General features: G+C 45.2%; 3 protein-coding genes across 3 annotated transcripts in view; 2 read left to right on the top strand and 1 right to left on the bottom strand.

Annotated features, from left to right (window-relative positions):
- RASSF6 (Ras association (RalGDS/AF-6) domain family member 6) overlaps nt 1–11,750 on the bottom strand; it is an 11,974-nt gene extending 224 nt beyond the window's left edge. The window contains exons 1-9 of the mRNA XM_010181420.1: nt 11,660–11,750; nt 6,959–7,037; nt 6,009–6,160; nt 3,961–4,052; nt 3,123–3,307; nt 2,603–2,704; nt 1,369–1,420; nt 773–891; nt 593–690 (exon numbers count right to left, since the gene is read on the bottom strand). Of these exons, the coding sequence (XP_010179722.1) occupies nt 593–690; nt 773–891; nt 1,369–1,420; nt 2,603–2,704; nt 3,123–3,307; nt 3,961–4,052; nt 6,009–6,160; nt 6,959–7,037; nt 11,660–11,730 (950 nt within the window). The 5' untranslated portion in view covers nt 11,731–11,750. The remainder of the gene's footprint in view (nt 1–592; nt 691–772; nt 892–1,368; nt 1,421–2,602; nt 2,705–3,122; nt 3,308–3,960; nt 4,053–6,008; nt 6,161–6,958; nt 7,038–11,659) is intronic.
- A 25,792-nt stretch (nt 11,751–37,542) lies between these two features.
- On the top strand, nt 37,543–39,149 carry LOC104538275 (interleukin-8-like). The gene is made up of 4 exons (XM_010181421.1): nt 37,543–37,603; nt 37,780–37,915; nt 38,695–38,778; nt 39,119–39,149. The coding sequence occupies exons 1-4, from the start codon at nt 37,543–37,545 to the stop codon at nt 39,147–39,149; spliced, it is 312 nt and encodes a 103-aa protein (XP_010179723.1).
- A 12,803-nt stretch (nt 39,150–51,952) lies between these two features.
- On the top strand, nt 51,953–54,393 carry LOC104538276 (interleukin-8). The gene is made up of 4 exons (XM_010181422.1): nt 51,953–52,013; nt 52,755–52,890; nt 53,519–53,602; nt 54,182–54,393. The coding sequence occupies exons 1-4, from the start codon at nt 51,953–51,955 to the stop codon at nt 54,210–54,212; spliced, it is 312 nt and encodes a 103-aa protein (XP_010179724.1). The 3' UTR covers nt 54,213–54,393.
- Nucleotides 54,394–70,301: the final 15,908 nt, after the last annotated feature.

Below are 70,301 nucleotides of genomic sequence, written 5' to 3' on the forward strand. Positions count from 1 at the left end.
TCTTTAATTTTCCCTGCCGCTTTGTTTCTAAGTGATCCCCAGATGTTTATCTGGTAAAATAGCCAGATCTGGTAGAGACTCTCACTGCTTTTGACCTTGGGTCTCAGGTACACATCCAGAAATACCGGTGCATTTCTGGCTTGTACTTGTGGTGCATTTTTTGCTGCCACCAGAACAGACACCAATAACCAGGGGTGAAGTTGTACAGGGACATTAAGAATCTGGCACTAATCTGGGTGAAATGCTGTGCTACCTGCTGAGGTACCCAAGGAAATCAATAGCAGCAGAGACCAAGGAACCGGTGTACAGCTCAGAAGACAAACAAAGCACCACCCAAGTGACCAGAGGGTCCAAGTTTTCTGGAAAGCTCCCCCATGTGTATGCAGTCCAGTATTCATTCTGAATATTCAACAGCAACAGCTCAGCTGGGGATGCAGGGCATAGAAAAGACTAGAAACCCCACTGAGTTTCACTCAGGTAGTGAGATCTCAGCATTAACTGCTCTCTGCTGCACAAATACCTTCACCTCTTGAGCCAGCCCGTCATGTAAACATTCTCCTGGGCTGACAGCAACACCACTAATTACATTTACCTTGCAACTGTTTGTTGAATCTCCTGCTCTTCTGCTTCATTTATTCTCTGCAGAATTGATTCCAAGAAGGGAAGATGAAATTGAATATACTGAGCGACCTAGCAAGACAAGAAGCGCACGTCAGCGAGTAAGCCAACTGGGAACAGTGCAGTGAACCGTTAGAACCGACGGCCCACGTACGTCACTGCTGATCTCCTCCACATCCCGGTCCATGAGGAAAAACTTGGCAATTTCCTCCGAGGGTCCCTGCAGGAGTCTGTGCAGTAAGGGAATGTCTCTGCTCCTCAGCTGCTTCTTTTCTGGGGTTTAAAAGAAATGTTGTGATGCACAGAACACACAACAGTGTCTCTAAATGCCTCACACCAGCAGTGGTCTTGGTATTGACAAAGACCCTGTATTTCATAAAATAGTGTATGCTTTTCAACCACCACTTCAACTTCCTATTTGACATTTAAGGTACACACCCATCACTTCTCTCTCGCTTTCTTTCAGGTATTACTTTCAATAAAGACAGTTTCTTTTTTCCTCAAGCAATAGAATAGGCTAAACAACACTTTTCACTAAAAAATGAGTACTTTTAACTTGGCATCTGTGAACCAGGCCCACAACCCAAATTGCCAACTACGGCATCCCACAACACCTCCTGCTGGAGCCCGGCATCCCACGACTGCAGCGCGGCTGTGCACAGCGTGAGCTGGAGCAGAAGAGCACCTGGAGTGCTCTGCACACCCACGCACAGAAGATAACTGCAGGTGAAGCAATGAAGCCTGGCTTACCTCCGGACGCATGGATGATGTACAGCGCAAACTCGTGCGGGCTGTTTTCTATCTGTGAAACAAACCAGAAAAGGCTGCTGAGATGGCTGATGCACTTGCCTGGCATGTCCCTGCCATCAGCTACTCTGTGCTTGTCAACTCAGATATTTACCTCCAAGTCTGAGACTGGGGTCCTGCCTGTGGAAAAGGTAAAAGATGCTGGGTTTGGATAAGCTACAAAGCCCCACTGCCACATTCATTGGCTCTGTACCCCACTACCTCAGGATTGCTCACATTGGCCAAATCAGTAACGTTCCAGCTTAGCCAACACCACATCTTTCCAGTCTGGTTTCCTTGGAGCATCCTTCACTTCAGGCAACCATCAGACTTACCATGAGTATTTGCATTCGGGTAAAACCCTGATCTGTTCCTGTCCACTTGGCTGCACAACCACAACGACAACACAGCAGTCTTATTGAACACTTGTTTTCCAACTTCTTCACAACTTCACAACCTGCTCAGTGACTCCATTCATTGCTATTACTCACAGAAGCAGAGTTCTCCCTGTAGCATTTCACTAGCAAGTCTTACTAACCATACCAAGTCATTCTGCACCAGCAAGGTCTCTAGCCAAGCTAAACGCAGAATTATCAAGAATTGCACACTAAGAAGCTGTGGAGAATAAAGGCACTGGAGAAACACACAGCACTAATAAATATATTCCTGACCAGGTACCATCATTTTAATGGAAGATAGCATGAAAACAACAAGGAGGGAGGGAGGAAGTAATTTCAGACACTGTGGCACTGATCTCGAGCACTGTTCTGAATTCTGACTTTTCAAAGCTTTCCATGTGCCTGGGTGTAAGGGAACGCACATCCCAGACACTCGGGTAAAACAGAAACCCCTTGTTTCAAGCAAAATCCATGTATGAAGGCCATCACTAGAGGGAAGCACGGCCACGTGCATTAAACAGCATCCTTCCTCCACTGGGAAATGCTGAGGGTGCAGCAGGGCTTTCCCCTCCTGTGGGTGGGTTTATACAGAAGTGATTTCTTAGTTCTTACAAAACCCCACGCCCCATACACCTTTTCTAGGCTCAAACAGCTGTGAGGGTTGTAAAATAAAACCACTCCATTTCTTACAACTGCTTTTGTCTATGCTCTGTTCCACACCAGTCATCTCCTGCCTTGCACACAGCTCTGGTGTGACACCTGTGTTCCCATTCCTACAACACGGCCATGCTTTAAGTTACCTTGAACTTGCGCAGCAGTTGCTCTATGACTTGGCGAGTTCTCATCTGGCTGTTTATTCGTATTTTGGTTTCTGATCCGTAAGCTGGAGTAAAAACGGATGTCTAGGAACACAAAACAGCAGCAGAAGGGCATGAGTATGAGGACTCCTGAACCAAATGGCTCCAAAGGCTCCAAACCAGCCCAGCCCTGGGTCCAGGAAGGCTGTTGGGTGTCACTGCCACTCCTGCCATCAGCCAAAGAGGGGGTGGTGTCCCCAGGAGAAGAGAGCAGCCCCTTGGAATGTACGGCCACTGTGGTTCCTGCACACCCCCCTCCCTGTGCCTACGTGAAACCCTCTGGGGTAGCCCCAAAAACAGACCCCTGGAGTTGAGCCCCAGGCCCAGTGACACAGGCCTGGCTGCACAGGGGGAGCTCTGGGGTTGGCCAAGGGGTGCAGGGGAGGCCAGAAACTTACAGGACATTTTTACACGTCCCAGTACCCAGCCTCAAATGAAGCAAGACAAGCACGAACATTCATACCTCATAGTTGTAGAAGTGGCCGTTAATTGAAAACCTGTGGGTCTCCACTTCGGTCCTCGCTATCATGGGGAGCTTGGTCCTCCTGCGCACAGCGGCAGCGCTGCCGATGGCCCGGGGCAGGGGGGCGCAGTCCAGTTCCTGCTCGCTCTGGGCCTTCAGAGTGCAGCTTTCGTAATGCAAATAACCTGGACAACATGAAACCACACCAGTGCATTTTACTGCTGCTCTGCTCCTTGCCAGCACCTCCACAGCAAGAAGGTCTCAGGTGGAGGGATTTTTTTTAATTATTATTATTTTTATGTGGTTGGGGTGAGTGGGAGAGGAGCAGAGTCCAGTTCCTGCTCGCTCTGGGCCTTCAGAGTGCAGCTTTCGTAATGCAAATAACCTGGACAACATGAAACCACACCAGTGCATTTTACTGCTGCTCTGCTCCTTGCCAGCACCTCCACAGCAAGAAGGTCTCAGGTGGAGGGATTTTTTTTAATTATTATTATTTTTATGTGGTTGGGGTGAGTGGGAGAGGAGCAGAGCATGGGCATGCGACTGAGAGCACCAGGCTGGCTGCAGCAGCCACCGTTTGCCCTTCTGTTCACTTTTGGGAATGATTTGTTTGGTGAAAGCACGGCCTGTCAGCACTGGCTGTTTGAGAAGTTCCCTGCACAGCAATGTTCTCACTAACCAGTCGTGCCAGTGTTTCAGTGCTCTCTCAACAGACTTGTACAGAGACAAACATTTCCCTCTACTGGTAGGGAAGGTCAGACACGTCAGATTATTTCTGCCAGTCACAGAGCTTCTAGAACTAAGGAATCTTTAGTGAACATAAGAGCACAACACTGACTTTTCTCAAGGTCCGGCTCTTCTTCAGTAGATTTCAGGGTCTCTCTGCTGATGTGGTGCAGATCATCAAACTCTCCCCAGCGAGTCATTCCCCTGAAATGCCAAACACACAGTTACAGCTGACTGCTCCTCATTAGCGCAGGGAATTCAGCCTATGCTGTAGCCAGGCTCCAGGTAACACATTTCCTATCCCTGTGCAAAACTTGACAGAACAAACTGCAGACTTCATGGTGGTGACTGAAGGCAGTAACTGCAGCTGATGCCATAATAAAACTAACTCAGTGAGTGTGGTATGGCCAGGGACCCGAGATGTAACCCAGTCCTGTATAGAGCCTGTTGAACATTGACTGTGATGTCCTTTAAATTGTTTGCAGTAATTCTTGATCTATCTTATAGCAATGCCATGGATCAGTCACAGGCAGGACACCAGGCAGGCACACAGAACAACCCCACATGTGATGGTTTGAACAGTCACAGGACACACTGTGTCTGTCACACAGATGGGGACAGGGCAGATTAAATGACCCTATGGGCCCCTCGTGCTGCCCAAACCAGTTCTGCAGGAGAGCAGAAGTCCAGCCCAGCCTGTTTTAAATCCCAAGTTTCTTTATGCCAACGTTTCCATAATTCACTTCCCAATCTCTAGCGGTAAAGTCCCTGGCCAGTTACTGCTCTGACTGAGAATAAACCAATTTGTAGGAAAATTTTAGAAATTCATTTCCTATATATATTCAAAACAACATTCAACCAACTCTCATGAACATGCTAAGCAACCATCTCAGTTTTGTTCCACACATTCAAAAAGTTCATTAAAGATCAAACAGCCAAGCTGCTCTGCATACCTTAAAGCATGTCAGGGCAGCTTCCTGCTTCTGTCATCACAAATTAGTATTTATTTTAAGATGCAAATCTCCACCAGTCATATGTTTATAAGAAACAAAAGGCAAAGCTAAGCTCTCAGTGCCAGACTGGATGGTGTCCTGCAGCCCACATGGACCCCGTGCCAGCAGACCCGGTCAAGGTGAACAGAGACCCCCAGGTTTGACTCAGACTCGAGTTCTCTGCTGGTTACTGCCATCAGGTTACACCTCTTAATTCAACACAGGAGATAAGGAATTCACTGGAGCTACACCACATGGTAGAATTAAATCCATAACTCAAACATGCATCATGTGCAATCTAAGACAATGTATAATTAAGAAAATGAGCTCTTAAATATAGAATTCATCGGGGAATCTTTCAGGGTAAACATTGGCTCAGCCTCCTTATTACACATTACACAGCCTCAGCTCAGCAGATGCAGTTCCAAATTCACCAACCAAGGCTTGGGCAATGGTGTTCACAACACAGAGGAAATGCTCTAAGCCCCTACACCATTTTTCTAATACGGAGCATATCTAGCAGGAGTGACAGCAGCCCAATGAACTCAAATCTGGGGTGTCAGAGGCAGCAGCCCGAGGGAGCAGCTGATCTGTGTGGATTTGAGGTGTTTTAACATTAGATTTTGCATGCACACAACCAGCATTTGTTCCTGGCTTGGCCTCTGCCCTGAGCAGCCCTGGTGTCACACTCAAAGGCCCTTGGGAGGGAACCTGTGACACAACCACCCTGGACTCATCTGCCAGCTTCTGGCTCCATGCTATACCACGTGCAGCAACACAAGGTCTTTCAGGAGCTCCCCATGTCATTAGGTGTAAGTACGTAAGTGTGTGTGTAGGGTGTGGTGTAAGTTTTTCTACACTAGATTTCCCAGTACGTGCATGGGAATGGTCAGTATAGACATGAGCAGCCACCTCCATCTTCTCCACTGTTCTTAAGCTGAAAGCCAGACAGAGATGCACCAAAGGTGCCACAGACCTGCATCTCCCTGTGCAGCAGCAGCTGTTGAAATACCACACCAGTTACACCAGACAGAGTAATGCTGTGCAAGCGGCTGCCGTGGCCTTTGGGGTATCTGGGATATGCAACCAGCCATATCCATTGAGGCAACCTCCATGAGTTGCCTTGAAATACCAGCCTGGCTCCTTCTGGTGGAGGTTAACACCTTACCTTTTGCTGGGGAACAAGCCCACATTCTCTGTTGACTTCAGGGTTACAAAAGAGGGTAACTGCTTCTCATCCTGAATTTTTAACCGGATAGGATGTCGGACTCCCCAAAATATCGTCAAGATTCCTTCAAGAAATGGTCTGCCTCCTTCTTGCTGGGGAAAAAAAAAAAGAATAAGGAGTGCTGCATAGTAATTGAACAATGCTAGAGTATGAAATAATGTATTTCCCCTCAAATTAACAGGAATATGTTGAAATCATTGAAGACAACACAGCTCTGGAACAGGGCACCCAGAGAGGCTGTGTAATCTCCATCCATAAGATATTTCCACAGCAGCCAAAGCCTCAGCATTGGTCTGACTCTGAGCAGGATGTTTTCCAACCACCACATCCATAGCTCCATGTGATTACAAATCAAATCCTATTTGTTCTCCTTCGATGAGCAGCTCCTCTGCAGCCAGGGCGCTAGGAAAGTGGTGAAGGGGAAGGAGCTGGTGGAGAGGAAGCAGCAGTAAATGAAACTGCCCATGTCAACGCAGGGCATTGCATTAGACCAGAGCCTGTTATCTGTCCCTGCTCTTGCTGACATCCAACTCTGTCACTGCAGAATGAGCTGGGACAGAGAAGTGAGCACTGCTCCTTTTCAGACCATTTGTGCCCCAACTTGCTCTGAGTGTCCTTTTGGGTCTTGATAGCAGCCAAACAACTGAAGTGCAGCCTGCGAAGGAGAAGGAAGTGCAAGCCTCTACACGAGGCACTCTGTGGTATGAGACAGAACTCATGTTTTCATCTGTCCTCCCACTCCACAGGCCCTTCTGGTCCCCACAGGAGGTGCATTCCTGGGGCTACACTTACCAGCATTTTCTCTAGCCCGGCTGCACTAAACATCCATACCCAGTAGTGCTTTGACTCCTACACTGTGCTTTTGGTGTTATTTTTGCACAGATCCTTACCTGGTTATGTGACAGTTGCAGATTTTCTTGATCTGAATAGTAGGAGTTGTAAGTCTTCAGGAGAGAACTGAGCTGCTCTCTAGAATGAAAGATCACAATGAAGAGAATGATTTTTAAACATCTCTAGCACTGTAAATCCAGGTGCTAAGTGGCAGGTAACACTCTGGACCTGTTACACTGAATTTCTGTAGTTTTATTAATGATTAATAAATCAACTTCCAGGAGTAACATTTTGTCAGGGTACTGGGTTGCTTTATAAGCTGCTTCTCTAAAGACCCAAAGCACAGAGGCAATGAATTAGTCACAGTCTGATGTGACATTAACACTACTCTAGAATCACTTGTACTTTGGACTCGTTCTAGTTATGAGGAGGAAGCAAACAGGAACAACGCCACCATGCACAAATGTTGCAAGTTAGGTTACAATGTGTTTTCCCCATATGATGGTTGCCACTGGGTTTTTATGGGTTTTCTTCAGCTATTTCAGAATGTCTACAGTTTGCCTAGACAAAACAATGCCCTTTCTGCTTGAAACAGAACAGATTTGCATGGAGTCTTTGCTCCGAGGAGAAAGGATGGAAGTGGAGAACCTCTGCACACAGGCCAGGAGCAGCAGCCTGCCCATCATCCTGCATTTCAAACTGGATTTTAACTACAGGATTGCCAGACCTCCTGGGCAATCCCAGCAGAGGCTGAGCACTCAACACCTGAAGCCCCGAGCAGGCTGTGGGTGCACAGACAGCACTCCTGCCCCATCCTGGGGGTTAAAGTCCTTGCACGGGGACAACTCCAGCTCCCTACTGCTGCCACCTGCGCTAAGAGCAGCGGGGCTGGGCACAACCCACACCACTGACACTGCACAGCCCCGTAAATAGATAAGCAGCAGTAAATGCCACGTTGCACAAACATGGGCTGCCGAAAAGCACCTTCAGTTACCACTGAGCAGCTGCTGATGCCCACAGTGCCAGGATGTCGGGTGAACAGGAACCACCAAAGGAAGACATACACATGGGAATGGTCCTGCAGCAAATCTGCTGGAATTCCAGCTCACAGCCAGATCTGGTCACAGCACTAGTCAGAGGAGACATCGAGTCCAGAGAGGAGCAAGGGGAGCAATAGGTGGTATGAACCATGAAGAAAGAAAGGAAACTGCAGCTCAGGTTAAGGAGAACCAAACAGACACAGAATTAAGGGGTATGCGTTCAGGACTAACAAAAATGAAATGCTCCTCCACACACCAATTGAACAGCAAAGGCTGTAACTCAAGAAAGCAATTTCCACCAGCAGAGATAACCAAGCACGGCAAACAATTGCACAGAAAGGTGTGCATTTGTCTTCAGACAATACGTAAGCACCAGATGAGATGACTGACAACCAAAATGGTTTCATGTACCATCTCGCAGTGGTGAGTGAAAACACCAAGTTTGTTTCCAAAGTGTTTATTGCTTCCAGGTTTTTGTCTAGCATGAGATACTGTAACAGCCAAAACACAAGCAAAACAAATAGCATTTACAAACACATCTCATTAGGTTTCACAGCGACTCACTGAAAGTATTCAAAAGCCATGTATTACTCGAAGAAATACAAATCACGTAGGTGGAAACTGTTACATACGACTCTAAGTGTATCAATCAGACACAAAGTGTCTCCTGTCCCACTGCCATCGCCTTACTGCCGCAGCCTACACCTTCCTCTGCAGCTCACAGCACCCCTGCTCCTCCTTCATCTTCAGCCTCTGCTGCCTGCAGGCTGAGAGCCCAAAGCAGGGACTTGCCCCAGGGTTGTGCGTCCCAGCCACCTCTCACCATTTCAACATAAACAAGGCAACTGGACAACACAGCTCTATCCCTCCCTTGCTCCACTTCAGAAACGCAGCTTGGCAGTGCCCTGGTGCTTGGTGAGGAGGGAAAAGACAAACAGAGCTTTTATTCGGCACGCAACACTGCGCAGCACTGAACTCCACCAGGTTAACTGCATTCCCTTCTAACACTGTGTGTAAATTATTTACTTTGTTAACCTACTGCAACTCCCAAAAATACATTTTGAAGTGGCTTTACCAAGAGTGCTGGGCTCCAAAACAGCATTTTCTGCATTTAATTCAAGTCACTTTGAACTTAAACCCCAGTAACACAGCTGGTGAAAGCCTTTTTGCCTCCTGCCTTGGAACAGCTCCTCCCAGGGCCTTTGTGCCTCCTGAGCCACAAGGGATTGCATTCAGGTCACCCCATCAAAAAGGAAAGTTTTCATTGACTCGGATACGAATCAGGTACAAGCAAAATTTTGATTACATTGGTTGAAGGTAAGCAAGATTAAGCATGTGTTGGCCTCATACGAAGGCAAAATCCAGATGCAATATGAGATTAACGTGTAAGTAGGAGATAGGTAGTTTTGTCTGACAAATGTTGTGACAGACCTGCTGATCCTGCTTAGGAGATGCTTAAGAGTTCTTATTCTTTGCAGCCTAATATTCCCAGCAATCATTTTATTGACAAGCTTTTTGCAGGTAAGACAGAGGAGGAATACGTGAGGACTTGGGTCACACTGAGGGCTGGCTGTCACTTAGGCCATGCTGGCTGCAAAGGCAAACCAAATCTAGGTAAAAGCACAGAGTGATGTGCTAAGTGTTCTCTCTGAAGCAGATTATGTTTCTCAAGCAAGCTCTGAAGATTCTTACTTAGCTTCTTGCCTTGTCTAGATAAACTTTCCATTAACATACACAGAAGTTTGCACAAATAAATTTTCGGGTTTCAGCCACGCATTAGTGCAGCCAGCAGTGATGAACCACACAAGCCATTAGAAGAGCCCCAAGGGAGAGGTTTAACAGCAGCTCACAGTGACCTGTTTGTCCTTGTGTAGGAGACACTGGAAGTAAAACAAAACCCCTTTACTGTTTTAGCCCCAGAAAGGAGTGACAGACACACACGCACACACACACCAGCCTAGCAGTTGCAGGATGAGTCCTGCTGTAACATCTCCACTACAAAGTCAGCTCTAACCAAGAGAGATGCCCATCTCCTCAGTTATGCTGCCAGAAAATCAGTGGCTCTGTTGTGTTGCAAGACCGTTCCTCACAGCACAGCGCTGTGCCAGCGGCCAAACGCAGCCATTAGTGGAAGCCAAAGCCAAGTCCCTGGTAGAGGGACTTGGGGAGAAAGCCAAAAAAGTAACATTTACTGCAGATTCATCTCTTTCACCAGTAATGAAGGCAGAAGACAAGGGAGCAGTCAGGTCAAGTGCCCTAACGCTGCAAACACTAACCCAGGACAAATTCCCCTGTTCTCCCCCAAGCCCTATGCATTTATTCACCAATATTTATGGTGGTTATACTTAAAGACACAATAGTTCAGCCAGCCAAATCATCCCCCATGCTTTGGTCAGCCTTTTCAAACAGCCCTTGTGCAATTCCCAAACAGCAGGCTCGCTGTGTCAGCAGGGTTTGCGTGATACGACTGGAAGAGGAGTTACCTAACAGCAGGCCCAAGGTATAGATGAGGGATGATAGCCTGGAAGTTGCACTGGAAGCAAGTTTGAGTGCGTATGGAATACATTAGCAATTACTGAAATGCTTGTTTGTGTTTTCACTAGGCAAAGAAGCCTGGAGAGTACTTTCAACCATGACTGTAATGCAGAAGGGTCTTGACCAGGATCCACATTTCACCACTTCAACAGACAAATACATAGGGAAAAGAAAGCCCCAAAGACACTGGCTTATCCAGAACATTACCTAATTGTTTGGCATGCCAAGTAGATGAAAGTTCACACAGACTAATTACCTGTGACACAACAGCAGTATGTCCCAAAGTAGCAGCAGTATAAAGGTAACAACTATTTAGGAGAAGGGGAGGGATGCATTTATCTCCTGCCTGCTTAGGGCAAAGCTCTGACACCCTTCCTTAAAAGGGGAGAAATCAACAGCACTGTTCAGGCCACACATATAAGAGTACCAAGATTCAGATGCCAACACAATATTGCAGCATGAGAAATTCTATCCTAGGCCCATCCCCAGGTGTATTGACAGTTTGCTTCAGTGTTCCCACAGGAACATCAAGAGGGATGGAAGTGAAGTGAGAAAAGAGCCACGTCTTCCAGCTCCTGGGCTCTGGTGAGCAAAGGAAAAATTAATCCCCTAAAAAAGCAATGGAACCTTACACCAGGAGGCTCAGGGTTTATGAAACAGTTAAGAAGAATTCCTACCAGCCAGGTTTAACTGTGGAGAAGCATCTCACAAAGCACAGTCTGAGTGCAATTCCGAGCCTTTCACAAGCAGGCTAAAGAACCATTTCACTCACCACAGAACAGAGCTGGCAGCCCCACAGCTCTGTCTGCAAAGGAACTCTGCATCTGGGGCTGGAGAGCAAAACCTGGGCCTCAGACAAGTGGAGCTCAGGTTTAACACTGGAATTCATGTTCAACTCCAAGAGGTTTCTAAGATAGGCAGGTCTGATTCCCCAGCTCAAAATTTCATTTCAGGATCCTCTATGACTGCTGTTCTACCTAATGAACAAAATTCCACAGACCAAAGGTTTAACACTGATCTCTGAAATCCATATGAAGGGGAATTTTGTTCTGTCAACACTTCACAGAAAGCAAGTTGTAGGAATCGCTGCTGCTACAGACTCTGCTCCCTACAGGGTCCCTGTTAATGAGTAAGTGTGGACTAACTTTAATTGTCATTAAACAAAACCCACATTTAATCATTTACCTGGTTATGAACTTCTCCTCATTGACGGAAACAGAAGGTAGGTGCTGTGCTTTCATAGTCACTTTCTTCATTTATTCAGAAGTGATGAAACTAAACAAAAGGTAAAAAATTAATTATATCCAGTAATGCCACTAAGAAAAACAAATTATAAACACAACAGCAAAACCTTGGTTTGCCAAGTGAAGCAGGCTCAGACAGTCAAGCCAAGGGCTAAATGTACCATATTTTGACTAGCTTATACTTGGCCTCAATACCTAAATATTTCCCGCTCCTCATAAAAGAAGCCATAAAACTTCCCCACCAAGTATACCACAGTAGCTTAAATCCCACATACTCCATATACCAGGACTTTAAGTAGTTTTAGGATTACAACTCCATGATTATGCTTCACTTCTTAGACTGAGACTGCAACCCATTTACTGGTTCGGATTAATTTCTTAATTAGGAATAGAGCATTGCCCAGGGTCACCAAGAGAAAAGTGACTCAGCAAAGCACCCTGAACCAGGTTCATGAAATAAGATGAGAGAAAGAGAAGTGCTGATCATTGGCAGAGTCCTGCAGCACAAAAAAAACATGCAGCTGAGATATTAAAGAGAAAGCAAGGTTATAATTAAAGTGGTGTAGCAATATAATTTACAGTCTCCATGCAGTGATCCCAGCACGCTGTGAGGGCAACAAGCCAGAGCCACGAGACTCCATGTTCTTCAATGAGCTTTGTTCTGGAGTTTGGCTGCCTGCATTGCCCCTTGGGTACTCGAAGGAAAGGCAGACTGAGGAGAGCAACTGCAGAGGCTCAGGCTCCAGATTGACAACTGATCCTGCACCACAAAGCGCTCAACCCAACAAGGGGCAGCACTCAGATGGGGAAAAAGCCCCATGAGTCACACAGAAAGCAGTCAAGTGTCCAAGGACAGCACTGGAAGTTGAGTTCTCCCGTTGTGCTTCTCTTCCCAACAGCGCCTGGGGCCCATTCTCCCTCATGGCAGGAGTCTGGCTTGAGTCTCATCTCAGGCAGCATGGCACACAGCCTGCTCAGAGACTTCTGAAAATGATAAGTAGTGTTCAGAAAATCCATTCAGAAGAGAAATAAAAACCTTGCAAAGATCACAGCTAGCTGAAGAATAAGTGCCTGGCTTCTGTGCCAATGATCCTACAATATTATATATTATATTAGTTTTTAGAAGAACAGAATCCTTTAGATTAGAACAGAAGTTACATAAAGCTTACACAGTCATAGATGACAGACTTCTAAAATATATACATGGACAAACAAGAAGTTCTGCATAAAAATACATTATCTTTAACCTGGAAAACAGAGGAAGTTATTTCAACCAGAGCACACTATCAAAATGAGCTTTATGTGAGTAGCAGAGGTTTCTAACAGTGCTTGATCAGGATCCCACATCCCCATTGCCCTTTGGGTGGCATCCACCCAGGCAAAACCATACCTGAAAGCCAAATAAGCCATGGGGCTTGTGTGCAGCCCTGACTGTGCAGAAGGAAGAGGCCGCTGTGCACCAGTGCTGTTTCTTTGCCTCTGAAATGAGTTCGGTAACCATTGGCCATGCCTTGAAACCTGCTTTTCTGCCATTTACTATACCTCTCTGAATGAACTGCCTATGTCAATCTCATTTCAAACCCACTTTAAAAGATGCAGAGGAGTTTATGTACCTTAGCACCTGAGTAACTGGATGTACATTGAAGCTTACTCCAGTCAGGAAACAGCACATTGAGAAGTGCAGATAGCCAAGCCACCGCTATTAAACAGAGCAGCAACTCCAGCAAGATCTAGCATCGCTTCATCGCTCATGGCTACATTCTTATCAGCATAATTTGACCTTAAAATGATTCATATGGAAGAAAAAGCTGATCTCTACAAACTGAGAGAAGTGATCTTTGAAAAAAAAAAAAAACACTGAGCTGCCTGTTCTGTTACACAGTGAATAGCTCTTAAAATTGTCTTAAATCAGCTGGTTGCCATTAAAATGAAACAAGCTGGGAGACCGGCTGGTGTTGGAAACACTTCTTCACCAACACCTCTCCCTTTCCTCCCCTTCGCTGCCCCATCAGCCTGGCCAAAGCCCGGCCTTTTCTCCCACAGCTGGCACCACAGCACAAAAAGCCCTGGTTACTTTTCCCTCTGCTGTGAGCAGCTCTGCTTATCAGGCTCCCACAGGACATTTCCGCACGGCCAGCTCACCCGAGAGATAAAACTCTTCTTCTTCTTCTCCTCCACATACCCATCCAAGGCACATTTCAGCTACCCACATCTCACAGTCCTTATTCCAGTGAACCCTGAAGTCTGCCAGTTGAGAACACAGTGTCCACCCCAGCACAATTACGTGACACCACAAGTGACAGCACATTCACACCAGCACTCCATAAATCCCCAAACTGGCACACTTTCTAGCACCTCTCAGTATTTAATAGTTTGTTTTCCATGTCACTTCCCTGTGGCTTTTTTAAGGAAGAAAACAGGCAAAATGAGCTGGGGTTTTTCCATCGTTCCCTCTCATTTGAAACTAAAAATGTGTTAATTTTCTAGTTATTCCATCAGCACATATATGCCCATCTCCTGACTTGCTTAGTGTCAGACAGGCATCTCCATCAGTATCTTAAAGGAGGATGGTGCAGAGGAAGCCTGGCAGCAGAGGCACACCTGCCATCCAGACACAAGCCCAGCAGGAGCAGCAAGGCAGCATTTCCATTTATTTTGGCTGGAACAGCCTGGATGCGCTTTTTGGCACAGCCAGAGCTGGAGGTGGGCACTGCAGAGCAGCAGTGTGCTACACACAGCTCCTACTACTGAAAAACCTCAACACTCAATCCCCCCAAAGATTTCAAAGTACTTGGACGTGGTCCTTCCCAAAGCTGTTCCAAAACCACAGGAGCACAGGATGGGACAAGCGACCCCAGTCTCTCTTACAGAAACCGCACGGCTCAGCTGTCGTTAGCTTTGTGATCAACAACATCCACATCTCCTGTTCTGTACGGCACAGAGCTCTGCGCTGCAGGCACAACAGCACAGATAAACACCTGCCTGGCTTTCTATGCTCTGAAGTGCCCAGTATTTAGCAAGTTTTGGGACCATTATCTTTTCCTATAAAAATGAGGTTAGAATTTACTCACAGGCATAAGAAATTCAGTCTCAGCAGAATAATTGCCTTTACCTAGTCACTTGCTACAGTTAGATGAGCCTTCATGGTTCTTTGGTTGCTTAAGTTAGATGTTCTCTCCACCAATGCAAACATCTAATCAAAAGCAAGCAGTTATTCTGAACGCTCGCATTTTGCCCACTGAAAACAAGGGGGTTTTTTGTTTGTTTTGCAGACTCCTTTACACTTTGTTTTTAAAATAATCTACTACAGTACAGAGCAGTACCGGCACTACTTGACTACAAAACACAGTGTAACCCCTCTGCTCCAGCAAGTTCAGAAGGGGCTTTGATTACCAAAACCAGGACTAAGTTGGTATTTATCAGTGAATGCAGCCCCTTTGCTTTCCAAGTGCCAAAGACGGAGATAGAGAAACTCCCTCCCTTTGCACAAACAACGATGACAGAGCAGGACTTGCACCAAATCTACTTCAAACACTAAGTAATCCATTATTATGGGAAAAAGTGACTTTCTGTTTCAGGTCGCTTAGGAAAGCCAGCTCTTACCCACCAGAAGGAACCGACAAGGTCACCGACACCACCTTTTAAATCACACCCGCGACTGGATGAAGGGCAGCGGAGGTTCATGCCCATGCACACACTGTGCAGCTGCACTCCTGTGATCTGCCTGCTTTAATCACAGCCCTGACTCATGCAAGCCACTCTGAGATTTAGGAACTTCTTTGACAAGAATTTCTGACCGAACATTTCTCCTTCCCCCCGGCACCCTCATTACCCGCCAGGAATTTCTCTGGAGTCCTGGGTGGCTGCGAAGGACCTGGCTTCCTCCTGACCCTGCAGGTTACACAGCACGCAGAACCGCTCCAGCTTCACACTGCACTTACCTGCACATCTGAGGAGAAGCAGAGGAGGAGTTTCACAGCCCTTTCACCGTGCCCTGGAAGAGGCATGACAGCACGGCACTGCCTGACAGCTACCTCTGCTACTCCATGGATCCCACACAGCTCTAAATGACTATTTTGCTTAAACTGGGAATGCTGGAAGCCCAGGACACTCCCCACACCTCGGTGCATGTTGGGAATATTTACCTACCCGCTTTGCTTCCTCCGAGCTGACAGGAGCGCTCCCTTACTCATGGTTACACCTACGGCGAGGCTCCAGTTAACACTTTAATCACTAACTTATATAGCAAGAGGCAGCCTGCTGACTGGCAGTGATTATTTACTGACAAGGCGCACCCTGAGACATCCTGTGCTGAGAGTGCTGCTGGCTTTAACCTCCCCTCTTGTCTCTTTCCTAACCCATAGGCTAAAGCCACTTTTCCTTCTCCAGAAGTACACAAGTCTTAAGTGTTCAATGGAATAACCAATACATGCAATCAGATCATGCTGAAGTATAAATGTATGGATGTATAACATTGTGGCAAATTGTGACAACACAGCTTGATCACTTAATCACACACAGCTGTATATTCAATTTACGGCTTAACTGTACAATACCCTTATGAATATTATTCACTGGGCACGAGTTGTGCCTGTAAGAGTGAATGCATTGCTCCTTACCTTAATTGCTCAGCAGCTATTCATATAAACAGATGTGCAAGCTGTAAAAAATACTCCAGCCAACACACGCCTTCCAAGTTCCTACTGTTTGCCCACCTATTTATAGCAAGCAATTTATTCCCAGGGTCAAGCCTAAAGCTGAAAGTCACTGGGCCACAGAAAGGAAAGCATGAAAAAGCATGAAACTAAACTTGCCTTCATACCTGCCTTATCACACCATGAGTTGTATCAAGCTACTTCTGGTTTATATCATTTGTACGGCGGGCAAAGGCAAACAGTCCTGTGAATAGCTGATTCCTGCTCACACCATTATCCTCTGGTGCGCTCCTCTCCAGAGCTGGGCTCACTGTGCGCACACCACCATACCTGATATCTGGGATTACCATTTGTGCTGCAGAGTTTCTAGCTCTGCATCGGAAAAATATTTAAATAAGGATTTCATAGGTGCATATATAACACAGAAAGGTCTCTGAAAACACAGGAAGGAGTCAACCATTGCTCAACTCCCAACAGAACAGAAGCTCTGTGCTGTGGTGGGCTTGGAGCTTCACACAAAGCTCAGCCTCTGGAGATGCTCCCTCTCTTCTGTCAGCGTTGACCAGAAACCCAGCTTCCCAACTTGGAAAAAAACAACCCAAAAAGCCACCAAAACCCAGAGGTTTTATATTTCCCGTCACAGCTTCAGCCACCTGAGCCCTCTGCCTGACAGATTATGTCTAGGGACATAAATTAATAGAATAAAGCGGTAAAAAACCCTGCTGTAATAAAGGCCTATAGTTCTCATTTCCAGTTAAACCAGGTGGGTTGACTTTTACACTGGTTTGGTGAACATGGCTCAGGTTTGGTTTAGGTTTTCACTAAACATTACAAGAGAATGCTGCTGTTCCTTTCAGAGCAGAGTAAATAATCATATGCAGAGGGAGTATTATTTTTTCATCTTTCAAAACAAACATAGTCTACATGCCCTGGAAATCTAACAAGTCACAACTTGGCTGCACTATCTCATCCCTTTCAATGAAAGGGGAATGAGGATTTCTTTAGAACAGGGAGGGAACACGATGATCCTTGAGTCTTTAAAGCCTGGGTTACATATCTGGCTCCTTGCATGATTAATATTCAAATAATTTTGAGTTAATAAATAATGGAAGTTGGACTTGAGCTGTTTCATAACTCAGCCTCAAATCATTAACAGACTGATAGAGCTAGAAGAACCTCAGAAAAAAGACAAAAAGAATAAATGAAGAGTTCCTGTTGTATCTTTCCAGCACACAAGGAGAATAAGCGGGCTGGCCATGGCAAGACCCTACAGGCATGCTGGAATTCAGTGGCAGTGTTTTGATAACCACTACAGGATATAGATGAGCTCACAACAGAGTTCTCTGCTTTATACCGAGAAGGAAAACACCCAATGCTGTTTGCAATCAGCTGGTTTTGGACAATTTCAGACCATTAACTCTGAACACAAAGTTATTGCACTTTCTGAGCCAGACACCGCAATTCAAAGGTATCCCTTCCTTGACATTACAAATATTGTCAGGATTGCACTGATAACCACAACAAATGAAAGAATTTATAGCAACTGGATTGACCCTGCAAAGAGCCTCCCATTCTTTAGCAAGACGACAGGCTGTCATCACACCAAAGTGCCAGCAGCAGCACTTGTGTGCCAGGACGGGTTTCACAGCCATCACTGATGAAACAGAAACCAGAAACAGATGATGAGCTCCCATCCAAGTATGTGACACAGGCATCCACTGCAATGCCTTGGTACCCATCATGAGCCATAACCCCTCACACACAGCACCTGGTGAATTTTGGGTGCCAGAAATAGAAGCAGAACCAATGTTTACAGCAGCACATGAGCTAAAGGCTTTAGTATTGGACATAACTTGAAAACTAGAACTTCCTAAGCACTGACCTTTGCTGGTGTGGAAAGCAGCTTGCAGATATCACTGTCTTCACCCGCAGAGCTACTGGTACAGGAGCAGGTCTTCTGTCAGAGCCTGAAACACAGTTAGTCACGCATTGCATGCTGGCACGGATTATACACACCCATTAAGTCATCCATGTGACATTATAGAGCTTTATAAAGTCATACAAGGATTTTCATTGCCTAGAGCTATAAAATATTATGAAGAGCAAAACCAGAAGAGAACTGCCCTGTCCAAAACAGCTGCACTCATATAACTCCTCACTCTCATCAGAGCTCAGCCAGGAGTAAAATCACAACCTCCCCACCAATTTACACCGTACTTCTAAGCACTAAGTCCTCCCCTCTCAACATTTCTAGACTGGTATTTTCCTCAAACACAAAACCTCCCAGAACCCACCCAAACAAGAACCAGCACCTTCCTATCACATCCTTTTATGCTCAGGTGCCTCCTCTGCAATGCTCACTTGAGGGTCATGTGGCTGTGGCACCTGACTCCCATTCCCAATAAGCTAATGAGTTTTCTTTAATTACTTCTTTCTTATGGCAGTTAAGTGGCAATGTGGGCTGCCCCCTATTTTCTGTTCCTTTAAAAATTATCAGTCTAATGCTCTCCACAATCAAAAGCTAAAAACTGAAGTTTTGGGGAAGCTTCAGGTGTTAATTCTGACCTGCAGCTATCGCTGTCATTGCAATGACCATGCCCAAACCCATCAGTTATTGCTTTTGTTACTTCCACACCTGCCTTTGTCTTGTGTACAAATGATTTGATTAGTAAAGGCTTGTATGAATGTTTGAGAGGGGACAATGACTGTGTCCAAATTTTCCCCATTCTCCTCATCCTAGCACGCCCCAAATTATAAAGCAAACTTCAACAATGTCTCTAACTCCAATATATTTCACATCACAGCCGTCTGTACGGAAGCCTACACTTTCTCCACAAACTCAGCGAAGAAACAGGAAGCTCTGCTCCACAGAGCCCTCAAGTCACATCATGAACACATGAACCTTATACAAAAAATCTACCAGTGATCAGACTGAGTTTAATTTCTGATGAACGCAATGCACATGAGGCATTATTTTCCTGACTTTGCTGCAGTACCTGGCACTGTGCAAGGAAATGATGAGGTGTCCCTAGCACGGGTCTGCAGCACTCCCTGAGCCCTGGGGAACGTGCCTGTGTGTTACTGAACCCAGGGCATCTGGGAGGCTGTCGGTGCTCCCTACCCCACTGTCAGACTTTCAAACCTCTTTTTCCTCAGAATGTCACCTTCTGAACATTTACACAGCTCCACCTCCTCAGATGCTCCGGGCACACACAAGTCTCTGGCAAATTTTGGAGAAGAGCTCAGCAGCAATTTTGCTCTCTGTAAACTGCAAGATGTGTTTGAAAAGAAAGTTTGAAGGGAACTGCACTTCAGGACTGCCACCGTTATACAGTGAACTATATAACTGCAGTGTAACGTACCACTAAACTAAGATAAATGTTCCTGCTTCAGAGCCATTGAAGCTGAGTCATAATTACAAAGCAAAATCCTCCTAATGGTAAATTACCTTAATGCTAGGCTGGCTATGGGTTAAAGAACACTCATGTGATTGTCTACGCAGACACTTTAGTGGTCAGAAAAAAGGTACTCCAGTTTTCTACGTATCATTCTCTTCACACCCACCAACAGAAAGAACAAATTTTGCTTTGGGGCAATTTTTGCACTTAGGAAGGAATGGCAGCCCATGGTAGTCAGTGTTACTAGAACTGAAAAACGTCAAGAGAATGTAAGGATAAGAGAGAATGTGAAAACTGGATTTAGCAGGGATTTCACCAAGACTGAGATTATAAAGCAATTTTAGTAAAGAATGTGTGACACAAAACTATGCAATATCTCCACCATATTTTACATGACTGTAATTTACTGGATCAAGTTTTCTGATGGCATAAAATGATGCAAGTCTTCAAAACAAAGGAAAATAATCTTTTAGTGCATATACCATCCTTAGAGGACCCCTAGAAAGAGCTTGGCTCCTTGGCTCCTGTTCTTGTATCATGTTCCCAAATAAAGAGTACGAAGAGAACATGGGCACTTACTCCACCTCATCTATTCTAGCAGTCGCCCTAGAAAAGAATCAGATTTTCTTAAGGAGCCATTGCACACCAGAGCTGCTCCTGTACTGATGAGGCCATAATCTGTCACTGCAGCAAAGCCCACTGCAGTGGGTTTCACTTACACACATAACTCTTTGTGCACTAGAAATGTTGAGGCTGAACAGAGATGGTACTCTCCAGGTTTTGCTCTGCGCTTGTGAAGTGAGGAGGCAGAGGGCGGTGGGCATGGAGGGGATGTGCAGCCGTGGCAGCCTGTCCCTGGCTGCGCAGCCCACACTCCTTGGCTCGCAGCGGCTGCACGGCACAGACGGTCCTCACATCGTGTCCCGGTGCCTCTGCATGGGGTGTGCTCGTTCACTGCAAGCTGCTGAGCACAAGTAACTCCAGTGATACATCGAACTGCTGTGAAGCTGGCATAAAAACCGGGGTATCTGAGACTTGTAACCATTTCTGTAATTAATATTGACTGCCCAAGTAAGTAACATCCCTGAAGTGCATCATAAAAACTGTTCAGAGAGAGAACTGACTTTTAAATTTCTGTTCTGCATCAGGTATCTAAACAGGCAGTAGAGCAGATGATCTACAAGCCTCTGTGGCATTTATTTATTAATTTGCTTTTGAAAATCTCACATGAGCACAGAGAGCACTGCAAAGGGGAGAATGCAAAGCAAAACAGATGGGGCTGGCTGAGTGAGGCTCTTCCTCAGGTCTGGCGGTATGAAGAGACCTCTGTGACCCCTCAGTTCTCCCTGAAAAAGTGCACTCTCTGGCACTGCAACTCTCCTCGAGGCTGCTCACTCTTCTTGCTGAAATCACCCCACAGACACCAAATGCTTGCTCCTGGCCCTCCTGCGTTTCCATTGCCGTATCAAATAACTCCTGTGAGCGTTCAGCTATCCAGCCTCGTTTCCCAAGGGTAAATACATTTCTGTACTCACTGTGTCATACACATACTCTTCTCCGAGTGTCTGCTTGCATGGATCACATTTTTCTTCTTATTCAGATACCCAAGATACTTTTCTGAGTAGGGACTTCGAGCACAGTGCGTGCTATGGGGGACAGTTACGTGTTGGCTCGATGGCAGAGGCGGTGGCATTTCAGCTGCGCTGGATGAAACAATAGTGTCTCTAACTCTGAAGGGCTGAATCTCCTCTCAGTGCTTGGCTAACGTATTTACAGCCTACACTAGGTTTTATGGGCGTTAACAAGGCGAAAATTTGTTCTTATTGTTGAGGACATCTGAATGTCTTTCTGATCTAGAAGTGCTTCGGAAAAACAAAGCCAGATGAGAACAGAGGCATATACAACACAGCAGTATGTAAAATCACTATCTGATCTGGACTGTGAGCTCTGTTCCTGTGTAACACAACGTAAACAAGTCAATATCTGCGTAGGAGATGCTGAAATTCTGGAAAGATCTTTCCCTGCGCGGTTGTTGGGAGGGTGTGTCTTCCAGTTTGGAATTTGATCCATCTGAAGCTGTCATCCTCAGCCCTGCGGGCCATGCCTTGCTTCCAGCCAGTACACATGTCCCTGCAGGTGCAGAATCTGAACTGGCTGCCCACTGGAAATGCAAATTCAGCCTCTGGGACAGCCTTGTCCCAGTTTCCACAGCGCGTGTCGCACCGAGAAAATGTGCCACGCTTGCAGGAGGCAATCCTCACTGCAGGAAGCCATGGGCTGCTGCCGAGGAAGGCAGTCTGCAGCAAGAGGATGTTCAACCAGCTAAAAAGCTTTAGAGAAACACGAGTGTCTCTAGGGCGGTATGCTCGCCCAGGTCTGCAGAAAGCACAGGTTCTGACAGGTGCAGGAATGGAAGCAATTCCAGGTGTGAAATTTTATGCACAAGTTATTGCAGAAACAGGAACCACATCTGAGCAGTAAATGTCCAGCTGTCACTTGGAGGCATATGAACCGGGAGCTGAACGCTCCTCTCCCAGAGCACCTGGGAGCTGCTCTGATCCTCCTTGGCGCCTGTGCGCTTCTGCCAGCTCAGCAGTGATGTGAGAGTCAGCACTGAGTTTTCATGCTTTCATTTACAGCAAGAAATTTCAGCATGTCAGATGGCTCTGTGAAAAACTAAGGAATAGAAATGCCCTGAAGTTGAAGACTCGCAGATCAATGACCATTTTCACAAGACCGATGTGAAAGGTCAAGCCTGGCACCGCTCTCTTGACATATAACAGATATGCACTTAAATGACAACGTTTTCCAGGAGGCACAGCCCTTTGTGTCTGCTGTTGACAGACAGCTGCCTTGCTTACCTGAAATGCCATCCAAGGTGACATTCTCCTGGGGTGGGATCCCTCAGCTTCCTCTGCTTCCCAACGATGAGCAAGGCCCTGCCAGGCACAGGATGTGCTTTCTCCCACTGTAACAGAGTTCATATGGCACTGACACACACATAACTCCATGCTGTAAAATGAAAAGTAAGATCTCTTTTGGTGTCTGCACTCTGAGGGCACCAATTCACCTTAACGATCCTGATTTTTTCTTGACTCTTTAGGCAATACATATTTCTAATTACACATTTGTTAACCATTGCCCTGGTCCCTAAAGAAGTGAGAAAAACCACCATATAGAAACACTGATACTATTATACCTAATTGCAGTTAGCAACAGCCTAATTCAGGAGCACACCCGGGAACCTGTGCAGTGCCTGCCCTGGCTCCAGACACCGCAGCTGCAGGGGGGTAGTGCCACCAGGTGGTGCGGCCCCAAGGAGCGCTCTGCTGGGCATGGCAGAAGTTGGTGTTTAACTTGGGGAAGCTTAAATAAACTCACTTTCCCACTGGTAGGGGGCGGTGTCAGACCTGTCGGTGTTTGTGTATGGGAGTTACCACTTGTGAGAGAGCTTTATTGACTCTGGGGTGCAGAAAAACTGTTACATTTATGCTGAGAAGATTTTAACTCGTCCTCTAAAACTCCTCACAGACATACAATATAAATATGGCACAGCTTGTATCAAGCAGGTCTCCCGTCAGAGAACTTTTAATTGCATTTAATGATATGTGAACACCATTAAGGATAACCGTGGGGAATGACTTCAGTCCCAGCACAGCGGTAGCTTCCAGGGCGAAAGCAAACTGTTCTTGTACACGAGTGATGGTCAGCTGGAGTGAACCCGATGTGCGTGAAAAGCACAGGGCCAGACATACGGATTCTGGACTTGGCGTGAAGCTGCCTGGACTTGCTTTTTAAGTGCCTCTGAATACTAACGGCAAGCGCTGAGCACTCGGTGCCAAGCGGCTGCTGTATCAGACGTGGCCTCCAGGTGGAAGTGTGGCCCCTGCCTGGACCCAGCTTGAGGATGAAGCGATCCCCAGGAGAGCTCCCTCGTTGCTCTTCCTGCAGAAATGCCTGCAGCCACTGCAGCTTCATGGCTTGGACCTGCTTGCCCTGTTGTTATTTAACAGAAAAAATGGTGGGGCACGAAACTCAGAGTGGGCTCCTGGGAGCGGGATGCTTCATGCATAGGCACTGCTGCCTTACCAGTCCTTCATGTACCTCCTGGCTAAAAGACACATGGGGGAAAGCTTGACTTCCTAATTAGACGGCTTTAAGAAGCACTGTAATTACATTTTATTGTCCTGCGTTTTACTGTGGTGACCTGGGGCAGAGAAGAGGGAGGGAAGAATAAAAATGCAGGGAAGGAGGGGATGAACTTAAATACATGTCTGTCATCCAGTCCCCACAGTACAACAGCAACAGCTGACTCCACTTAAAAAGATGTACTTGGCGTTTCCCTACCATGGGTGCCTGTGCTCAGTCTGAGGCTGCAGGAGCAGATGTGGAAGAGAAAACGAGTCCATCCTCAGGGACATCGGGGTATCTTCCTGGACAAGAAATAAGAGCAGAAAAAGCACGTCAGATGTCTGGTTTGGGTTATAAGCTTTACCATGGTTCACTGAGAAAAAAAGGTAGCTGGTCCTGGACAAAGAAGCTGAAATGATACCACAGCCTCCTGCTTGCTTGAAGTTGTTAGTGTAAGACTTGCAAAAGTGAAATCCCCATATTCTTAGCAAAGCCAAGTGTTATTAAAGCTGTGGATGTAGTTTTTCATCCTGGCTGCTGCTCTCACTACATGGACAGCAAATAAAATCTTGATGTGGAAGGAATGCAGTGGCACTGGGGTAAGAGGGCTCTGTTGAGGGGAATCCTCCTGGGATGAGACCCTCGCTGTTCTATTGGACACTGTTTTCACTGAAGCTGCTCAATGACACGTCTCATTAATAAACATAAACCCCTCACCAGTTACAACCCCTATGGATAACCTGACAATTTCCAGCACCAGGCAGATGTGCCCCAAACCAGCACAGCAAAACACTACAGGCACAGCCTCCAGAGCAGACGTGACCATACAGTGCAGCACTTGTGTTCAAAAGAGAAGGCCCAGGCACTCAGCAGCTCGCTATTTCCTGGGTGGTTGGTGTCTGCACGCACCAACGTGTTGCTGCATGTTACTTTCAAGGTAGGATCATAAATGGTGCTGTTTCTCATAAATTAAAATGTGAGCACCTCTTTGTCACCAGTTCAGAAAATCACATGGGCATCAGGTTATTCTATTCCTGTTCAAAGCAACCCTCAAGAACACACTTTAGGTCCTTGTTTGGATGCTGTAGTGGGGCAGAACCTTAAAATACACCGGAAAGCTTTCAAATAGGCAGTTCAGTAGATACAGGAGAGGCCAGTGTTTCATTTTAGGTGCTTTTCTACATTTCTCTTGCATTTCACTGACAACACTTCTGGTGCAATCAAAGTGCCCTGCCAATGTATTATCACATCTTGTTCAAAAATAAATACCAGACTAAAACACAGGGGAAAACACTTAAAGTCATTGGTTTCTGATTTCTGAGCTTGATTTTGTTGAAGTAAAAGATTCCAATGGACTGTAATGATCATGTAATGAAGTTCATCGTGTTCTCATCCATGTCACACCTACTGAAACAGAACAACTGAACTTCTGAATTAAAAAGATGGGTGAACCGTGCACATGTAAAAGGAATTTGTGGCACAGAAATGGTCGTGCTGGTGGGACTTAGGTGTAGCCACAGGACAGTCAAACAGTTCTTTGATGCCTGTGGTGCATACCAGAAGAAAATCCTGGTAGTGTCTGCAACTGCAGCGATCTTGTTAAGGCATGTGAGATGGGGAAAAAATCCTCAAGTTACACAAGTGAAAAGTGTGATAGGGAAATGATCTCAGTGATTTCAGTGGGGTGAATAAGACCTTTGCAATCCCCAACAATGTATTAGGTCGAGTAAAGCAAAAGAGAAACAAACCATGCGAATCCCACATCAGAAGCGTGACCTGCAGCAGCTCCTGGCAGGAAGCTCAGCTTTCAGCCAGGGTCCATAACTGGTGTTACTGGAAAACAAAGCGGGTTGGGATGAAAACCAGTGCGTCACCTGCACCTGAATTTCCTGGTGCTCAGGTGTGGGCCAGAGCCATAATCACACTTCAATACTTTTTTCTGTGTTAGTTAATTTTTTTTATGAAATGTGACTAGGGTGAAATGCATTGCTTGAATCCACTCCAGGGGATTATAAGGTAGATGTATTGCAAAGAGGAAGAGAGAAAGCCTTTGTTTTTCTGAATTACAGATTCTGTTTCCACTTTAAAAACTGCCTGAAGAGTTAAAGATAAGTTTGCACCCATCATTTGCACGTTTTCAAGCAAAATACACAGCACGAAGGTGATGTTTCTTTCAAAGGTGTTCCAGATCCACACTTTAAAGTACACTTGGTAACTCACAAATGCTATTTTTGCAAACAAAGCAAAGCCAGTTTCACTTACCCTGTCTGAGGTCTGTACCTGCTGTGTCTAAGAACCGTGTCAATACTTTCATCACGTAACCCTGGGCAATCCTCTGCTCCTGCTTTTTAAAGCGTACGTATTCTTTACTAGAATTAAAATATTAATCACCCAGTTGTCAAGGCCTTTAAAGTCCCTTTCCTCCATGCTGTATCCTTCAGTGGGTTTCTTTTCCTGAACCTCTAGAAGAGAGTCATGGTAACTCAAGCACATCTCCTGGGACACCGGCAGCTTCAATGTCTGCAGCTATCTAACTTTTATAGAGGAGAAGTCATGCACAAAGAAATGAATCCTAGATCTTCAGAGGTATTTCATCTGCTCTGGAATGACCTTTGAGGATGACAGTCTCATCTGTGATGAGATCTTTGCAGTTCCTGGCCTAATGGACTATCTCAGATTCCCAAAACTGCACCAAAGCCACAGCTGCACTGGACTCTTCTCAACTCCAGGTTAGTGCTGTAGGCACGTGACTGGCTTTTCTCGGAGTTTATCAGCCTTCCCCATCATGTACATGCAATAAATCTAATTTACTTGCTGCTTCAGCAGTGGTTAGAATCACAAAATCATAGGAAACCAGGTTGGAAGGGACCACAAGGATCATCCAGTCCAACCTCTCAAGGTAAAAGTATTGTTTAAATGAGATGAGGCAGCACCCTGTCCAGGAGACTTCAAACTGACCAGTGTAGGGGAATTCACCCCTTCCCCTGGAGATTGTTCCCCTATCTCATTGATGGATTGTTCCAATGTCTGATTGAGCTCATGGCAAACAAATTTCTTCTGGAGTTCAATGGGAATCCCTCCAGAAGCAACTTGTGTCCATTACCCCTCATCTTCTCCATGGGACTCCTTGTGAAGAGGGAGTTATGAGTTTTCACACAGCAGCAGTGAAAATCAGGCCACTTGCTTATTTATGAAGCCACAGGCAGATTCAAGGGTACAACTTGAAATATCAAAGGCCGTGCTGCTAGCTCGCCCACAGAATGTTAACATCACATCCCATAGCAGACACACACTAGCTAGAAAAAGCGCATGTCTCTGTTTTCTTCTCACCGAGTGATTTCAGATCTTCGGGGTGAGCCTTAGGCAAAATTTCTGCATTCATATACCTGCAGGGGTACAGGAGCTTCATTTCCAGCTCCTGCTCTCAGCTCTGATTCAGACCTCTCTTTGGCTGCATGGGACAAAAGCAAGGAGCTGCTGTTGTGCGAGAGCACCTTGGGGCTGACTCACCGCTACTGTAACTCATTTTTACTGAGTCTACAAAAGCTTGGCTTCAGATCAGCAGCCCATGATTCCAGATACTTGTCAAAAGCTCACTGGTCCCCTTATGGATGAACTTACCAGTGAGTGACACCAGGAACTGAGGCTGAACGGCGGGGAAATGCCTCCTGCTCAGAGCAGAAGTGTCCTCACTGAGCAGAAAGGTTAAAACGCTGATCACTGCTCTTGGGCAGGAAGCTGCCCCACTGCCCCTAGAGAGGGACCACCACTGCATTTCAACATGTCAGTGTCCCCGCTTGCGTGCCACCAGTGCAGAAGTGGCTTCTGACTCGGGACTCCCAGGATGACGCTGTGCAACACAATGAGATTGCGACACGGTGAGGGTATCGTTTTTTTGTCTTGCTGGAACTCATTACCAAGTTCCTGCCTCGAAGTAAAAAAATGACATGGAAATGGCCTTTGGATGTCCCCACAAGGAATGATTCATTGAGAAATGAGCAATGGCCGATGCATGGGCCTGAAAAACAGCAAAGATGCAGTGTACAGACATTGCCTTTTGCAGATACACAGCACGGGGAGACAAATTCAGTGTGAAAGACAAGAGGCATGGCTGTGAGCTACTCACCTTTGGCAACAACTGCTCCTCTGCCTCCAGCCTGCGTGTTTTCGCTGTACCAGAGCAGTCACCACGGTCTGGCTGTGATGCTACAGTTGTGATAAGAGAGATCAAGTAGAAATAATAACAGTATGGTGTGGCTGCCTCTTGAGTAGCACTGATACCCCCACCGGTTTCTGTTGAGATTAAGGGATTCAATATATTATTAGAGATACCCAACTCTTCCTTAATTCACACCCATTGCTGCTAACAGGAAGAGTCGACATGACTGAACTTGCCATGAAATGAAGTAACCTACATGTTAGTAAGGCTTAATAACAAAAGAATCACAGAATCACAAATGTGCTGGGTTGGAAGGGACCTTTAAAGCTACTCCAGTCCAACCCCTGCAGCGAGCAGGAACATTGGTACCAGATCAGGGTGCTCAGACCCCATCAAGCCTGGCCTTGAATATCTCCAGGGATGGGGCCTCCACCACCGCTCTGGGCAACCTGTGCCACTGATTTACCACCCTGATCTTGAAAATCTTTTTCCTAATATCCAACCTATGGTTTTCAGTCTGTGATAAAAATGCCATTGTGTCTTCACAGTAAAATGTGATTTTTAGTATCTTCAAAGGGAAGCAATCCATTCATCTTCTGCACTTGTGCCACCCGGTTTACACTTCTTATTGTCAGCAAATCACAGAAGTACTCAAAAACGCACATGAAAAGCAACTTCTTTGCTCCTATTCCTTCTGCTGCAGCTCCAGCTTTTCATCTGGAACTTCTGTTGTTAAATGATTACCAGAGTGTTTGGCATTTCCTTTCAGACCGCGTTGTGAAAACAGGAGGACATGCACTGGCTTATATGGAATTACAAGAATTCCTTACAGAATGCACTGGGCTGAGTTGAAGACATGACACACAATTTTTAATTAGGAATTTCTTAAACAAGTATCGCAAAACACCAATGAGAAAAGCAGATGATTAAGAGTACACTGTGATACAAAGCTTTGGGCAGGATCTCCCTGTCTGTCACGACACGAGTGTTTATGCCAGAGCAGCAAAGGATGCACCAGCTTTTCTGCTTTGAATGTATGTTTCAGTAGACAGTGCTTCAGAGGTCGATGATAAATTGAGCTCTATCTTGACACTGGGCGTAGAAGACTGAGTATTTCAATGAGGTTGCACAAATATACTCCAGAAATCACATTTATTCCCTTCCTGTCCAATTCTGCACCTGGAAGCTCAAGCCTTATTACCTAAGGGATGTAATAGCAAAGGCTATGAGTTCAAGCGTGGCCTGTAGCTATTCCTCTTCCCACACTTGTAGAGTGTACTTCAAAAACTCAGGCGAAAGGTGAACAGTGACGTTCAAGTCAGCGAGTGCACATCCTGCTCGTTTTGCAACGTGAGCTGGAAGGAAACTGTTTTCAAACTCTGGTTTAGTAACAATTCCCTGATCAAAAATACAGTTACATCTTCCTCGCTGAAGTGCAAACCAAATGCTGATGAAAGAACAACTGCATGGTGTCTCACAGTTGACCACCACCTGTACAGAATGTGATAAACCAGCCGAGCCCCATCACTGCTCCTGGTACACAGAACCGGGCAATGTTATCATCTGCAACACCTGGCAAAGGGAGTTTCATTTTCAGTTGTGGTGGTAGATTCGGTGTCAGCACCAGAAAAAGGTGAAGCGGAGAAGTCTTTGCACTCAGGGCTCTGTTACAAATCAGGCAGGGAATGGTGAGCTTGCAGTGCTGCTCCATTTGTTTCCTCCCAGCCCTGTGAGGAAGCCCTAGGCTCTGAGGTTTGCTCCATCGCACCTGGGTAACTGGAAAGTCAGAGCTGCTTTAGGACCATCTGCAAGATTCCTAGAAAGTACACACTAAGCATGAAGGGGGGAAAATGTCTCAAAGTATCTTAAGTCCTTTAAGACTGGCAAACTGCGGTGGATTTGCTGGAACAGGATTTGGCCAAATGTGTCAAGGAGAACAGTAAAACTAGCACATGTGAGGACAGTCTTTTCAGGAGAGAACATTGCAGACACCGTCAAAGCCAAAAAGTAGAGGCAAGCATAAAGTCTAACTAAGAAGAAGGGGTCCTAGGTCTCTTGCATTTCCCATTTACTCTCTGACAGTCTGTGAGAAACTCTTCTGGAGGACATCTCACTGCCCAAGGAGTTTTTGTGCTCCAAACCTGCAGAAATCATGGCGATTTTGCAGAAGCAATGGAAATCTTCTCTGAAGAACAGGTGTGATTGACGGGATGAACCCTAGGAAAGTCAGTGTGCACTCATGCGTACCACTTCAGAAAGGAAGATGATAAAAGATATGCTGGAACCACAGCTTATAATGACTTTTACCAGCTTCCAAGCTCTCCAGTGGTTATCACACTGAAGAAGAATGGGGAAGGGATGCTGTTTTGTGTGGGTGGTTAAGCATTCAGCTCAGTGACTACCCCCGGTGCATGTCTCACGTTCATAATGGGTGGTTTCCTGGTTAACTGTACTGGGAATGGGCATCTCAGCAGGTTGGGCTTAACAAACAGGCATTGGCACACCTTCAACAAAAAGTGCTGGGGAAGCCCAAAGTCCTTGCTGCAGGTTTATATCCCTCATCTATATCGGAGACTCAGATGTTTGGGCCAGGCACAGACCACAGCTGGTCTGTGTTGACACAGCTGCTTGTGCTAAACTGAAAGTGGGTAATTTCCTATATTCTAATTGCTATTACTTCATAGGAGAGTAAATTAGATCTGGCTGGAAAACAAACAGTGATACATGATAGTAATTGTCACATCCTTCATTGAATCCCAATGTCAAATGCTTTCCCTAGCTTTTTATTCAAAGGGAATTCACACCCAGAAAGGACAAACAGCGAAGCATAATACTGCAGAGAGGGTAAGGTGGGAAAGGCAGAGGGAGATGAGGGCTTTCAGAAGCTCAGGACATACCTTAGCAATTGATAGAGGCAGAAAAGGCCTTGCAGTTCCAAACGTGCTGCTTGAAGGTGGGTCAGGTCTCGGTTGCTGGTGGTTTGGCTAACATCAGAGTCACACTGTACACAGATCAGTCATACAGAGATAGCATCTACCTCAGACGAAGAAAATCCCTCTGAGCAGGAAGCGTTCAGGTCAGGTTACAAATGAGTACTTTCAGTTGTCAAGTCTCTCTTTCGAAGAGTAAAATTATAGCTTCATCACTTTCCCCACAGCGCCAGGTGAAGTGCAAATGCATGAGAAATGTAGGATGTGAGGAGGTGTGATTCAGAGTGTAACTACCAAGACGGTTAGACATAGATTGACACTGCTAAATAATGGTCTTTTTAATTTCAAGTTCACAAAATCTGAGAAACTTTACAGATAAATAGAGCTGCTTTCCAAAAGCCCTACACTACTGCAGGCAAGCTACGGAGGCTTAAAAAATATGAGCTCTGTCTTCATATCATTGGGCCTTTAATACTTGTGGATGCTCAGAACAAAACAAGGTGCAAACTCACAAACTGTCCCTGTCACACAAGTATTCTGGTTTGCTATTACACGTCTGTGAGGAGTGAGAGAAGGCAAAACAGGTCACACCTAAAGCATTTGTTTGAGCTGCTGCTGACAAAACTCATTGGAGGTGAAGGAAGTTCTCCATAGCAGGAGATGCCAAGAAGTTGGAATAGTGGAAATTATTTCCTGGGGATTTTCCTATTTGTTATAGGAACAAAATTACACCATGAAATGAAGGAAAGAAGAGGAAATCCAGTGATAAGAGAACTTAGTTTGGTTACCTTCCAGCACAGTGTTAGGAATTAGAAAACAACCACTCAGGAAGTGCTGCCTTTGCTCTTTTTCCTTGAGGAGCTGGACTGGGTGGGAGGAGGCAGGAGCTGCACTCTGTTTCCACCTCAGCTGACTTCCCTGACTCTGCCCAGTGTCTGTAATGGGAGCAACTGGAATACCTGGGTGCAACTGCAACATAAATCCTTATTTGTACCCATTAGTAGGGGAAAGCAATCTCTTTCACAGCAAACATTCAAAATCAACAAACCACAGAGCGGAAAAAACACAAATTGTTAATCTGCAAAAACAGATGCCATGCCCTTAACGGGAGAAACACTTGAACTACCAGAAATCTATTGGCGAGGACGAGTTACCTGCCTGGAGTCAGCTCATGCCTGCCCAGCAGGACAGCGCCACGAGCAGCCTCCTTAGGATGCGTTTGTTCCCTTGTGGCCTCCAGTTTGGCACTTGCTCAGGAGCATTTCCCCTCAGCTCCAGTGTCAGAAGCCTTTTTTTCAGGAGCTAAAATCTCTGTCTTGGTTTCATGGGATACAAACATACACAGAGTCTGCTCAAGGAGGGTCAGTCCCACGAGGAGACAGCTTCCCACACAACCCGGATGGGTCCTTGGGGATGAAACACAGGCTGCGGTTCCCTTCCTCTCCAAAGTCTCCTGTCTTCGTGCTCTGGTCTCTCAGATGCAGGCGGGCAGCATAGGTGTAAGCCCTCTATCTCCAGTTCAGACTGATTTTTCCTCCATACAGCCAAGACTTCAGAAATGAAAAGTGCCTTGCTGCTTCACAGACAGGAACCTGAGCCCAATGCACCCTCTTCTGCCTCGCAGCAGCAGCTGTGCTTCCCATCCTCTCACTGCCTCTGCGTTCAGGACCTTGCGCTCTTCATAATTAGACCTAATGCAGACGTGGGACTCCATTGATTTTAATTTATTCTGATTTACACCAGCAGGCAGACGATAAGAATTGCAACACCCATGTAGCACAGGGCTCAATTCTGCTTTGCTTTGCAATAGCCTCGAAAACCCAATAGCTTTGGAAACCCTGTTGCTATTTCCTCGTCCTCCCAGGTGGATAAAGGCTGCCTAGAGCACAGCCTTCTCCTTCTGGCACAGCTCAGGGGACAGCAACTTGCAATGGGGCAGCTGGGGAGTAGGGCACAGGAGCCAGGGCTGCTCCTAAGGATCTCCTCCGCTCCTTTCCTCCTTCTCAACTGCAGTTCCTGCTCAGTCCCGCAAGTCTTGGCTGCGTCACGTTAAACCAAACATTTGTTTGAGTAACTCTTTGGTTTATGTATTGTAAATGTTTTTCAGTATCTTACAATGATTAATGAAGAAAGGTATTTATTTAATATGAAAGACAACACACGGTGATACCGGCTGAAATACTGGAAAGTCCTTGAGTAATCCTACTGCTTTTCTTTTTTTCCTTAAAAATGCAACTAATGCTATTAAACCACAGCGGCCACTTCTTTCACTTGAAAAGGTTGCTGCATGTTGAGTAGCATGAACATCCTGGTCATGCTTCTGGCAGCATCCTGTCCCTTTTTGTCTTTTTTTTAGTGTTTTTTTCCAATCCTACTTCCCTTTCTGGAGATTACTTCATTTCCTACGCAGTTACCACATACGAGGGGAAACCCCAGGGACACACAAAGGCAGATATTTTCCATCAAACCTGAGCAGTAATGGCTTTTGATCGCATTGTGCCAAAGGGCACAGAAAGGAAGGACTGCAATTTTGGATTCCCTCGGACTGCTGAAAACTGTGAATAAATTCTGAGTCAACCATAGATGTCCAGCCTGAGGCTCAGGGACTTTGCTGAAGCAATGCTCAGCATCACCCTTAATGAACTTTAGAGCTCCAGCAGCAAGGGTGGAGTACGAAATGCGCAGCATTAGGATCCAGAACGGCCAAGGAGATTAGGGCAGCTAATGGAAAATTCAGAAGTGAGAGAAAGAATTGCTGGAGATGGTTTTAGATGTGCTACACAGCTGTGCACTGCTGGAGCGCTTGCTTGCGCTGCAGGGAGACCCGCACGCCAGGTCCTCCCAAGGCAGACCTCGAAGATGCTTCTCCTGCCTCCAAAACAGAGGTTTCATCAGCAGTGTAAGTGGAAACAAGTATTCACCAGCATAGGTGTTGCAACTGTACTTGTCTGCAGCAAGAACCACGGGCCACACGGAAAATACAGGAATGGGGATGATCACCTCCTGCGCTGTGAGGAAGTGGCGCTGCGGTGCAGCAGAGCCCGGCGCTCATCCTTCTCAGAAGACTTTGTGCAACTTCATGACTAATTAATACTCATTTGTTAAAGCACTCACACAGTGACCTTTGTAACATCTGCCCCGAGAGGACATCTTCGTTCACTCCATGGCCAGCACTTCTAGAAACAAACGAACACAATCTCCATTCTCCTTATGGGGCACGTATCAAGCAGAGGCAGCTTCAGGAAGAGGGCAGAGACACGACAGGCACACAGCGAGCCTTTCCTGAGAAGACATGAGTTGGGCTTTCAGAACTGCCTGTCATCTAACCAACAGCAAGCAAGTGTTTTTGTAGAGGGCTGACCCAGATGTGGCTGAAGCTTATCAAGAACATAGACACTAAACACGTATCTCATGGTTGCACTTCTATTTACAGCCATTTATTCCACATCTTTCACATCAAAGTCATTCAGTGTGACAGCTTAGAGGGAATAGACATAAACTTAGGGTATTTGTAACTTTAAATTCTCTGTTTGACCCGTTCAAGTCAGTCAGGTTGCTCCAGGTAAGGTTGACAGGAGAGGCTGTCTCACCACCAAAAGAAAATACAGACGACACTACAGACCCAGACAAGACACAAAGAAGTTGAGACATTTTCCCTTTGCACACCACAGGCATGCATAGATTGTTCATACAGGGTCACAGAAGTACAGAAAATAAGAGGAAGAATTTGCCCAAAGGAAATCTAAAGCTCAAGCAGAACTACCCTTTCCTGCTCAACCTAATACTCTTTAAAAAAACCCAAGAGGAATTGTCACACTCACTGACTCAGCTGTTCAGCTATTTCTGAATGATCTTTTGCATGTTTGGGTCTAAAACTCCGGGCATGAGGCAGGATCTGTAAAGATACCGGTGAGCAACCACTGAGGGAGCAAGGACAAAGCAGTGCCAGGGGAAAAATCCCCCGCTGCTCGTGGGGGCACAAGGTAAAGTCCAGACCACTCACAAGTCAGGGAAAGTCAGGGAGAAACACACAGAAAACGGTCTGAGGAGCTCCCATTTTTTCACTCAGGTGCCTGAAGCTCTCTCTCGCCCTTTGCTGTGCTGTGGCACAACTGATGTGGAAGCCGCAATTAGTGGAGTTAGCAAATTTTAGGCAGGCAGTAGCACCTCCAAACACATCTGAACTAAGGTAGCTCGTACCAGTTTGCCTCGTGACTTGGACAGGGACTTCTGTGCCACGCATCCATGTCAGAAGCTGGAAGCAGGATAACTGCATTCCTCTGTGCCATGTATTGCTGATAAGCCCCTTATTTCTCAGAAATCTTATCACCAACAAGTGATAACGAGTTAAGGCACTCTCACACCAGGAAAACTGAAGCTTCTCAATAACTGTATCTATGACCCTTATGACAAAGAAGGTGTTTATTCAGCTGGAGGCTGCCAGATACTGTTCACAATACTCCTATTGAAGGCTCAGGAATTATTCTTTTTGGTCAGAGTCTGCATGCATTAGAAATCCAGCAGCTTTTCATTCACCTGCCCCATGTCTCCAACACGAGGTGCTTGTAAATAATAAATTGAAAGGGCAGCTCCTCCCTTTTGCCCAGTAAGACATGTGATCTTTTCATTTATGGTTTATCTTTTCTGACTTCTCTCTGTAACCACAAAAGGAATTTATCTTTGTGGACTGGGGGTTTTTTGCAGGCCAAGTCTCCTGCTCACTACCTCTTGCTTTGCTGTCTCAGACTTTTAAATTACAAAGCACAGACTCCAGAACTCTGCTCAGTTGTTCTCATTGCTCCATATCAAGATTTGCTCCACTGTAATATGTGATACACTGAAGACACATAAGCCCTTTCTTCATATTTGAGTAGTAACGTACAAAAGCCTCAAACCCCTTATCTGTCTGGATTAAGAAAGTAGAAATAACGCTTCCTTCAAAGACAACAGGCAGTGGGTTTTATGCAAAGAAGGCAAAGGACGTCACCTTCATTGCATGTACAGTACAGAAGCAATAATTTTATAATTGAGTTAATGAAAATCATTACTTAAATTAAAAACAAAGGACAGTTTCTTGGGTTTATTTGGAAAAGAGCTCTACACTCCACAGGCAATGCAATTCATACGTGCATTTTCTCCTTGTATGCAGGCCAGAAGACACCTCTGTTGATACTCCCATTGCTGTGCATGGAAGTTGTGTGCTAGGGGCAAACAAGACATCCAGAGACAGGAATGAACAACCCCTGTCAGGAAACAGGGCACCATTCCAGCTCTGCTCACTGCAAGCTGCAAGTTGGCAGGAGAACAGGTGCTTAACTCCGTAGCTACACATGTTACTGGGCTACTGTTCAGAACACATCCTCTGAGACTATTTATAAACTTCATTGTGTAGAACTACAGACACTGATACATACATTCACGTTAAGTGGAACTCAGCCTGGCATGCATCAACGTCTGTGTCCTTCACGATGAGTCACAGAACAACAAACCTCTAGCCATTTGTATCTGCTCCTGTGCTTCGTTCCTCTGACTGTATGAATTTCTATTGTTAATAATAACGGTTGTACATCTCTGACTTTATCTGAATAGTCCTCCTTCATGATCCCATCTTCACTTTTCCTTTCATTCTATCATAATCAGAAGAAATCTTTTCTTTACGGGGTCAAATTTAAGCTTGCAAAGTTGTCTCAATTAATTTCAGAAGCAGAATCCTGAAGCCACTTCAAGGCAAATTCAAGGCAGCAAACGGTTCAGAAGTTCTGGCTCCAGCAGCTGCAGTCCTCCAAACAAATCCACCTGATCAGGCAAAGCAGTGCATCCTCTCATAATGATATATTCTGTATGTTCTCAATAGCACAACAAAGTCAGGCTGGACTCTGTTGTTACTTCAGTGATGCAAGTTTTTAATGTATTAAAAAGTACTGTAAGGATTCCTGCAGAAGTTATCTCAGCATGTAATGAAAGAATTTTTAGAGTGTGACTGTATGTAACGACAAGGGGAGTTCATTAAAATCCAGTTCCAGTACCTATCATTTCTACAAAATATTAGTTCCTATACAATAAAATTAAATAAAAATGAAGGAAAAGTCAAAACCCAAAGACACACAGATGGAAGTGGAAAGTCACAAAGAGTAACATAATAATAACAGCTGAAGTACAAAGGTACAGAAGAACATCAGCACAAGACTGAGAGTATTCTAAAAAACCCTATTGATTCCACAAAGCCCAGAGCAGGGTGAATTTGTTCATATTCTATGTTTTCCTGTTTATGTAATTAATGAAGGGTTTTCTGAAGAGCAGTTTTGTGGTCACCTAGGGCAAGGGACTCCCCCACTCACCTGTGACTCATTTCACAGGAGCATCTTGTAGGTTCAGGAGTTTCCAGTGCTGTGACCCACTCGTGATGCTTGAGCACCCGGGGCAGCCGAGGCGGGGTATAAATAAACCAGGCAGGACCCAGGGCACAGCCACCAACCACCCCTGGGGCTGCAGGAGCTCACCTCAGCACAGAGCCAGAGCCCGGCGACACACGAGGAAACTCCTGCATCACGATGGGCAAGGCTGTGACTGCCGTCCTGACCCTGCTCCTCATCTCACTGCTGGCAGCAGAAGGTAAAGAAACCCCTCTTAAAGCTCTCCTAGCTCACTGCTGGTGTGCTGCTGACAGGCATACACTGTGCTGCCTTACAGTGCAGCAAATAACTCCAATGCCATAAGCAAAGAGAATGTGTTGTGCTTCCTGTGGAAATAGTGAAACAGCCGCCTTTTGTTCTCTCCTTGCCTCACAGGTAAGGCCCTGCCACGCTCAGCGATTGAACTCCGATGCCAGTGCATAGGGACCCATTCCAAGTTCATCCACCCCAAGTTCATCCACAACGTGAACCTCATCCCCAGTGGACCTCACTGCAAGGACGTTGAAGTCATGTAAGTGCTTTTGCAAAATCCTCCCAGTGACCCAACACGAAGGAAACAGATTTTACACTGGGGATGATCTCAGTGTTCTCCGAAAGATGTAGCGAGACAGCAGGCGGGGCTACTCAGAATGCAGAACAGCAACGCTGCTCTCACAGATGATACGCTAAGTGTTGTAAATTGTGTGTTACTTTTGCCAATCTCCACTTTTTAAACAACCCATGCAAAATTTCGAGCTAAAACCCACAGTCATCAGACAGCAAATAATTGTCTGAAACTCTGAATTCTGCCAGCATATGAGAAAAAAACCTAAACCCATGGAGCCAGGCTGAACAAGTGATTGAAACACAAATTTTCATAGCCAGGTCAAAAGCATGATCACACTTGTACACAAGTCAATGAGAAAACTACCATTGGCATGCAAATCATAATCCGGTCACTGTTCCTGAACTCTTACTGCAACCAAACTCCTGTGGACTGGCTTTCTGAATCGAGAGGGAAAGATTTTGCCCTCCATTTAAACACCATCACAGAGCAATTTTCTTCCACATCTTCTGTGGAAGAAAAAGCAGCAATTTTGAAAAGCGTGAGAGTCCTGCAAATGACTGAATGCATTCAAAGAAATAGATAAGAGAAGATATGAAACCATTTAAAAAAACCCTTTATGTCAGGCTACAGCCACAAATGATGGTTCAGCGTAAAGGAACAACTAGAATGTTGCTATGAGAGAAAAGGGCAATTGCCTGGGGTTTCGCAGAGCAGACCTTTTCCCTTCCTTTTTTGCGGTGCAGAGCGACCCTGACAGACGGCAGAGAAGTGTGCCTGGAGCCCACGGCTCCCTGGGTGAAGCTGATCATCAAGGCCATCCTGGACAAGTGAGTCCTTTCTTCTCAGTGAGCACAGCTTATGGAAACATGGGGTTTTAACCGGGTTAGCAAACATGCACAGGGCAAAGTGATCAAAAATTGTCTCCTTGGGCAGCTGCTACTGTTTGCGTTCACTAACTGGGACAAACATTGTGATTGCTTCCAGCTTTAATTACAGCATGTGGTTCAAGCCCTTACTGTGGCACACAGCCCATGTGAGTGCTGGCTTCGTCTCTCGCGAGGCACAAACCTACTGAATACCTGCAGCTCGAGTGCTCAGGAAATCCAGGCATTACCTGTTACGGGGACACTTTCCAATTGTCTCCTTTTCCATTTTCTGTCTTTCTAGGGCAAACGCCAAACCTGAGACAGTGTCCTAAGGCGAAGAAGAGGAATATCCCAACTGCTCCAGGAAGGCAGAAATGGGAGAGAGCCTCCAGCTCTGCAGCTCCACCTCCTCCTGCCTTCTACATTTCCACTTCTAACAGCACCTACACAGTACAGATCCCCTGGATTTTTAGTTAGTTGAAAAAAGTACTTTAATTTTTTTTAAAGAAGTCACATTCTGTAAGAGAAAAACCACTGACACCAGAAACAGTAGGCAGAAAAAAAGCCTTGTGGAAGGAAATGGAGATGATCCGGGGGTCGCTTCTGCTAACACAGCTGGAGCTGTCACTAAAAGACACCTTCCCTTTTTGCCAACAGTTTAGGAAAAGACCAGTGACCCCTTCTCTCCAGGGAAGCACAGATAGGGAGCATCAACTGTACCGAGGTCACTGCCAGGGTGGGTGACTGACTGGAACAGAGGTGCCTGCAAAATCAGGAAGTCAACATGCTGAGGCATCTGGTTTCGTTCCATCATTTTCAAGATGGTATTTATCTTTAATTAGCGTTGTGAAGGTATAAAGATGCATTTTAATGCCATCTTTTGGTTAGAAAACAAGCACTTTATTTATTTGCTATTTATTTATTTATCTATCTATTTATTTATTTATACTGTTGCATAAGAATGTGGTTTATTTATTTATTTATGGAAAATATTTATGTTTATGTACCTAATAAATGCTTGTTGATACGTTTCTCTTCACTATTGTGTGGTATTAATTTCCCTGTTTAAACACAGAACTGAAAAAGAGGACGCACTTTCTTGCTCTTCGCATCACGTAATGTGTTCTCAGAAGGACAAGCGGTGGCTGGGCTGCAGTAGGCGGCTCATTACAACAGCAAAGTCTTGCCTCTGGTGAGCGCAGACCGTTTCCAACAGGAAGAAATAGAAAACAATTGACTTTCTTCCTCTTTCCTGGCCAGACACAGCGTTTGCAGAGGTCTGGGTGATAAAGTTCACAGATAGAAAGTCATGAGCAAATAACGGTTACTCACAAGAATTTCAAGGCCGTCGCAGTGGCAGTGCTGGGACAGCCGAGGATCTGGCACTGACCAGGGTATTTCCTTAGCTTAAAGAAGCAGGGAAAGCTGATAAACATGACGGAAGTCACTGAGCATCCTCCCTAACTGCACTGAGGAGGCAGGACTACAGCAGGGGAATCCTGCGAAACAGAGCTCCCATTGTACGGCCACGCATCTGGCTGGCACGCAGCGCTTTGCCCAGAAATGTTGGAACGGGAGCAGCCAACACCTGAGAGAATGGGGAAGTTGGGCACGTGTTTTGGTATTTGTTCTACTTCGGACTTTTCCAGTGAGGAGCTACTCCATATTGTGCATGAACAGCTCATGTTTGCTCACGGTGCAAGATAAAAAGGGAATTTCTGGTACTGTTTGAGCAAGCTCTTGTGCAAGATGCCAACTATTTCAGGCATGCTTTGCTCCCTGTCCCCACCTCTGCCCCTGTCCCACCACAGTGCATCACCCAAACTGCTACGCCTCATCCTCCGAATGCCAAGGAGATAAAGTTTCTCAAGGGGACAGGTTTTGTGCAGACTTGCTTCACAACACTACGCCTTCCTGTCTGCAGAGGGATTTTTACAAGCTGGCTTCCTTCAGAAATCTGATTTGGAAGTAAGCATGTCAGAAACATCAGCCAAAAACGGAGAGGTGGGGAAGAACCGCTCCATATGCACACCCACAGCAGTACGCGTGCATCATGAAGGACTGGCGTAACTTAAAGTGCATAACCTTTGCCACCCACAACAACCCAGTCAAGGTACTGGGAGCTGAATCACGGGCAAGGAAGGGCTAATACAGTCTCTCCAAAGCTGAACTCGGACTCCACACAATTACTAATTCTCCTGGTAAATATTTTTAGGTTGAGACACTTAACAATTCAGGCAGTTGCTCACCAGGTAACAATCTTAGCTAACGAATCCAAAAGCCAGACACCACGGATGTCCAGGAGAAGCTGCCATCTCCTCTGTGTACAGCACCAAGGCCCTCATTTGGCAGGCTCCTTCTGTTCAAAAACCAACTGCTGGGGCTGTTCAGCCTGGAGCACAGAAGGCTCCGGGGGGACCTTATTGCGGCCTTCTAATTCCTGAAGAGGTCCTACAGGAAAGCTGGGGAGGGACTTTTTACAAGGGCAGGTAGCGACAGAACGAGGGGTATGGTTTTAAACTGGAAGAGGGCAGATTTAGACTGGATATTAGGAAGAAATCCTTCCCTGTGAGGTGGTGAGGCCCTGGCCCAGGTTGCCCAGAGCAGCTGTGGGTGCCCCCTCCCTGGCAGCGCCCAAGGCCAGGTTGGATGGGGCTTGGAGCAGCCTGGGCTGGTGGAGGTGTCCCTGCCCATGGGGGTTGGACTGGATGAGCTTTAAGATCCCTTCCAACCTGAACCATTCTGTGATTCTATGATTCTATGCTTTCTTAATTTTAGAAAATGAAATTCAAATGAACAAGAGTATTTTACCAGACCAGTTTCTTTCCTTGAGATCACTTTTTGTTTCTTACCACTCAAAAATAAGAATAATCCAATGAGTAAACAATACAGACGCTGGAAATGGATTCCTGAGGAGTACGGAGATTTCACTGACGTGTTTATCTTCTGTGTCAATCACCTGTAATTATTATAGACGCATGATGTTAGAAAGGAAAACAAGTAACTCCCCAAGTGCTTATTTTAATCAGGGGTTGTTACAACTCTTACTGTCAGACACTTTCTCTTTTTGTCTTCTGAACAAATGAAGTATTAGGAACAGCTTAAGTGACCTAGGTGACAACACCTCAGTCATTTTAAGCCCATCTTTTCCTGCTCAATGACAAGGGAAGCTTTTCAGTACAGAATGAAGCATCTAAATCGCTTTAGCAGAACTGAAAATGACAACATTTCAGAGAACAACAGAAAGTGGTGATGTCTTCCCCTCTTAGGACACTGCCTAAACAACTTCATTATCAAAATACAGTCTGTGAGGTTGGGATGAAGAGTCGCAGCAGTTATGTAGGGTAAGAGCTTTAGCACAAGGCATTTAAACTGAATGCAAAGAGCTGAACACAAATTCCACATTCGGGCTGAGTGGAATCTGTTTTGGGATGGGGCACATCTGGAAAGGCTGTATTGTTTTTCAAGTGCAAGCTCAGCTGTGTTGGTTAAAACGAATGTCTGATGAAGTGCAAACGGAAAGCGATGGAGAATAATTACAATTTGAAGAAATAATTTAAAAGGTACAGAAGCAGGATTAAGTCAGGGGATTCTGAAGTGTGCAGAGATTTGGGTTTCTTGTGCAATCCATGAGGAATGCTTTAGGAAACCTCTGTGTGCAGAGCCCACGCGCTGTGCTGGTGAGAGCTTCTAAACACCCATCTTTCTTTTCCTAATGGCAACTTCTTCCCATTTGTACTTTTATTCTGGGTGGGCAGGTTAATGACAGTGCTTCCTTAGAGCAAGAATGATGCAATTTGAGAAGAGAACAGGGAATACGAGCAGCAGATGATGGCAGAAACTAGTCAAGAACGTGTGGACATAGTTAATGACATTAACCTATTTTGTTCAAGTGATGCAATTTAGGTGCTCAATCTGTTCAGGCACAAATGAGAACGTCTAAGTATTTTCACTTATAGATACAAGTCTAACTTCAAATGCATCTGCATAGCAGCAGCTCTGAAAATATAACTGCTAACAGTTCATTTTATCTCCAAGTCTTCAGCAAACCGTAATGTCTGAGAATAAGAATAAGGCTGTCAGAAGGGAATGCTCTTTGCTTCACAGGAGCAAATAAGGCGATTGTTGCTGTACCTGGTCAGCATTCATTTTGGTTCTGCAGGCAAGGCCCTGGCGAAGACAGAGGCCCAAGGCTCGCAGTGCTGTGCAGAAGCACTCGCTGCAGTTCATCCCCCCACTCAGGGCGTGAGATTAAGCCCAAAAGGACCTCGCTGCAAAAATGTGGAAATCATTTGAGCACTTTTGCAAAACAGCATCTTGCTTTCAATAGGAGGAAGTGACTTGGCAGTTCACACCCCAGGCACTTATTTACTTTGGGTGGAACTTTGTGTCCCTTGCAAAGCCTCACAGACACAAAGCATAAGGAGCCAGGCCTTCTGTCCAAAGCAATGAGCTGATTCACAGAATCACAGAATCGCTCAGTTGGAAAAGACCTCTGAGTTCGTCATGTCCAACCGTTCCTGTCTACCCCTAAACCATATCCTTAAATACCTCGTCTACCCGCTCCTTAAACACATCCAGGGATGGGGACTCCACCACCTCCCTGGGCAGCCTGTGCCAGCTTCTGACGACCCTCTCAGTAAAGAACTTCCTCCTTATCTCTAACCTGAACCTCCCTTGGCACAGCTTGGTGCCGTTTCCCCTTGTTCTCTCCCCCATCACCTGGGAGAAAAGACCAGCACCCACCTCTCTCCAAGCTCCCTTGAGGCAGTTGTAGGTGGTGATGAGGTCTCCCCTCAGCCTTCTCTTCTCCAGGCTAAACAAGCCCAGTTCCCTCAGCCGCTCCTCATCAGGCTTGTTCTCCAGAGCCCTCCCCATCCTTGTGGCTCTTCTCTGAACATGCTCCAGAATCTCAACATCCTTCTTCTAGTGAGGGGCCCAGAACTGAACACAGCACTCGAGGTGCAGCCTCACCAGTGCCAAGGACAGGGGGATTCCCTGCCAGTGTTCTACAAGCATCTCTCTGCTAATGTCTTCATTATGACCAACACCAGAGCAGAGGATGAGACCCCCCCATAGCACATTCTGGGCACTCTTAAGAATTTAGACAACAGAATCAAAGATACAGTCTTGATCCCATTGACATGTATTCAAGCAATTTCTGCTAACTTGGTCTGCATGTGGCAAAGTTTGCAATGCCGCGAGTTCTTCCCTGTGCCGGTGCTCCCTGTGAGCACTCTGCTGTGTGAGGAGTGTGCAGCTTAAATTGTAAAGTTCATGAGCACCAAGTAAAAGACATAGTAAGGTTCATGTAAGATCACATCAGGAGCTATTCATGTGAGCTGAATCAACGCATTCATGTAAATAGAAGGGAGCACTCAGGTTTTTATGTTTTCTCTATGGTTCATAAGCAAATAACTCTTCTACAATCAAACCGGTTGTCTAGCATTGTGTGTGATCCAATTCCGCCTCACCAGTAGTTGGCAACTTCAGCCAGGTTAGAGGAAAAAAACCTAAAGTTTCCAAGACAATTAAGTTCCTAAAAGATCTGCTGAACGATGACCAGACAGAGAGGAGAAACCCAAATTCATCAGGGTCATTAAAAAGTTTGCATCATAAGCACCTACACTGACATCATTAAGATATTTTTTTAAATGCCTAAGTATAGAAAAGGTACAGGTAAATACTTCCCTAGCTCTCCCAGAGCTACCATTTAACAGTATCAAACGGCTTGAATAAAGAGAAGTTCTACCATGTCCTCAGTTGTGAACTGCCCCATAGCTCAGAGAAAAGTCAAAACCCAGCCTTGGCTGCTTTGTGTCCTTCCTGGCAGAGCCACCCCGAGCGCTGACAGCCGGGTGTGTTTGGAGCCCGCTGCGCCCTGGGGCCAGCTCGCCCTAAAGGCCACTTTGGCCAGGTACCTTGTTTTCTTTATGGGAACAGCTCCAGTTGAAAGCTATTTTTAGAAGGCAGATTTTCATTTCTTGGCACGGAAATGGTCACACTCCTCAGTGTTGTTTCCGCCACTGCTCTAAGTCTCTGTCTCTAAAAGCCTGAGGATTAAAATATCTTCCCAGCTCTTATACAGTACCCATGTGTGAAGCCCCCCAAAAGGCCACAGGTTTAACGGACCAAAATATCCACTAAAAGACAGCACCAAATCAGTGAGTGCTGGCCACTTCCAAAAACCAAGCTGTGAAAGACTCATGCTCTGGGTATAATTTAGGCCTGCAGCTGGCATTCCTGTGCTCAGCAGCCGTCACTGCTGCAAATGGGGACAGTCCGGTCCCTGCGTGGCCCAGGCTGGACACAGGTGTAACTGCAGTCCCTTCTGTAAACGCGGGATTTTGTTGTCTTTGCACATATGTGCATTGGTTGATACAGCACAAACAGGCCATTAACAACTTGTAAGCACTTGCTGCTCTCCCTGCACCTGGTATTAATGGTAATAGTTTAATGAATACATTTCTGAATTCACTTTATACTTCATCTCATTACCGGGCCAGAGAAAGTACTGAGTCACCCATCAAAGAAAAATCAAGGAAAAATAGACTTTGGAGTTTTTCAAGGATATGAAAAGAGACAAAACATGAAAATGTCAGGGAACAGACAACCTGCTGCTACTTTACAACATTCTATTATTTTCCCCTAGATCGGTTGCTGATTCTGCTTATTTCCTTTGTTGTGTCTATCTTTAAAACTATCGGTGATGGATCAAGCACTTCAAGCTTAATGGATGTGATTTAGTGCTGCAAGGACAATGATGAACAAGAGGAATTTAGTGACCCTTTAAATGACCTTACCTAAAGTAGAAATATAAAGGATTCAATTAGGAAACGCGTGAATAAACATATAACAAGGAAGAGTCTGTGTGGCTTGGAAGAAAGTCTTCTTTCATGTCCTTGTTCCAGCTGTCTGAAGGTGTCAACTCGCCCATGGATGTGGAAGGTCCTCCAGGTTCAGGCACTCAAACTGTTCTTCCACAGCCCTTTTCCAACACTCATCAAGCATCAGAAATAAAGAGGCTAAGAAAGAAGTCTTGGAAATGGATACATAAGAGGTGAATAGACAGAAATGAAGGACAGAATTAAAATGTCAGCTTTTTTTGATAAGGGGACAGGACCCGTGGATTCCTACACCAGCTTGTGTGGGGTCCTGTTTGGCTGGCATAACCGCGAGTGGTCAGGAAGGTCATCTGCTGTGAGCTGAGGTATTCTGATGATACTAAATGAAAAACAGTAAAGATTAGGCTAAACTCTGAAGAACTGCAGAAGGGCCTTAGAGACTCATGGAGTAGGCAACAAACTACCAGGTGAAATTCACTGCAGGAAGTCACAAAAATCATCAGTTCTAGGCTGACATCCAGCACATAGGAGAGAGATCAGGGGATTATACTGAACTGTATGGTAGGAGCAGCCCATCAGGGCTCAGCAGAGGAAAAACACTTCAGAACCAAACCCAAAGCAAAGAAACCCAGCCCACCCAAACACAGTGTTGGGAGTGACTGGGGCATGAATATAGAACTACTGACTGCAACTGCTGTGTCACTGCATGGTTCACCCATGTGCAGAGCGCCACAGCCTCTGCCTCCCGCTTTCAAGAAGCCAGAGCTGGTTTAAGGCAGTGCAGCAGAGATGACCAAGTGCTCCATACAAGAAGTGATGAAGCAAACCAGATCTCTTTCTTTCCAGAGCGAGATCCTTCTGGTGGCCCTAACAGAAGTGAATTCATACCCATACCTCTATGAAAGAACCATCTTTGAGAAAGTGGCAGAAATCCACCAGCCGCTGCCAATAGCCGTAGTAATTTATGTGCTCTATAAAGACCAAAGATGACTTCATTTTCTATGAGTATGCAGAAGATAATTTTTCAGCAGCATATCTTTCAAATGATCTATGAGCTGTGCCACTCACTGGAATGGAAATGATGATTAACATGTGCCTGGCTGAAGGAAATGAAGAGTTTGTAAGTGCCCTTAGATAACCAGTGTTTGGCTGGGTGAAGCTGCAGCAAGCCAGTAGGGATGGACCTTTTAGCAGTGCCAGAAACAGCTCCTGCGAGGTGCGTCGCTGTGTCTCATCAGCAGCCCTCAGTCACTGCCAGCCGCAGGGTGCCCTAACGACTGCGGGGTCATGGCTTGTAGGAGGAAGCAGCTAAAATTAGAGATACTAAATGACCTGTCTTACTGCTGGAGGGATATTGATCGTGCTCTAGTTTGCCCTTATAGGCAGGAAGAGGCAGGCAGAGAGACACACATACATAGAAAAAGAAGTTTAGAAGTCATATTGCTGCACAACAGATTATTTATTTTAATAGAACGGGCAATTTTTTTGTCTCACATTGGTTTTACCTGGTACCATAATAGACCACATTTTTTTGCTTTAAAAAAGGATTTTGCAACTTACATTATTTATGATGTTAAATGTTACCTCTCAAGGGTCCAGGAAACTGTTTATAAGACCAGACATTGGTTTAATGTGATAATTCAGTTGAATTTATAGTTAATTTATTTCTACAGTCAAAAAGGTGTTAAAGATGTTTTCTCTTAATGATTTGCTACACCTCATTTAAGTCTTGCAATGTAATTCTAGTTTCTGAGGATAAAAAGTGCAAAAGTGCGGATTCTAGCAGTTATATTTGCCCTGTGCATTGGCTTGAGATGCTGTGGCTGAGCAAGTTTACATAAAACAGCTTTTATGCAAAGCAGATCTCATTCACCATACTAAACAGTCTTATTTTTACTCAAGATTCAGAGGTCTAGGTTGTTGCACTGTTTTTCAGGCAGGCTACCTGCAGAGAAACTCTCCCTCTCTGTGCCCAGCCTGCGGTGACTGCGCTGCTGGAAGTGCTGGGGCTAACACCCACACAGCTGCATCGGCTGCAGCGTGAGCAGGCAGCGAGCCAACAGCAAGTGACCTTTGAAAAGTCAGAGATGAATGCTTGACCTGTGTTATGGCTGCTGACCATTTCTCATTTAATCAGAGGTTCTCTGCACAAACTTCTTCAAACTTACCATGTGTTTCCTCCTGTCACTTCCATATCTTACTGCCACAGTTTGCTCAGGAAAGGGAACTGGAACCAAAGCAACGAATGAAGCCCCCATAGAGCCCTTAAACCCCAGCTGCTGGTCCCCAGCAATCCTCTAGCTGGACTTAGTATCTCCTCTGTTCACACCAGGTAGACCAAGTTTATTTTTAATATGAGTACTTGTGAATCTTTGCTAATACTTTATGTTCATATTCTAATGAATATTAATGTACCATTTTCTGGTTCTTGCTGAACTCCAGAAGAATTGTTTTTCCCATGAGATCCATCAGACATTGAACAATCTCCAGGGGAAGTGGTGAATTCCCCTACACTGGTCAGTTTGAAGTCTGCTGGACAGGGTGCTGCCTCATCTCATTTAAACAATACTTTTACCTTGAGAGGTTGGACTGGATGATCCTTGTGGTCCCTTCCAACCTGATATTCTATGATTTTCTGATATGGTTTGTACCATTTCATTTAATCCACAACATTTTCTAACTGAAGAATACAATAAAGAATTCCCTGTTTTCAAGCAGAGCTGAAATACTTATCATAAATACATATGCAGCTACATAAATATATACTTATACTCTTGTATTTACAAACATACAAATTAAAAGGCAAATCAACTAAAAAGCTGCACTGCTACTCTGTGTTTCCAGAGGGATTCAGGAAAGTCCAGCTCTTGCCATGATCTGACTAAGGGCACATAACCATCTATATTTAGACACTTACGTCTGAGAAAAGACTAAATCACAAACTGACCTAAGCTTTTTTTCTTTCTTTGCCAACACTTCCTCATGTAGCAAGTCAGCACCCAGATGTTTAGGAAGCATTCTGCTTTCTTTCACTTCTCTGCTCCCTATGCTCCGCCTTGCTGCAGACTTCCACGAGTGTTTGCACAGCGTCGTGCCCAGTTCTTGAGCACCAGCAGCGACTGTTTCCCAACCCCTGCATTTTCCCCTTCCACTCTCGCCGGGTCAAGTGGAACGGCAGGGGAAAGACAAGCCCTGTGTGGGGGAATGGAGGAGGCTCCAGAAAACAGAGTGGGATTTTCCCTGGGAAACAGAGTAGGACACACAGGAGGCAGGAGCTGACAAGAGTGACCCGCATCCCAGCGAATGCTTTGTCTCATGGGCCTTTGGGGTCTTGTGTGCACAAACTTCTCAAGTGAGAGGTCCCGATTTGACTAAAAAAGACAGACTTTCAATTTTCTTAGAGAGCGTAACTTTACCAGCCCAGAGGTTGGCGCATTCTCCTGGAAGTCGGGTGACCCAAACCAGGGACAGGAGCCCAGCTCTCCCCCATGCCTCATGATGGTCTTGGTCACCAGAGGACACATAAATCCCCCTCTCTGTGTCCCTTGTATGTCCCTTGCTATGTGCAAAGACTCTAAGCCATCCCAGTCAAGTTCCCAAAAGATTCCCTTTTGACTTCTGTGTTCATTAGACCAGGCGATGAGTCACGAAAAAGCAAAACCACTGGTTTCCGTCCTGCAGCACAGCGAACACATCCTATACCCTGCCTTGAAGCGCAGGCGAGGGAGATATTGACTTCCCTTTCCAGCAGCGTGTCAGTAATCAGACCATTGCATAACTGTTGTTTTGTTCGTTACAAGCACGCTTTTAGCAGGGTTAGACATGGAAGGTCTGTGCTTGCGGCGGTATCAGCTCAGTCAGCGGCATTCACCTTCAAAAGGAGCAGCAATTGCACAGGTGGTGGCTGGCGGGGCAAACACACTGCCAAAATCAGATACGGGATTTGGAGTTCCCATAGGCAGGGGCTGGGATCGCAGGCAAAGCGCTGAAGGGATGTATGGAGACCTTGGGCGAAGCACGGCACTCCCAGAACAGGGCTTAGGAGTCCTGGCCCTAGGGCTTGGGCTCACCTCTCAACCCTTTCATGCTGCTCCCACCTCCATTACACGCCCTTGGCTCAGTCCTGATGAAACTATCGTATCATGGAAAAAGCGGAGGTAGAGGAGATGCTCCAGCTCTCAGAAAACATAGTGGATTTTTATTTGATTACAAATATCCTGGCCTTTTCGGCAGACACCCTTAGCTCAGGGTTAATCACATAGGTGGAGCAGGCTCTTGACTTCACTTTTAGCCCGGGGATTTCTACAGATCCGTTCCTGCCGCAGGAAACAGCTGAGTCTAGTGGGGAGGATGGGCAGTCAGTGCTTTTACTCGGGGATTTGAGGGGGAATTTTCTTTTTTTTACCCCAGGCATTAATGACAGTTCAGCAAACACCAAAATTAGATCATAACACTGCAAATAGTAACTCAGAAGAGTGGGATTCCTGATAAAATTTTAATTACCCTGTGTGTGTGCATCCGTACGTGGAGACATGGAGAGAAAGTGAGAGAGCCCAAAAGAAAAGCAGCAGCCAAACCTTGTTCAAAGTAAACTGGTTAAAGCTTCAACATCTAGAATTTGACACGAGTGAAACCACCCTGTTCATTTAACATAACATAGCCAATGTCATACAGCACAAACAAGAAAACAGAACTTTCAGTAGCTGGTAAAATCCTCTCAGAGAAGTGCATGTATTTTTCAGTGAAGCTCTCTAGGACGTACAGCTGAGGAGAAGCACCGTTAGGAGTCAGAACCAGGAGGTTTTGTTGACTCAGTACTCAGTAAGAAGCAGGGAAGACAAACCTGGTGATATCTTTTTTTGGGGCAGCTGACACTGTGATGAGAACCAGATGAATTTTCATCACAAAGTTCCTTGCATCAAGTAAATTAATGGCAAATGGTAGACAGTAAATCCTAATAAATTATGAACAAACTATTAAATTATTAGTATAAATAAATTATAATGCTTTATATGCTAAAGATAACTGAGTTTTTAGGAACTCCTCAGACTTGGGGAGAAGTACTATAAATCCACGGAAGACAGAATCATGAAGCTATAAGGTCAGAGACGACAAGCAGCAAAAGCCATCATGGTCAGAAGGACGGCCTTTTTACGGCACCAAAACAGAGTGGCTTCTCTTTATCACACACAAATGTTCCTTTTAGCAACAGATCAGCATTTGAGCCCAAGTCTGCCCTTGAAGCTGTCTCCCATCAAGGTCATCTCTCTGCCAGCGCAGCAAATAAACCCTCAGCATTCATGCAATGACCAGTAATGTTTCTGGCACTGCCATAATTCTTAGTGGTGTTACCCTTGTTAAAACCTAGGGTTGCAGTCACTGAAGAATATGCAGGAAAGACATTAAAAATATCTAGCGCTTACAAAGAAAACAAAAGCAGCTGGATTCAACAGGTCATGCTATTTGTTTGCAGACAAAGCGTCCTCTTCTGATCATGCATTAACATCTGTGCCATGAAAAGTGCAGGCATCATTTTGAAATCCTTTCAGGATTCACTGTCCGCTTCCCACAGACACTTTGAATGCTGCAGCATCAATTCCTCAACTTAACAGATCACATTAGAGTTGAACTTACTTTGTAAGACATCACTTCAACAGAAAAAAAGAAAAGAACAACAAAATTAAAACCATTAACCCCAAAATAATGCTGAAGTGGAAACCTGACTCCAGAGACAAAGCTCTTCTGTCATTTCAGCACTGCACAATTTCCACTTCAGCTGCTTAAAGTCAGGTCAGTAGAAGCTATCACCATAAACGGAGATAAGAAATTAAATAGCTCAAGTGTAGATCTGGCAGCCCCACAAAGAGCACTTATTATCCTGAAGAGAATAATAAAAAGAGATAACATAAACGTAATTGAAACCATCGTAAAGTTGTATTATCAAAGAAGGGTATGCAGTACAAGAGCACTAAATTGACAAAAGCACTGGGAATGCATGGGCATTATTTACATATTTGAATAACTGAATACATTAGAGCAGCCTCAGCAGAATAATTCCTCGTCATCGAGGATGGAGTTTCACAAGAGTCATGTGACTCATTTTTACCGCAGCTGGGAAATTCCTCTAACGCAATCCCCATGCTGGGAGAGCACACGTGCTGCCACAAAACAGTATAAAAGTGAGATGGATCCCGGCTCAGGCATCAGTGATCCTCCAGGACAAGAGAGCTCCCTGCTCCTCAGCACCAGAGCTGAACAACCCAGAGAAAAACTCCCGCTCCCATCCAACCATGAACGGCAAAGTCGCGGCTGTGCTGGCGCTCGTCCTGATCTCAGTGGCTGTGTCTCAAGGTAAGCAAACCCCTCCCGAGAGCCCCACGGCTGCAGCGTTGTGTAGGCATCCACCGAGGCGATGCAGAGAGGGGACTTTACCTTTGCTTCAGCAGATCAGTGTCTTTTGAGACATTTTCAGCAACTTCTCTTCAGTCAGAAATCGACCGAGGAGCCCTTGTACTGAAGAGTTACTGACATCTTGTGGGAAAAATTTTAAGGATGCAACTTAAATTTGCCTTGCTTCAATGTTTCACTTGAGGTGTACGTGACCGCAGACAGGATCTTCTCCTGAAGTGTCTGAAAGTTTCTCTGCCTTCCCACACAGAGGGCAGTTTATGGTCTCCCATTCGTTACTTAATGCTCATACTGCTGCAAGTCCTATACGGACGGAGAGCAAACAGTATGAACATAGCAGCATGGACAAGGCTCCAGTTAATGACAAAATCTCGGGCTCTGCCTTCTGTATAGCTGCCAGTTTGTTGATGCAGATATTAAAACAATGCTAGTGTGGTCAGTACAAGTAACCACAAAACATCTGGTTCTGTTGTAAAAAGATGTGTTAATTTAGTTTGAAATGAACTTGGGCACCAGCTTCTCTGAAACAAATAAGCAAGTGATCTTGATACCATGAGGATTTAGGCAGCTTGGACAAATCGAGACAGTACTTTATCTGGGAATGTTGTTAAAACAGAGCCGTTGTGCTTTATGTCTGATGACAAGACTGCCTCTCAAACTGCAATCTTCCTTTTCTGCTTCCAGGTAGGGCCCTGGCAAGGATGGGAACCGAGCTGCGGTGCCAGTGCATAGCCACCCATTCCAAGTTCATCCACCCCAAATCCATCCAGGACGTGAAGCTGACCCAGAGCGGCCCCCACTGCAAGAATGTTGAAGTCATGTAAGTAGCTCTGCGAGAGCCTCCCTCTTCTGCACCCACGCTTCACAAGAAGTGGTGGGAAATATTACCATTACTGGTGCTAGAACAGGGATTTCAAGGACTGGTCAGTTCTTAATACATGGGGCAGTAACATAGTTTAAATCCTGCATTTATTAGGCAGGCAAAACTCCCATTAAAAGAGTCTGTGTCAGTCGCAGAGAGGTAAAATTAAGTTCCTGCAAGCAGATTTGGGGAAACAGCGGAACTAATCTGGTCTTGAAAAGCGTGGAGGAGGGACTAAAATGTTGAAATCCTTATACTGCCAAAACCCCTTTTAGCCACTGGAGGTTTCAGTCATTGTGTAAGAAATCTTTTCTAATGTAAACACATTCAAAACAAGTACCCACGTACAGTGAAAGATAAAGGAAGGTTTTGGGGATCGTGGGACTGCTTTGAGGGCAGGCACACAGACCCACACCATTTCTGGGCAGTTTTACTCTCACCAGCTGTCAGAAGGCAGATAACAAAAAGGCCAAGTGTAACCTAGAGCAGATTGGGATGGATTTACACAAAAATGCAACATTACATTCTGTGAATAAACCAAACCCATGTACTAATTTCTGACTTCTCTTCTTCCCCTCTTTTGCAGAGCTACTCTGAAGGACGGCAGAGAGGTGTGCTTGGAGCCCACTGCTCCCTGGGTACAGCTGATCGTCAAGGCAATTTTGGCCAAGTAAGTCCCATTCCCTCTCAGTTTGAGCAGTTGAGTGGTAAACCCCCCCAAAAAGCCGATTTGCAGAATTTCTTAGTAATACTTTCCAGTTTTGTTTAATCAGATTAAAAGAACAAGGAAACTTGCCGCTTAATTATAGAATTAGCCTGAGTCTTCCCGACTCTGCCGCAGGGTCCTTGTTCAAGCCAATTCGTCACTAAACCTTGAAGCACTGGCAAGTCCCTCAGGTGGGAAAGGAACACAGAAGAGTTTGGCTCCCGCTGAAAAATGGGGCTTTAAATAAATTCATCTTCCCCTTACCTGCAGCATCTTATGTTAATAATTTGTATTTCTGAGTTAATGAGTTTCTTGGTGCAATTAAATGCAGAAACTCACGCTGCAGATGTCTCCTAGCTGGGCACCACATGTGCACACTCTGGGATTTCAGTACTTGCTTTCGAAACATGCCTCAGGATATGCACTCAATGCACATCGAGTTGGAACCAGACCACTCGTCCTTAGCTGTCTGTGCAATGCTAAGCAATGATAATCCTTCCTGAACCTCCTTTTAAATGATCCTCTTCCTTCACCTCCGAACAGGGCTCAACTCAATTCCGACTCACCTCTCTAAGAAACACCAAGGCAGAAAAAACCTGGGAACGGCTCCCACTTCTCCATTGAGAGAAACATTCAGGAAAAGCATCACTCAGGCCGTGTACCGCCTTCCACCTCCTGCATCAGTGTTATGATGCTAACTGTGGAGGAATCGACCTATTTATCTATTTATTTATTTATTTAAGTGCATCTATTTAAGAAAGTCTTTCCGAATGGCCAGTGCTGTCTGTGGGACAGGCTGCTCATTGACGCTGAAGAGTGGTTTGTAAAGGAAATGAAGAACCCTTGAAAGCCACTGCAGCCAAACGCAGGTCGTTGAGTGCAATGCACTTACAGCACAGCTTATGGACACTGAGCCTCACCATTTTGCTACTATGCCAGCAAACCGATAATTCCTCTTGCTCCCCTGGAGTGCACCCGTATGTTGTGTCAACAGCAGCCTCCTGAGCCCCAGTCGGCCTGTGGCTAGGCTGGGAACCTGACTTGAAAACAGTCAGCAGAACCTGTACGACAGTGTGTGTTGTATTTATTTATTGTGATTTCCATGCTATTTATAAACGTATTTATTGAGTAGTTTATGTACAAGAGAGAAATATGTGGTAATTTATTTCATTCCTACTGGATTTTCCATTCCTACTATTCATTTCTTAAGAATTGTTCACAATCCCATTGCTCTGTACAAGGAACTGATTGTATTTCTAATTAGCTACTCATTCAGCTAATGGAAAAAAAATTGTAGCTTACATACACAGAATTTGCTTGTGAAAGTGTAATTATTCCTAAAACGTATTATTAAAACTTTTCAACAAAAAAGCCTTTTTCTTATCTCTTTGTTATTCTGCATTTCCATTTGCTCTACTTGAAAACGGTCTGCTTCATTTTTGCCACCTCAGCCTGATTTCTGGAGCTGAAATGCAACTTTTTAGTCCATGTATCCTAACTCACCTTGTCATGGTAACCCGACATTAGTGAACGCAGGAACAAGCTCTTTGGGAAGGGTACAACGCTCACTCTCCCCTCTCCAGGCTGCTCCCAGTCCTTGGGGCCCGGTGGGCTGTAGGGCCAGGCTCCTCATGTAAATACCTTGCAGACAAGAGACTTTTACTCTCAGATGTCCAAACACCGCCAGTGTCCAGATCACCCCAGAGCTATAAATCTTTACTGCACCAAAAGGCCCCTATTTGCCCACCAAGACGGGATTTGTGACTTTTACTTTGGGGATCCAAATATCAAGCATTCGCCCTTGTGTAGCAACTGCTTCCTATTCTGATCCCTGAACTGGATAATGTGGAGTACACAATGCCTGCTTCTTTTAAAGGCTATAATATAGCCTTTATCTAGAAAAGCTAGATAAAATACATAAAGATAAAATATATAGTGGCTAGATAAACTCTGATGCTTCATACTTTGACCACCCCAACTCTCATTCCACTGGGGCTGCTTGATGTAAGGCATCTTCCCATAGGACTCCCAGTGCAGTTCATAAAGGAGTAGCATAAAAAATCCACCCTTAACAATTCTTGGAAATCATCAGCTCAAAGTGCAACAGGAAAATGTTGTCCATTTTCAGGAAGGAAACTGAGAATGAGAGGCTGCAGGTTTGTTGCTGTACATACAACTTCAGTGTGCTCACCTTTTGAGCGCTGCGTGCAGTTCAGATCTCTGTGCCTCAAGAAGCAGGTACTTGAGCTGGCAAAGAGACAGCAAAGGGGAGTGGCAGTGGTGAAAAGGGTGGAGCAGATGCCCTACAGGAGGGACTAAAAAGGGCTTTCAGTTTGGAGAGGCACAGGCTGGGGAGAATTGGAGCAAAGCTCACAAAGTGCTGAAGACAACGGGTGAGGTACAGAGCTCTGTGACTCATCAAATCCCACTCTTTACGGTACTTGATGAAACTTGCAGGTCAGTGTAAGACAGGTAAAGGAAAGTACTGGTGGTGCTACTCCTGCAGCCAGATTGGGATGCTGAAAGGAATGCTGAGGGATGTACTCCTCACACCCCTAAAACACACCATGGTACCGTGGGGATAAGGGAGAACAGCCCAGCGCAGATGGTCTCCCATTGCCTCCGCTAGACATGAGCTGCAAAGGTGTTTACATCTCCCTTCCATCCTCTGCTCTTTTCTTGGTCCCTTCTTCAGCTTCCTTTCAAACCACTCTCACTTCCTTCTTTCACCAACAATTTCAGTCTAGGGCAAGGGGACAGCAGCAACACCCAACTCATGAAGCAGCGACCTCGTGCCATGTCCCTTATCCTCGAACTCCCTCTCCTGTGGCTGCTCGCTGTAGTTCTGCTCTTGCATCGAAAGCCTTTTCAACCACAAATTGTAATTGCTCCCTCCAGTTTCAAGATTACTGTTCCTATAACACCAGAAGTCTATTTCTCGTTAATGTATAAATGCTGCAACCATAGAGGAAGTCATGGAAAGAAATACTGGAAAGTCCCTGAAAAATACTTCTAACTCTTCCTTAGGAGAAGAGGGAGCACAGTCACTGGTTTGCTGGCCTCCACTGCTCTGTCTGTGCTGAATATGAACTAACACAAACATCCTGGGTATGTATCAGGTGACAGATGCATTATCCATGCTTTACTTGCCTTTGTTTATGGATTGCTTCGCATTCTGGAAATGATTGCATTTCTAATGTTGATATCACATAACATGGGCAAATTCCAGGAAAATTACACATGGTGCTGGTTTGATATTGCAGACTTGTTCCAAGCTTTGCATTTATTCTTGTTTATAACAGATATTCTGAGCCACTTCACAGGAAATGGACCCTTTGGAAATTATACAGACTGCCATGGAAACTTCTGGGTCAGCAAACAGGCATTTTGTTTCTGTGTGCAAAAGTGAAACAAGAATTTTGCCCCCTATAAGAATAAGCCCGAGATGTCTGTTGTTGAAAACCATAGCGAACATTTATTTTTCATATTCCCTGCAGTCAATTATTTTTAATAATGATTACTGCCCGTCAGTGCACAGATGACTTCACAGTTTCAGTGGATTTCTAGAGGAAGACACCGTGCATGGAGGAATCTAGAAGTGCAATTCAGGAATGGGAAAAGGAATAAGCCGGTTTCCTTTAGTCAGATCTAACGCTTAGCAAAGGTTCAAGTGCAAACTCAGCACTGCTACAGCTGCAGATCTACAGTGCTTACAATGCATTGTCTTCAAACCCATCATATTTTGGCCTGCTCAGCATCCTGTGACAATGACTTCAACATGACACGTTGAAAGCAGTATGAATTTCTCCTATTTTATCTTTTTTCCCTTGCCATAATTCCTCTCTTAAAACTCTAGATGCCTTTGTGACTGCCATAAGGAATTGTACACGGTTCTGTAAAACCATCAGACCTGTGACCCCAGTGACAACAGCTAACTTACAAGTCCTGCACATAGCTGTGCACACGCCGGTAGGTTATAGGTGTAACCAGGCTCACTGCACAGAAACGGCAGCCAGGTCGGGAAATGCCTGCTCTAAAATTGGCTAGAGTGTGAGAACATTCTAGGCAAGCAGGCCCAAATGCTTGTCCTTTTCTTTTCCTCTTTTCCAAGGCATCCCCAGCTCAGGAATAAAAACCATCAGCTTTGATGGACATATATTGACTGCAGATACCTTTACTCTGATCCTCAATGGCCATTCCCACATTTCCTGGTGTACATCAGAAGCCACTGTGATTTATGAAGGAAACTTAGAAGTCCCGCTGGAGATTCAAGGACACAGTGATAAACTGAGTTGGATCTGTACAGGATTACTTCTAGTGCTGGTGTCTAATAGTACCTACTTAATGATGCTTTCTCAGATAACAAAATATTTAAAGGTAACAACCGTTTCCATTCATAAAGAAATGCAGGATGTCATTTCAGATCAACACTTCAGTCTCGCTGACGGGGATCCCAGTAATGCTCTTCTGTGGAACTGTAGTGACTGCCTTCAAGCTCATAGGCTTAGACTCTAAAACACTGTGATAAAACACTGCGACTGGCTTAGTCCCTAAAACACTGTGACTCATGGGCACAGTTTGCTTCCTTTTGCAGTTACCAACAGTCAGGTATAACTGATACCAAGAGTACTCTGTGACCCTGCAATCAAAAATGTCCTCTGAGATGCAGTGTTGGAAATCCTGCATTTTCTGCTTTTAAGAAAGGCTGAAAATTAAATGGCCATGTTCCAAATATTTCTGAATGCTAAGTCCTTGATCTGAGTGAGAAAACGTTTCCTACATGAATTCTTTCCTGTTTTACACTAACCTTTAGGGTCTCTGACAGCTTAAGACAACAGATATCCTTCAGGTAAGCCACCGTGAAACAGAAATTACTACAATGCCATCAAATTCCAATGCAGTTGTCGCCTGATATTAAAGATGCAGATTAATATTTAGGAGAACCTTTCCCCCAGCTCATAAAGAGCAACTGACCTTAACCAAGGCACACGCTGCTTCCAGCTGATGCCAACCACTGCACTGTAGGAGGTTCTGATTCCCACCCAAAGCACCCTACAACAATACCACATAAGCAAAGGCTTTATGCAATCCTTACACCTTTACATTTAGCTTTAGATCATTTTTACTCCCAACAGCCATATTCTAGGCTCCTTACAAGGCACTTTGTATGTTTCTATGAGACCAAAGACTTGTGGCCCCATAGCACCCTACAGTAACTGACTTGGAAAGAAATAGAAAAGGAAACACGATTTTTACCACAGGGCAAATTTCTTCCCTGTGGGACAGCAGATAAAAGGTTTAGAAATAGCAGATACTCGAACCGCACCCCATTTCTGGGGAAATCATGGAAACGGAGCCATCTATTTGCCGCAGGTAACTGAGGTATTATTCAGAGGTCTTAAGCAGAATGAGCAGAGCACTTACAGCCAATGCAGTCACCTCCACTGTGTCATTCCACGTGCAATTGGGCATTTGGGTATCACATGTACACTTGTGGCTGATGTTTGCTGCAGCACTGCTAGAGAGCAAGTACAACGCAAGGAAATACAGATTCTGTGTACTTTTTTAGAAGTGGAGTATTTGAGATCACTAAAGATCTCATGAGTGCATGCAGTTATGTTTTGCATGTGGATGAGAGAAGATAAACCTGTTTTTAAAAAACTCTGCAACATCGCAGAGAGCTTCTAGTCCATGTCGAATACCATCTGCATCTAATTTTTGTCTACTGAGATGGGAACCACTAACACACGCGTTCATTGCGTTAGTTACAAAATGCAATGAGCTGCAGTTGTTACCGTCCTGCTGAGATACGTCAAGCACCTCTGATTTACTGTAACTTGCCATCAGATGCAGAGTGTGGCAGCTCCATCTGTGTGCATTCCACATTGGTTTAAGTAGCACTCACAGTTTTCCAACTCTGAACTCAGCTGTTCCTAAACAAGAGCATAGCTCAACTCTTCCTGGGAAGCCAGAGATCACTGGAAGCCATCAGTATCTTAGAGATACAGCTATTTGTCTCAGGCTCCATAGGTGACTCACACTCTACCCTGTATGCAGTAAGAAAAATTGTGAAGATTTTGCAGCGAAGAAGTTAGAGTTTCTGGGCCATTCCTCCACTGGAATTGACTGAGCGGGGAAGCTGACCACTTCTTGCTCTTACTTCTGCAGAGGCATCTTTTGGTTTTCCTTATGTTACAGAAAACTTTTATTAGCATTTCTCCAAGAAATGGAGCACATTTGGTATTTGAAAGTTAATTCTCAAAGTTCCTCTGTGTCATCCAGGGAAAACAGGGAATCTGATGTTCAAGTAAAATATAGGTGAAATGGAGAAAGAATAGACAAAAGTGACACAAAACATGGAAAAGAGCCCTCGCTGGCATTTATCTTTCTCTGAATAATTAAGTGCAGGATGTTTGGCTGGAGACATACAGAGGTTTTGGTTTGGTTTAATTGTTTTCTCTGCTGGCAGGAACCTCATGCCTGGTAAAGAAATGCACAGAGCAGAGCCAGCAGTAGGTGGTGACAGCCAGACATTGCTCATCCTCGCTCAGAGCCAAACTGATGGGAGTCCAACAGCCACATCTCCAGGTTCAGGGTGGGAAGCACCAACACCTCCAGACTATACAGGGCTCAAGGTGCAATTGTGTAGGTAATTATGTAGGTAAAGATGATCTTTAAGGTCCCTTCCAATCTAAACCATTTTAATAGGGTGATTACCATCTCTCACATTTTGTAATCCTGACACAGAATGCAAGAACACAGAAACACTCAGAAAATACCATCAAAAAGAAAGGCTGAAAGACAGGCCTTGAAGACTGTTTAGATTAGGGCCAGAGCATTAAGAAAAAAATAAAGATGTTTTAGTCCTGCACAATGCTCCTGTGACTCTGCAAGAGTCTCGCTAGTGTTTTATTAAAGTTGCACAACAGAACTGCTCAGGCCACTCCAGTGAGCCCGGCCAGGCCAGGCCACCTCAGCCCCGTGGGCTGAGCCCAGCTTCGGGGACAGCAGCCATGGAGCCAGCTCCAAGCTTGGCTTTGCACCAACGCCTCTGCCTGGCTGGACGTCAGTGGGAGAAAGGGAGCACGAGCAGGAGCCAGGCAGGGATAACACATGAGAACCTCGCAAACCAAAGAGCCCAGTGCAGAAGGAGTTAGTGCAGTAAACACCAAGACACTGGACAAAAGGAATTTGAACTGGGGAAACCACATCTGGCGTTTGGCTCCTTAAGAATGGAATGCATAATCCGTTACAATAAATACATGAAAAATATCTAACTCCATCAACAAATCTTTCCTTCTGACTGAAAAAGCGCTTTGAACCCCCAAATTTTGATTAGTCACCAATAGCAAGAAAAGATGACACTGGGATGAGAGGGAGAAGCAGTTTGCAGAGAAGATCCACTGCCAGCTAGCACTCCTGCGGGAACAAGATGAGGAAGTGAAGGAGCTGGGGGTTGTGGTGGGGAGCTGGAAGAAAACAGACGAAAGGAATTAAAATCAAAACAAAGCGAGACTATGGAACCCAAGAGATGGAGAAGGTTCAAAATAAGCTGTGATGTTGCAAAACAGAGGCTGGAAGGCTTCCAAAGCAGACTGCGAGATGTGTGAGGTTAGAGGTGAAAGCGATTTTTTGGAACAGCAAACATTGCACTTCTGCTGTGAGGGAAGGGCAGCTGCAGACCCTGCTCCGAATGGAGCAGAAATGAAGGGGGAGATGGGCAAATTGATCTTCCCCTCAGCACTGGGGGGACAGTAAATTTTCATTTAGCCTAGAAATCACCAGCTGTAAATCACTGGTCAGAGACGCCACCATTTTTTTACAAAAAGTAATTTGCCCCAGAAGAAGAATCAGTGAGAAGGGGATTTCCGCTACCAGAAAAATGTGGGACATATAGGATTGGCCAAGTCGGCACTGAAGTCAGAGGTGCAGCTTCCCATCCTGTTATGAAAGAATTCTTTTGGAATTGCTTTTGTTGCAAAACTATTGTAATGTCTGAGGGAAAAAGGAAAGTGGTCAACAGTATTAGGAACAGTATTGACTGGACAGCCTAAAGGTCAAGCCTAAGTTTTCTACCACGAAATAATTTCACACATGAGACGCTTCTAAAATTTATTAACCTTTTTGTTACGTTTTGCATAGAAAAAACCCCTCATGGTCAGGATAAATCATATGTTGCTCAGGAAGGATGTAAACCACGCCTCGGGGCCACTTGTGTTTGGGCTTCACCCACCACAACATAATGATACCGGCGTAAAATGGGTGCAAACAAAATCTGAATACACCCTTTATACTTTTACTTCCTTCTTCCTGCCAAATCAGAACAAATATTCACTGTATTTGCAAGCAGAACACCAGAGCCAAAATGTAATGTGCCACGTGGGGTCTGGAAGAAGACTGTAGTGAGCACATGGCAACTGGAAGCAGAAGGGCATGCTCAAAATCACCACAGTCCACTCTGTGGACACATGGGCTCTATTCTCTTCCACTAAAAGGGTCTGAACTACAGCTGTATTTCCCCCAGAACTTCTGGCCCATCAACCTCCGCTGGCTTTCCTTAAGTACTAACTGGGATTTAACACAGCTCAGTTGCTCCTGGTGAAAAGTAAGAGTTGTCCATGCAGGTCAGATCCTTGTTGAAAGGCACTTAGTCACTCAACACAAATAGCGAAGAGCAAGAGAATTGCCAAGAAACCCGATGGTCTGAAAGCTTTCTGTGTGATTTATCAATAACCAATAAACACATTCACAGCAATCTGAGGCGGTTTAAGGCAGCAGCAGGCCAGTAATCAAGCCAATAAATACATGTGTGTTGACTCACTGAATTCCTGTAAAAATCCTATCAGCTCCTCACTTTCTGCTAACTCCTTTTCCAGAAAGTTAGGGCAGGTGGAGTCCCGGTGTCCTCAGGCTCCTATTGTGCGAGGCAGGGTGCACACCGCAGCACTAACCCTGCTTCTCTCTCGCCCCCTCTGAGCTCTCTGCTTGGTACCTCAGCTCAAAACCATCCTTCTACAAAAGAGACGTAATTTACCTGAGCACTGCTCACCATGAACACAACTTTAATACAAAGAGACCCAGAGAAACAAGCATAGGTGTAGCTGGTTCGTACTGAAGACTGTAGCTTTACCCATTCCTAATTATGATTAACATCCCCAAAAAAGTGGATTTTGCATACCCAAATCTTTCCCTGAAGTCACCAGAAGACCAGATTGAGTAAGAAATAGGGGAAAGATGTAAATCTATCTACACACGTTTGACCTTTTTGGCAGACTGCATGCTGTAGAATAATTTCCTGGCTGAAAAATCCTCATAACATTCTTCCTGCTTGGAGGAAAGGATGAAGAGGAGCATGCAAGTGACTTCTGAGACTAAAATGGCTATTAAAGGGAACAGCAAGAAGCAAATGGGTAACGCTGGGTCAGTGAGGTCTGCAGGAGTGAGTTCTGGGTGAGATGTACCAAGTCCAGCTTGTTTGAACTGCTGCATCCCATGAATACAAACCAGGGCTGGTCAGATGGAGAGTGAGCTGATGGACCAGTGCTGCACTACAAAGATGGTGATTCAGACGAACTGGAAAACTTCACTAGAAAGCCATGATTTTGTCAAATTCTAGCATATATTCAAATGTTTACAGCAAACTGTTTATCTAAAACTACTCTCATCTCACAGCAAAACAGCATTTGGAGATAAGTGGAAAGATTCTTCTCAGTCAATGTCTTGAACAATTTAATTTTATGGGAATTTTGACTGCTTAGAAGAAAACCAAATATAAAAATGGTAAATTTAAAGGAAATCAGAAGTTGTTTTTTTTCAGTAGCCTATTTTCTAAAAATGCCTCTAGGTTACTGACTCTCCTGCCCTCTCTGTGTACTGCTGACACCAGCACTCACCAGTAATTTTAAGAAAAAATGGTGTGCTCACATTTGTTGGTGTAATTTTTCACACAGCCTCCTTGCACATTCCTGTGTGTATTGAGTCAGTTTGAAATCAGCGATCTGAAAATTTAATAGAAGGAGAAAAAAAGGAGATAAATAAAAGTTACTAGGGAAGAAAACCATTGACTGTAACCTCAGTGGTGATCGCAGTTAACAAAAATGTTACAGGTGTTTTTCCTCCATACACCTCCTCTGAACAGCTCCTTTTGACAAGCTGAAGTGAATACATGGCCCTTTTGCTGGTTTGTATGCTATTTGGGATAATTAAACCTTTGGATAATTTCCTTCCTTTCAACTAAACAAACAGGAATTCTTTCTGTGACCAGGAACAGTGTAATCCATTTTACTACAGAGTCCAATCAAGCTGAAGAATGGATGTGCATGAAGCACCCAAAGGGCTTTAGGGAAGTATTCCCTGGGGTGGCAGCTTTGGTACCTTCCAAGGTGTAAGTCATGTAGGACTTCTTCATTTTTCCTTCATTGCAACACAGCCAATGAAAGCAACCCAGAGGATTAAAGGGTGGGTGTCATAAGAGGAGACTTCAGAGATTTTGTGATGATTCCAACGCGTGTTCCCATCTTCATGTGGTCATGAGTCTCGTGCCGCTGCTTTCTCAACTGATGTCATCACTTCAACCCAATGACCACAGGGATCCAAAGCACACCCTTGGAAATTACTCAGCTCCACTGAACCTGAAAACTTAATTGGATCAAAATTGACTCAACCCAGGTTTGGGGTTTTTTGGTTGGTTTGGGGTTTGGGAGTTCTTTTTTTTTTTAATTGGGTAAATAGTTCATTTTTTAATTGAGTGTGTAGTCCATTTTTTTTAAGAGACTCATATTTGCTTTGCTTCCAACTATTTGCAGATGTAACAATTCTTTAAGTATTTATTTTTAAACAGCTCACTTCCCAGTTGAGGGAAATCTTCACTATCAGGCTCAAAGTATAAGGATAGGATGACTCTGCTTCACAGCTTCTTTGAGGGCTCCCCTTGGGAAGCGAAACCTTTGTCTTAGGAACCAATGCCCTGAAAGGAAACAAGCTCAGCTTGAACTGAAAATAGTTTTAAGCTTTCAAACTGAAAAACCTCACACTTTTTTCCATCGATCTTTTGATCACGCTCCCTGGGAAGCTCCACATATTTCTACCCACCAGTGCAAAATGCTACTACCTGGAGAGCATCAGCACAGTGGCAGTGTGTTGCTGGCTCCTCATCCTGTCTGTAGCTAACTCCACTGGAGCAGCAGGGGGCTGACAGTGGATACGCTGTAGCACGCCTGCACAGTGCCCTGGCAAAGTGTGAGTCCTGCTGTCAGACGTTAGAGCCAGCTACACAAGCAGCAGCAGCTCATTGCATATTCAGTACAATTATACCTGAATTAATGTGCAAACCATAGAAGAAAGAAATTGTTGTATATCCCGGAGTCACATGAGGTAAGGTCGCAGTGTGGCAATAACCCCAGTCCCATTAGCTATCTCAGAAAAGATAAGCTGCCACTTGAAACTGAAAAACGGAGAAATTACTACCAAATGAACTGGTGTCAAAGCCAACCCTTTCTATTCGCTAAGGTGCTGCTTGGGTAATACAACTGCATTCCTGTGCAGCTGTTTACAGGATGTTCACGCTCTTACTGTCACCAGCAAGCACAGGTAAAGGAGAACCTCTAACTCTGTTAGGGGGAAAAAAGACAGGCCTAAGGACTCCAGAATGTTAAAATTAGGTGAAGATCCAGTAAGACAGGTAAAAAAACCACTGACCGTCAGTTGTTATAGATCATAATTTTAAATGCAAATATTAACAGCTCAAAAGGTACTAAAGAAATGAGCACACAACTGTGTGCAATGTGTGCCATGATGCAGTTGATAAAACTGAGTTGAGATCCCTCATGACACAAGTTGAACAACAGGGCACTTGTGTTTGTTAGTTCAGGTACTATTTACAAGGGAATATGGACTGAGGACAATTCAAAACTAGAAAAACACACAAGGAAATTCAAGGAAAAAAAACATTTGATAGATATAAAGCATATTTTACACAGAATTGCAGCATGACATTGAAATTTGGCTACAACCTCCAGCAAATCTTCCCAGAGAACAAAAAGCCACAGTGCTGGCTCTCTGAGAGCAGAGATGATGACACGTTTGTGCCTCAAGCCAGAGCTGGATCCACAGGAGGAGTCACAGGCACTAGGAAATAGCACCCTATCATAGCTGGGGAATGCTATGAAACAGAGTATTGCTATAGAAAAAAAGGTAACATAATAATTAGATATACCCTCTGACTGTAGGTAGTAGAAGCTAGCAGTGACTTGGCATTTTTCTAGCTCTCTCTTACAAATCCAAACATAATTCATATCTAATCAAAGCACTGAGGGAAACCTCTGACTTGTTAGGAAATGCCCCTGCCCTTTCAGAGCTTGTCCATGTTCAATGGTTTCTAGGAGAGGTTAAAAAGTTGACCTAAGACTGGTACCTGGGATGTATCCTCCCAACTCATTTTTGTGTTATTCTGAAAAGTCCTCACTTGTTGCAATGAAGGAGATGTTGTCTCTTGTTTTATTGTCTTTTAGCTTTCCTGGGCCTGCTGCCACTGAACACACACTCTTGATACAGATGCCAAGCCGAATACCTGCTGTGGAAATGCAGGCAGCCAAGGTGTGCAACAAAGCAACGGAATCCCTTCCTGCATTTAATGAATTAACAACTGGATAACACAAAGAAGATTGAGCCACATGGCTGGTAATATTCTGCATGCACTTCCTTAGGGCCTGCCTGAGCTGGGACAGCTTTCTGTCCTCCGGTAACCCTGAGACTCACGCTAAGGACACTGAGGGATTTCAGAGCATCTTCACCCAGCAGCTCCTACCAAAGAACCCAAGCAAGGTGGGTAACTGGAATGGCAAATACAAGCACTTTGGTGAGTTCTGTCACAGCCACACTGACACCACCACTCATGACAACTAATTTAAACTTAACTCAAGCACATCTGTACCTCCTGCTGCCAATGCATGACAGACTTATCTATAATGAAAGAGCAGGGAAAAACCCAGCTTTCTAAATTCTGGCTAATGGGATGCTATGTTTTCCCCGTCTTTTCCTTACTTTCAAAAGGAAATGTGCCAAAGGCAGTGAGGAAAGATGAGGGAAAAGGTAGGATCCAGGAGAGTACATCTGCAGCTCAGCCTTGCTGCTGTCATCTGGACTGAAGAGAGCCTGCCCACAGTCCCATGGCAGATAGCTCGAGGTGATCTGGAAGTCTGCAGCTACAAAGCCTTGCTCAGGCAGATGGTCTTGCCTCCTGAAATACTCCCAGATACCTGTTTCGCTTGTGCCAGGCCTGTTTGCATGGGTACTGACTCACAGGGTCGAGCTCTGTAATGTCTGCTGCATCACAGGATCGAGCTCTGTAATGTGCACTGCATCTGCGCACGTTCCCGACCTCTCTGACTACTGCTCATCGCAGCACACGCCTCTGCTGCAGAGCTGACCGCCGAGTTTCACACGTTGCTGCTCCATGTCCAAAACAGCCTCACGCTTCAGACCCCAGGAGACTTGTGGAATTTGCTAGCAGTAACCACTGTGGAATGAGCCTGACAGTTCAGATATTGTGAACAGTCATTCAAGCAGAAAACCGAGCACTGTCACGCAAACTGTCCTTACTCATGTGTACTGTCCAAGAACAACACATAATCTGACTGTGTGTGAGTGACAATTTCTTACTCAACAGTTCTGCACATTTATTCAGAGCTGGATCGGCTAACGATAGTTTCAATGACCTGCACTGGATTATCTGTGCATCATCCTAACTCCTTATTGCCTCAGTTTGCTACAGCTGGGCAAATCCTTCTTCCTGGTAATAGAGTATAAGCCTCAGTTTTGGAGTTCAGCGTGAGAGGGCTAGGAGAAAACCAGTTACGGACACACCGAGGTCTGTGAGGGTGGACTAGGGCACCTGATTCCCACAGATTAAGGTCACTCAAGTGTGTGTGTTCCTAACACAGAAATGCACACTGTGCAAATAAAACCTGTGTTCATTAGTGTTGTCCTGCAAAGAACTTGGCACTTCCTTGAGGCAGCCGTGCTGGGAACTCACAGTGCAATGGTGGCTCTATCCCTGTGATCTCAAGGGATCTCAAAGGATCCCAGGGAAGCTTTGCAACTTTTCTGCAAAGTGCTTGCCTCTAAACATCTGTGGGCAATTGTCCATTCTTAGCAACTCTGTTTGTTATGGTTTTCTTAAGGAATCTCTCTCGTTTTCATGAAATGCATGTCCCTGCCTCTCCCTGGCTCCAACCTCTTCAGTTGCCTCTCTACTGGCTTCAAATAAACCCATAAAACATTACTTACTGGGGTCTACTACTACTACTACTACTACTACTACTACTTAGAAGGGTGTGTCAGGCTGTAAAAATAGAGCCTGGAAGAGCACCTCTGCTACAAAGTTTTGTCTTGAAGACAGAAGCCCAAGTTACATCAGCTTTATTGCACAATTTCATATGCACATCAGTGGAAAATTCATTTCCATTAAAAATGATTAATTAGTTTTCAACAAAAAAAAGAACACAAAAAAAAAGAGAGAGAGAGATGGCGTATGACTGACAGGAAGGTAACAGGCCTAGCTTTAAAGATGCTGCTTCTGCCAGTCTACTCAGTGTCACATCCCCTGGATCCCAGCACAACCTCTGTGTCCCTTAGCAGACCGCAGTCCACAGGCCATAGAAGCCACCCCACATTTCCCTAACGTTTTTCATGTTCAAATCACACCTAAGCAGCTGGGCAGGAGACAGCACGGGAGGTAGCTGACTCCAAGCTATGCACTGGTTGCAAGCAGGAACATCTGGGGTGGCAGCTGGCAAGCTGCAGAGCACAGCCCATGCTGCAGGTTGTCCCTCAATGGCAGCGCTGGTCTGGTGCGCTCTCTCCCTCTCTCCAACATTGACTCCCCACAGACTTGTACTCACTTGGTTGATATCCCTTGAGAGCCCTTTGTGAAATCTTTCTGAAGCTGGCCAAGTCATACAAACTTTACTGGAGGGGTAAAACTGGGGAGGAAGTGAGAGGAATGACAGAGCAAGACAGAGAAATGTCTTGATCATGTAATTTCCTTTCAAGACAAAGCTACAAGCCAACAGCTTCCAAGGAGGTAATTACCAAACTGCAGTTGGAAAGGGGTGCAAATTAGTCATTAAATATTTCCTGCCTGCATGGGGCAATTGCCATTTGCTTATGACATACAATCTTCCCGCATGGCTGATCTCCCAAGGGACAATGTCAGCAGCCACACGAGCTATCTGATCTGGAGATGGCAGAGCTGAGCGTCTCTGGGTACCACCAGGTCACCACCTAACCAAGCTCTCGCTAGGACTGATTCACATGCCTGAATTCACGTTCTTACCTGTTTGGGTCCTGACTTGGTCTTGTTTTCAGGCAGTAAATCTTTTAATAGGATTACTGTACTGTGATCCTTGTAATTTCAAATATCACCTTATTTTGCTTTCCATCTTGGCATCCCTGCCAGTATAGTTTTACCTACAGTTAATTCCCGTTCTGTCCTGTTAATGCCATTATTTCAGAAAAATAGTAAATATAATGTACATACTTCAGTTGCAAGAAGCTACCTCTGTGCTGATAAGTCTTCTTATAAGGAAACAATGCCAATTTTCCCCTGAAAATCAAGTCAAGCCAGTTCAAAACAGTTCCTATAACATACTTGGTTTCAAGTAATTCTAATAATGATTCATGAGTGCTCTCTTCACAAACCAGGAATGTTTCACTGAAATCTGACTGTTTGTATCTGATTTTGCATTAACACATAAAGTTTCAGATGTATATTCTACAGCAAATAAATGTTTATTAAGTAAGTAAATATTAGAAAGTTGCAGGGGGAGGGAGATTTACACTTGTAAATCTTAGATTTCTCCATAGCTGTAAACATGTCATAAATCAAAGCAGTACATGACATGTAACAAAAAACTGACCCAGGAGCTCTAGGGATATAGAAGGCATTGAAGTTGTTGGGTAAGATGCATGGCAGCCTGACCCAGGCACAGTTTGATTCACTGAACAGCACTCATCTTCACAAGTATCATGGAAGAGAGAAAAAGAACTGGCTGCAAAAGAAGGATGTGCAAAATCGTATTTCATACCAAAACTAACAAAAGAAAGTGCTTTGACCATAATTGAATAGATCTATGTGTAAATAAAGCTCAGGAAAACTAAATGTATTTTTTAAAAGCTCCCAGATGACTGCTTTTTTGATACTTTATATGGAAAGTTAGTAAAATGCCTCGGCAGTCAAGAAGACAAAGTGAGTGCCCTGTCAATGCGGAGGAGTGGAACAGAAGGCTTGTGTTAGTGGATTGTAGGTATGGAAATCTGAGTGTCTCCTAGCTGGAGGAAGAACCGATTTGCAGTTTTCAAAAGGCAGGTAAAGAACTGGGTGCTCGGGGGAGCAGCCCCCACTGGATGAGAGTGCGCAGCTGCACGGGGTTCGCTAGCAAGGCGAGTTCCAGAGCCCAAGCCCTCCTTCAGCCCAACATCCTGTCCTGAGACCGAAAGCACACCAAGATCCCCCACTTCAGAGCCTCGGCTCCTTCCACAGCACCGAGCGAGTCTCCTCGGGGTCCGAGAGACCCTGAACGCCCCTCGGCACTGCGCAGCGCCGTGCTTCCCCCTCTGCTCCGTACCGGGAGCCTTCTCTCCCTGCGCCGCTCCTTCAGCACCC

This window comes from Mesitornis unicolor, unplaced genomic scaffold (genome assembly GCF_000695765.1).
Source record: "Mesitornis unicolor isolate BGI_N332 unplaced genomic scaffold, ASM69576v1 scaffold16883, whole genome shotgun sequence".
NCBI classification, from domain to species: domain Eukaryota; kingdom Metazoa; phylum Chordata; class Aves; order Mesitornithiformes; family Mesitornithidae; genus Mesitornis; species Mesitornis unicolor.

What these genes read in the sequence shown, in the direction of transcription:
- LOC104538275 (XM_010181421.1), top strand. Translation starts at nt 37,543, where the DNA reads ATGGGCAAGGCTGTGACTGCCGTCCTGACCCTGCTCCTCATCTCACTG. An exon ending in CTCACTGCTGGCAGCAGAAG is followed by an intron (nt 37,604 to 37,779) that starts GTAAAGAAACCC and finishes CTTGCCTCACAG; the next exon opens with GTAAGGCCCTGCCACGCTCA. An exon ending in TGCAAGGACGTTGAAGTCAT is followed by an intron (nt 37,916 to 38,694) that starts GTAAGTGCTTTT and finishes TTTGCGGTGCAG; the next exon opens with AGCGACCCTGACAGACGGCA.
- LOC104538276 (XM_010181422.1), top strand. Translation starts at nt 51,953, where the DNA reads ATGAACGGCAAAGTCGCGGCTGTGCTGGCGCTCGTCCTGATCTCAGTG. An exon ending in CTCAGTGGCTGTGTCTCAAG is followed by an intron (nt 52,014 to 52,754) that starts GTAAGCAAACCC and finishes TTCTGCTTCCAG; the next exon opens with GTAGGGCCCTGGCAAGGATG. An exon ending in GTCAAGGCAATTTTGGCCAA is followed by an intron (nt 53,603 to 54,181) that starts GTAAGTCCCATT and finishes ACCTCCGAACAG; the next exon opens with GGCTCAACTCAATTCCGACT.